At 43.9% G+C, this 70,946-nt stretch overlaps 2 protein-coding genes across 8 annotated transcripts; one reads left to right on the top strand and one right to left on the bottom strand.

The window, feature by feature from the left end:
- Window positions 1–27,185: 27,185 nt before the first annotated feature.
- On the bottom strand, window positions 27,186–31,800 carry CMTR2 (cap methyltransferase 2). Of its 3 annotated transcripts, none has more exons than XM_081197343.1 (2): window positions 31,613–31,800; window positions 27,186–29,858 (listed from the first exon to the last, which is right to left on the bottom strand). In XM_081197343.1, the coding sequence occupies exon 2, from the start codon at window positions 29,837–29,839 to the stop codon at window positions 27,557–27,559; it is 2,283 nt and encodes a 760-aa protein (XP_081053469.1). In that variant the 5' UTR covers window positions 29,840–29,858; window positions 31,613–31,800; the 3' UTR covers window positions 27,186–27,556. The 3 variants fall into 3 exon arrangements, with proteins under 3 accessions (XP_081053469.1, XP_081053467.1, XP_081053468.1); XM_081197341.1 differs by having other exon boundaries at window positions 30,373–31,762; XM_081197342.1 differs by having other exon boundaries at window positions 27,186–29,856; window positions 30,395–31,762.
- Window positions 31,801–31,906: 106 nt separating this feature from the next.
- Window positions 31,907–70,108, top strand: CEP295 (centrosomal protein 295). Of its 5 annotated transcripts, XM_081197268.1 has the most exons (30): window positions 31,955–32,035; window positions 32,350–32,475; window positions 37,403–37,535; window positions 38,232–38,432; window positions 39,446–39,570; window positions 40,889–40,982; window positions 43,150–43,284; window positions 44,993–45,133; window positions 46,620–46,803; window positions 48,595–48,744; window positions 49,837–50,061; window positions 51,212–51,318; window positions 52,390–52,599; window positions 52,876–52,991; window positions 53,104–54,115; window positions 55,065–55,242; window positions 55,717–55,869; window positions 56,215–56,430; window positions 57,528–57,634; window positions 58,554–58,701; window positions 58,896–59,132; window positions 60,715–60,848; window positions 61,267–61,411; window positions 62,021–62,679; window positions 63,030–63,203; window positions 65,225–65,345; window positions 66,874–67,074; window positions 68,096–68,195; window positions 68,704–68,803; window positions 69,792–70,108. In XM_081197268.1, the coding sequence occupies exons 3-30, from the start codon at window positions 37,428–37,430 to the stop codon at window positions 69,834–69,836; spliced, it is 5,526 nt and encodes a 1,841-aa protein (XP_081053394.1). In that variant the 5' UTR covers window positions 31,955–32,035; window positions 32,350–32,475; window positions 37,403–37,427; the 3' UTR covers window positions 69,837–70,108. The 5 variants fall into 5 exon arrangements, with proteins under 5 accessions (XP_081053393.1, XP_081053396.1, XP_081053395.1 ...); XM_081197267.1 differs by lacking the exon at window positions 32,350–32,475 and having other exon boundaries at window positions 31,907–32,035; XM_081197270.1 differs by having other exon boundaries at window positions 31,948–32,475; window positions 52,390–52,548.
- Window positions 70,109–70,946: the final 838 nt, after the last annotated feature.

Here is a 70,946-nt window from a genome sequence, read left to right as displayed (position 1 = left end):
TCTTTGCAGTACTAGACTACCTAAGATGTACGGGTCCCAGGTGGTTCTGTGTAAAGCAGTGGGAATGTGCAAATGCATTCCAGTTTGGCATCCCAAGGTGCTGCCTATACCTGTCTGAGCAAGATGCTAACTAAGACACCTAACCACACGTCCCCGATTCCTTTCAGAGACACACAGGATTTGATTTTGCAACTGGGAGTACTTCCATGCCCTAAATTTCATTTCCACGAGAGATAAAATATCAGAAATATGCAGCAAGGAAGTTCTGCTGAAGTCCAAGTGGATTTAATTTCCTAGCCCAAAGAATGCCTTGCAATCAGTTTTACATAATTGGTTTTCTCGGGGAACTTACATACTGATGGAATCTAATGTGAAAAGGATTTTCTATTACTTTACAAGTAATAAATCTGCAGCATGTCTGAACTACTTCCATCCTGAGATTTTCATGCAGGGCTGAGGAGTGAGGAACCTTGTCTTTAACTAAAACCTTGAAATGAATTACGGCTGCTGCCCTGCATTTAATTTCGGAAGTGTATATTAAAGGAAACGAAAGAAAGTTTGCAAGCTTTCGAGTCCCAAAGAAGTCTTCATCAGGCAAGATGTCGGAACAAAAGTGGGAAGGAAGGAGGAGGAGAAAGAAAAAGTGGAGAGTTGTGTAGACATTAAATTTTGTAGAGGACAAGGCTACCAATGTCTAAAACCCATGGTTACAGTAGGGGTGGAGAGCAGCAGGACAGGGCTGTCCCAGTGGTGTCCCATGTCACCATCTGAGGCCGAGAAATGCTCCCTCCCTTGCCAAATGACAGACAGGGCATCCCACAAGGTGTCACCACTTGCCTTCTCTGTCCCAGGGCAGGGAAGGCGAGCGGCAATGCCATATCCCGGAACGCCTCCCTCTCGCCAATGAGAGGGGAATGTTCCAGCCATGGCAGAAAGGGCACGGTGGGTGTGGCACCGCCTCTTCCACTTTTACCACCTGAGGCAGGTCCTTCACTCTGCCTCGTCAGTGGGCTGTGTTAAGTTGTGGGGGAACATATCAGACGACACAGCGATTCTTCAGACAGCTCTTGTTTATTCACAGGCCAGAACAGAACTGAACTGAAGGGTTCAGCCAACTTGCTTATATAGAGCTCAACTACAAAGCAACAGTAACAACTTTCTGTAACTATCCAATCACTGAACGTCACTTTCAATTCCTTATTTGCATATGCGGACCTGAGTGAAAACTATCTACAGTATCCCCCTGCTGGCCCAGGGTGAGAACCTCAGTACATAACAGGCTGACTCTGGAGAGTAGCACTAGTGAGAAATTTGATTCAGTTCCTATACAAAGGGGAAATAACACACGAAAATGCATTTGGGGAAATTGCTTTGCAAAAAAAAAAAAATGTGCATATTAGGCAAAACTGCATACCTTAAGGCACTGTCTCTTGCAGTTCACCTAAGCCAGTGGTTGCCAAACTTGGCCCTCCAGCTGTTTTTGGACTACAACTCCCACCATCCCAAGCTAACAGGAGCAGTGGTCAGGGATGATGGGCATTGTAGTCTGAAAACAGCTGGAGGGCCAAGTTCGGCCACCACTGATCTAAGCAGATTTCCGGAGGGAGGAGGAAGCCCATTAATGGACAGGTTAGAAGGCAAATACTGGATTGGCTAGGCTTGCCATATGTCAGGAAAGTTCCTGACATGTCCTGGTATTTTGGTGTAAAAACGGCATCAGAGGGGAATTTTGCTGAAGTAGCAAAATGTCAGGGAAAACCCAGAAACAGCTCCAAAAGCTTAAAATCGCTTTTTTGGGGTAGGTTTTGCCTGAAAGCTCAGTAATTTGGGTCTGTTCCCCGCCAAAACCCAAGAATTTTGGTGGGTTTCTAAAGAAAAGCAACCATGTTGGGGTCTACCTTAAAAAAAGGTCAACAACTTTGCGGGTGTCAGGAATTGTACTTTTTGAAATATGGCAACCCTAGGATTGGCTAGACATGGCAAGGTGTGTATATGTTGTTGAACATGATGCATTGTATTTGTAACAAACACAAAAAGGGGAAAGCAAATTTTCTCAAGCATATAAAAATTGAAGTGAATAAAAGTCATTAGTATGTAAGAGTTCACTTGAGACATGGGTGGCGCTGTGGCCTAAACCACAGAGCCTAGGGCTTGCCGATCAGAAGATCGGTGGTTCGAATCCCCGCAACGGGGTGAGCTCCCGTTGTTCGGTCCCAGCTCCTGCCCACCTAGCAGTTCGAAATCACATCAAAGTGCAAGTAGATAAATAGGTACCGCTCCGGCGGGAAAGTAAACGGCGTTTCCGTGTGCTGCTCTGGTTCGCCAGAAGCGGCTTAGTCATGCTGGCCACATGACCTGGAAGCTGTATGCCGGCTCCCTCGGCCAGTAAAGTGAGATGAGCGCCGCAACCCCAGAGTCGTGCGCGACTGGACCTAACGGTCAGGGATCCCTTTACCTTTATGTAAGAGTTCATCCAAAACACATGCACAAAAAAACCCACACATCTCTTTCCAGTATTAGGAACTAACAGGGTACTGACACCAGGCAAGTTATAATATATGACTGCTTTCTGTCCCTTCTCCAAACTCTGATGGGTGTCACATTCCAAAGGCAGGAGAGAGAGATATCCCATCATCAAGAAACACTAATGTTCTTTTGTGAACCCCTTGGCATCCATTAGTTTGTCAGGCATAACCCCAGTGATGGACTATCTTGATTATCATGTACAAATCTATCCAAAAACATTATTTACTTGCATTTTATGGACGTCTTATAATTACACTATACAGAAACACACAACACACCATGTTTACAGACAGCTGATCATTATCTTATTTAAAATATATGTTTTTCTAAAACCCCACTAAATTATAGTTCTCACCCAAGTTGCCTATCACTGTTCAGTTTCATGATAAAATTGGAGGCTTGGGAGAGAACCAATTACACAAAGAATCTGCAGTTCTGAGCATCATTACCAGGAAGCAAATCCCATTGAAATCAATTGGGCTTACATCCTACAGGAATGGTTTATATATATTTTTTTAAAAAAATAAAAATATTGCATGCCATGTAAAATCACAATGCCCTTTTTTCTTAAGTCATGGCAGCAAACTCAGCCCAATTAATTAGCTTGCATATATTATCCATGCTCTGAAACACGCCACTGGGATTATGGAATGGACACAAAATGAAAATACATTGTGTTTATTGATATTTAAATGGGCATTTTCCTGCCCCCAGTGATTTCAGTGTGTTTCAGCTTCCAATAAGCAGAGTGCAAGAAGGGGAACCAATACAAAACAGGGCCCATCCAGATGTATTTTTTATTGTGCATTCATGGTAATTTGTACATGCAATGGTATTGGGATGCTTACAGGCGATCCAGTTTTCAGTACTTTCCACCAAGGTTTGGGGGTGAACATACTGCCTCGTTTGGAGTCGGTTCATTCCCTGCAGCTTCCTGCTGAATGTCTGTAAATTTTCCTACCACTAATTTTCCGGTTTATTCTCCGCCACCCCAATTGTGCAAGATAATACAATAACACTGGGGAACCATCAACTAGCAAGCACCAAAGTGAAACGATTTGTGGATGGTCTGGTATAAATCCGCCATTAACACATCATTACTGTGTCAATAGAAGGGGAAGAAATGGAGGCAGTGAGAGATTTTACTTTCTTGGGTTCCATGATCACTGCAGATGGTGACAGCAGTCACAAAATTAAAAGACGGCTGCTTCTTGGGAGAAAAGCAATGAAAAACCTTGACAGCATCTTAAAAAGCAGAGACATCACCTTGCCAACAAAGGTCTGTGTAGTTAAAGCTATGGTTTTCCCAGTAGTGATGTATGGAAGTGAGAGCTGGACCATAAAGAAGGTTGATCGCCGAAGAATTGATGATTTTGAATTATGGTGCTGGAGGAGACTCTTGAGAGTCCCATGGACTGCAAGAAGAACAAACCTATCCATTCTTAAGGAAATCAGCCCTGAGTGCTCACTGGAAGGACAGATCGTGAAGCTGAGGCTCCAATACTCTGGCCACTTCATGAGAAGAGAAGACTCCCTGGAAAAGACCCTGATGTTAGGAAAGATTGAGGGCACAAGGAGAAGGGGACGACAGAGGACAAGATGGTTGGACAGTGTTCTCAAAGCTACTAACATGAGTTTGACCAAACTGCAGGAGGCAGTGGAAGACAGGAGGGCCTGGCGTGCTCTGGTCCATGGGGTCACGAAGAGTCGGACATGGCTAAACGACTAAACAACAACAACAACACTGTGTCAATGGCACCCACAACTCCACCAGTATACAGGGCCCCGCAACACATTTGCACATAAAAACATTTTAATGCTGTTTCTTTGCCAAATGGTAAACTCTATAAATACACAAACGCAGGGTGGGGGGAAACGACACGTTTCTGCTCAAGTGGAATTTTATACATAAAAAATGATGCATTTTCCCACCTTTGTTTTTTCAGACTGCTGACCTTATTAAGCGCAGAAAAAAATATTCCCTTCCGCCTTAGTTTCTCAGTGTGTAGAGGGGGAAGTGTTAGCAGCACAGAATACTGATTTGAAAGTAATCTAATTAGGCAGCAATCCCACACTAGCTTACTTTAGAGTAGAGATCTGACAATTTCTGATTTGCTCCATTTTTCATTTTTCCAGTCTTAAGTTCAGTTTCTCCACATTTCCTCATCAGTTTGCCTTTTTTTTTTTTTTTGGTAAGCCCTCATGAAAATTCATCAGCATTTTATTGCAGATTTCTCCTATCTACACATTTTTGTACTCAATTTTGCCCGATTTGCACTTTTTTTTTGCAAAGAAGTTTCCCGTCATATAATGCACTTTTACATATTCTAAAAATGTGCATATCTGTATTTGCCTAAATATATGCATTTTTGTACACACTGGTTTGCTGAAGAACTGCATTTCAAAATTTGAAGAAGTGTGAATTTCAAAGGAAGGCAGAGTATTGGTTTACACCTTGGTAATTAGGTAGGTTCACCTTTGATTTCTCCCCCGTGATTTTTCTTACCTCGGAGTAAATCCCATGGAATTCTGTGGGAGTCACATCCAAGCAGCCTTGCTTTGGATTTTGCTGCTTGTGTTACAAAACTTGGCTTTGAGGAAATATACTGATAAGAAGCCACTCCGCCATAGTACTGGATATACTTAACACACAGGGCAGTTGTGATCAAATTATTTTGCTGAAGAGGTTATGCTGAAATGTCCTGCTGTTCATGAATACCTCCACATGATGTGCTTTCATACAATGACACCCATTCCATTAGAAAGAACAGAATGGATACATGAATACATGATTAAGTTTCATGTATGCAATTAAAGCATCAAGAATGTTACTCGCCCAAAAATGGAAAGAAGAAGAAGTCATCCCAGCAAAGGAATAATGGATACAAAAACTTATGGGATATTCAGAAATGGCGAAACTTACTGGAAGAATCAGAAATCAAGATAACAAACTTTTTTATATAAAAGAATGAAAATGGTTTATTGAATATTTACAAATAAATTGTAAACAGATAAAAACCCTGGCAAGATTATTGTAATGACCTGCAGTTTCATAAGAGTATATATTCAAAGACGAATAAACAAGCAAATTAAGTTAATTCGGATATGCAGAAGATATTAAAAATCAATTTAAGGAACCGCAGAAAGAGGGGGAACGAAGTCAAGTTTTGGAATGTCGAAATGATCGTAAAATCAGTGAAATGTATAAACCTGAAAAGTATAAATTAAAGAAAATAAATACAAAAAAGGAAGAACAGAAAGGATACAGGAATGATGGTTTTGTATAGGGGGGTTACGTTCTGGACCCCCACAGATATTGGCAGAGCCCATGTAAGACCTCCCTGCCCCGTTCAGCCCCCGTCCTACCTGTTTTTGTAACTTTTTCAGGCCACTTCCAGGTTCGGCACAATGCGCATATGCACAGTATATGCCTATTGGTACACACCTAAAACAGTCGCTGCCTGTATTGTAGACATTTCCAGTCCAAGACATTTTGGCACCTGAGGCAAACCACAAAGAAGTGCCACCCCTGCTAGGGAAGAAGAGGTGAGTGAGGTTCTACATCAGGAACAAGCAGGGGATCAAATCAACTTTAGCTGATGGTTGAAGTGGGACTGAAAACCCAGGGGTCCCCAGAGGGCAGCCCCCACCATTTCATTTAAGGGGGGGGGGGTGAAATTAAAAAAAAAAAAAGGTATTGGGACTTCCGGGTTAGCGCCATCGGCGAATGGCGGAGTTCCTCCGACCAAAGGAACTGGCTCCGTGGAAACTGGGTCTTCCCGCCGCGGCGAAGGTGGGGACCCGCTAGAAATCCCAGGCGGAGGAAGCCTGGGAATGTGGGGTTTGGCAGGGCACCAGGAGCGCCTCCCCTACTCACGGGGAACCCCATTTCGGGGTTCCGGAGTGAAGTGGGGTGAGCGGCGCGGTGCTGCGAACTGATTGCTACTTTCAGGGAGTGAAGCCGCACAGCCATTGCTGGAGAGCGCTGACTTTTTCCTGTGGACAATTGGATTTAAAACAAGTACCCGTGAGTAGAAACGGAAAATTGGATCAAGAAATATCCTAATTTGACACCGAAGCGGGAAGGTTCAAAACAGGAAGTCCGCCTTCCGCTTTTTGTATATAGACTGAAGCAAAAACCTTGTAAGCTAAAGCCTGGAAAGTCATTAAAAAAGTCTAAATTTCCTTCATTTATAACCACTAAAACCCCCTTGGAAGCAGGAGAAAAGGGGGGGACTTTGTTTAAGCCTGCAGGAGAGGGAGTGAAGAAAGATAAGTTTCCACCGTCTCTAACCTGGGAACGGGGTGTCAGAGACAGAAATTGTTGGAGAGGTTCACTGACTGTGAATGGAATACTTTGACAGATAGCTAAAGAAGAGAAATTAACTGATTCCAATGTTGTCTTTTGCATTCTAAAGAAACAAAATATCTGAAAAATGAAAGTAATTTTCCTTTGTTGGACTTGCCTTAAAAAGATGGATAGAAATAGAAATTGTCTCCTCTAGAGGGAGCTTGCTAAATTGTTGCTGCAGTCTACTTGAGGACTCCACAGCTGTGAGATTAAGATCGTGGGACCAGTCCTTTTGACCTTGAATAAAAATGAGCTGGGAGGAAGTTTTGGTGCTTGCTTTATGCAAGACAAATGCTTTGTTGGAACAGATGCATGAGAAGATGGATTTGATGAATGAGAAAACGGATTTTATGACTGTTGTGGTCAATAACTGTGGACAAACAGGGAATATTGATACAGAAACCATTCAGGGACCAACTCAGGAATCTGTATTGATTGGGCAAGTGCAGAAGATAATGGAGGAGGTTGCGGTTGCACCTCAAATAATACAAATGGAGAGACCCGAGGCCCTGCAGGAGCATAAGCCGCTGTTTTTGAAGATTGAAGTTGGAGTGGGCCAGGGGGAGTCTGGAGCTGAGGAGGTTCTTAACTTCGGAGGGACTTTGAAATATGCTCTTAAATATTTTTTGGATTACATTGATGACTGTGGGGAGTGGGACTGTGGGGAATGGGCTGGTTTGATGAAGGGAGATGGAGATAACTTTGGGCTGGAATCTCCCAGAGACCTACTCCTCAATGAGAAAGGAAAGGAATTAAGAAAGAGACCAACAAAAGACAAGGAAAAGTGCAGGTATAAACAAGAAGAAGAAGATAGAAATAGAAAGAAAGGAATGCTAGAAAGGAATGCTGTGATCACCAATAGTCAGCATGGATTTTTGAAAAATAAGTCATGTCAGACTAACCTGATCTCGTTTTTTGACAGAATTACAAGCCTGGTAGATGAAGGGAACTCAGTGGATATAGCCTACCTTGATTTCAGTAAGGCATTTGACAAGGTGCCCCATGATATTCTTGTAAAGAAGCTGGTAAAATGCGGTCTTGACTATGCTACCACTCAGTGGATTTGTAACTGGCTGACTGACCGAACCCAAAGGGTGCTCATCAATGGTTCCTCTTCATCCTGGAGAAGAGTGACTAGTGGGGTGCCACAGGGTTCTGTCTTGGGCCCGGTCTTATTCAACATCTTTATCAACGACTTGGATGATGGACTCAAGGGCATCCTGATCAAATTTGCAGATGACACCAAACTGGGAGGGGTGGCTAACACCCCAGAGGACAGGATCACACTTCAAAACGACCTTGACAGATTAGAAAACTGGGCCAAAACAAACAAGATGAATTTTAACAGGGAGAAATGTAAAGTATTGCACTTGGGCAAAAAAAATGAGAGGCACAAATACAAGATGGGTGACACCTGGCTTGAGAGCAGTACATGTGAAAAGGATCTAGGAGTCTTGGTTGACCACAAACTTGACATGAGCCAACAGTGTGACGCGGCAGCTAAAAAAGCCAATGCAATTCTGGGCCTCATCAATAGGAGTATAGCATCTAGATCAAGGGAAGTAATAGTGCCACTGTATTCTGCTCTGGTCAGACCTCACCTGGAGTACTGTGTCCAGTTCTGGGCACCACAATTCAAGAAGGACACTGACAAACTGGAACGTGTCCAGAGGAGGGCAACCAAAATGGTCAAAGGCCTGGAAACGATGCCTTATGAGGAACGGCTAAGGGAGCTGGGCATGTTTAGCCTGGAGAAGAGGAGGTTAAGGGGTGATATGATAGCCATGTTCAAATATATAAAAGGATGTCACATAGAGGAGGGAGAAAGGTTGTTTTCTGCTGCTCCAGAGAAGCGGACACGGAGCAATGGATCCAAACTACAAGAAAGAAGATTCCACCTAAACATGAGGAAGAACTTCCTGACAGTAAGAGCTGTTCGACAGTGGAATTTGCTGCCAAGGAGTGTGGTGGAGTCTCCTACTTTGGAGGTCTTTAAGCAGAGGCTTGACAACCATATGTCAGGAGTGCTCTGATGGTGTTTCCTGCTTGGCAGGGGGTTGGACTCGATGGCCCTTGTGGTCTCTTCCAACTCTATGATTCTATGATTCTATGATTCTATGAAGATCTGCAGAAGGGACATGGAAGAGACTTAAGAGCCTCGGACATAAGATTACCAGGTTGATGGACTAGATGGAATGGAGAGTAAGGACTGACATGACCCGAGACCAGGAAGAAGAGACGTTGGATGAAGATTGGAAGAAAATTTATAAAGAAAAATTTTTATTTAGGGAATTAGCCTAAAATTAATGAATATTAGGGAAAATGTTGGAATGAAACTATATGGTTTTAGTAGAAATGATATAAGGAGTCATGTATAATTGAGTATTAAGTTTCAAGCTCTAAGGTATTTTACGGTAAGATAAGGTTAAATAAATCAAGGCAATTTGAATAACAGAATATGGGGAAAGATGGAAAGGATTTGTTGAGTAAATTAATAGGCTAAATTGTTAAGATAAATTATTCAATAAAAATTGAGAAAGATGGAAAGAATTTGCTGAAATAACTAATTAAACTAGAATACAAAAAGGGGGGTGTTAGGAGGTCAATGAAACAAGCAAATGGAAGTTAAAGAAGAAGAAGAAGAGTTTGGATTTGATATCCTGCCTTTCACTCCCCTTCAGGAGTCTCAAAGCGGCTAACAATCTCCTTTCCCTTCCTCCCCCACAACAAACACTCAGTGAGGTGAGTGGGGCTGAGAGACTTCAAAGGAGTGTGACTGGCCCAAGGTCACCCAGCAGCTGCATGTGGAGGAGTGGAGACGCGAAGCCGGTTCCCCAGATTACGTGACTACCGCTCTTAACCAATACACCACACTGGCTCTCGGTTACGTAAAGATACGTAATATGGGATTTGTGGTTTCCCCCCCTCTCTTTTTGCTGTATTCTGAAACTTTTAATAAATATTATTTAAAAAAACAAATAAAAAAACTAAGGTCTTATATATATATAATAAACGTACCAAGCAAACACGTACATAAATATATAAACCACATGTCTGAAGCAGCACAGGAAAAGAGCCCTGGAACCATTTCGACTCCCAAACTGATCAGATGTTCTCTGCAAAGTCAAAGGAAAATGGAAAAGCCTCCCCATTGTCTTTTCGTTCACAAATCCTGTCTTATGGGTATGTCTGTGTATGAGTCTGTGATCTGGCTCAGGAACTACAGTAGGTATGATGTATCTGGGGGTGGTCTTCGATTCCAAGGCAGGCAATTTAAAATGTCTATATAAGGGCAGGCACACCTTGGTTCTGGGTTCCACCTCCTTTTCTGCGTGTGAGGGGAGCACCCTGTTGCCACAGATCAATAAAGATCAGGCTTACTAGCTGCTTTGCTTCTCAATATTCTCTGGTTGGCCTCTGTTATTTTCTCCAACCGGTGGAGAACCTGCAAAGGACTCTAAAACGGCTCTTGTGTCCCCCATAAGGGAATACGGGCAGATTTTCGTTTATTACAGGGGAGACCAGCAGCACCTCCTATTTGTGGAGACGCTGCTATAGAGGCGGCATTGGGAGGGGGGCTGCTGAGGAGGGGGCAGAATCAGCCCCCCAAGGAGCAAATGGCAGTGGCGGCAGCAGGCAAGGCATTCCTTGGAGGCTGGATCTGCTGCTGCCCCAGTGGATCCTGCCGCCTGAGGCACCCGCCTCACCTTTCCTCATGGGTGGGCCGGCCCTGACTTCAGGAAACTTTGGAGCTGGCATGAAAAACGCCACGCGAATCCCCTCAGCGACTTAAGGGAGCTCCTTTACATTCAGGCTTAGAGAGAGAGATGGAAAACAAACTGAGAAAATAAGCAGCCTGGTCTCCCCAGACATTATTACAGCTCAAAAGCACCGGGCTGCTTTCGACAGATTCCCTTTAACACACATTTGCTTCCCTCGTTTTGCGGATAGCTGAGAAAGAACGTCATATTAGGGAGCCCCGAGGCTAAGAATTGATGTTGAAGCAGAAGAAGCACGTCGTAGGAGCCTGTTAAGGTGCAATGGTGCCTTGCCTGACTGCTGGCGCCCTCTAGGAAGTTTGAAGCATGTAATTCTTAGCATCCTCAGCACACCTAGCTAAACACCCCAGACTTAAATTCTTAATAGTAATTTTATTTTCCGCGGGGTATTGTTGGAACAGCCAGCGAGCAGAGGGCTGGGGATTTCTAACAGGCAGGCTGCAACATCCTCACCCAACGGCAATTCTTTGAGGGCTGCTGTGTCATTTAAATTGGCAGAAAATTGAATTACGCCGAACTCGGATATGCAATTTCTGTGTAAGGAAATGCCACGTTTTGTTTGGAAGTAGTACTGTAACACTATCATTGGCCTGGTGCGGGCCACATACGTAGCCACGATTTGTTGCCTTAACCTGGTTAAGACATTCAGTGAAAACAAGGTTTGGATTGCGTTTGCAGGAAATCGGGTTTTCTCCCCCCGCCCCCCCATCCCCACCAGTGTGGCAGTGCTTTTTCTCTGTAACTTCCTGTCTACTGATATTAGGCAGCCGTCTTCATTGCATGGTTGTAAACCCCTGCTAGAACATTTTTGGTTAGGCAAACTTACCCTGACGTCATGCACACAGTGAGAAGAAAAATGCTTTTGAGGTTTTCTTGCAATCAGGCGGGACAGAAAGTTTGCTAAACAAACAAACAAACAAACAAACAAACAAACAAACAAACAACCAACCAACATGTCTTTAAAGTAATATTTCAATAATTTTACTCTGTTTGCTCTTTTAACAAGTTCCTCAGGAAGGCAGATAAATTTGTTAAACCAAACTGAGAAGTGTCATTCTGTGAGGGAGACAGCGGTCTCCTAAAAACTCTCCGCATCCGTAACAAACAATAGTTCCCAAGAATCCTTGGGGGGAAAGCCATGACGGTTAAAGTGCTTTATAGGTATCCTGCCACATCTCTGCTCACCTTTCTCCCCTCACGAATGCTTCCGATTTTCCCACCACACCAACTTCCCTTGGTTTGGGACCTCCCTCTTTCCCTGCTCGCTAAGACTGCGTCCAAGCACGACATTTATTACGTTAGTTTTACTGATTGTAATGGCAGGCAGTGCTTCTGTTCCAATTTCTAATGCTCCTTTCTCACTAAGGTCGCCAGATTTTTTTCAAAGAACCCGGGGACACTTTTTTTTGAAAAGAGAAAAAAAAAGTTATTTTAAAAGGTTGTGTTTTTTTTTTTAAAAAGAAGTAATATATTTTCTTCTGTGGTCTCCTCTGTCGCACAGCCTTCCTCTGGGCCCTGGCCTGCTCTCTTGGAGCACTAGCCGCCATGGAGTAGGATCAGACCTGGGCTCAGCCATGTGTCCTTGCCCTTCCGGTGCTCTCCTACCTCTCCTCAGTGGCGGCAGCGTGGCAAGATCGGGGCTCCCCTCTTTTTTCTCCTTCCTCTTTCTTTCTTCCTTCTCCTTTCCTCCTTCTCCCTGCGTTGGCTCTGGGGTTTTCCTGGCCCCAGAGCGCCGCTGGGCAGTCGGCCGGGTGGCCAGGCGCTCTCGCTCCCGGCTCAATTTGGGTCACGGGGTGTGTGTGTCAGCAGTTCCCCCGGTTGACGCGCCGGGCATCCATGGTTCCCCCTTGGCAGTGGCAGCAGCAGTGGTAGTCTCAGCAGCCCAGAGCCAGCCTTGTAGCGCAGTTGGCTCTGGCTGGCTTCAGGAGCTGCCCGCCATTTTGCCTTGCTGGAAGTCCCCATATGATGTGTCTTGTGCCATTGAACCAATCACGGAACATTCATTCCCTACTAATAAATCTACAACACTTAAAAAATAAATCCGGGGACATTAAATGAAATCCAGGGACATTCCGGGGTACAGATTTGTAAATCCGGGGACTGTCCCTGGGAAATGGGGACGTCTGGTAACCATAACCTATATGCCACTCTGTCACCCTAAATTCACTCACACCTGTGCGAAAGGGAGGTTAGAAATTGGGGTCGACTGCTCTGCTCAACAGCTGATGAGGGGAGGGGGTGATCCTTGGGGAGGGTTTTTTAAGAAAACCAGTTATGGAATCTCACTTGGGATCACAGCTGTTGAGAGTGGACAGCCCCGGAAGGGCTTGTAGGGTACCACAATGGGCTTTACTAGGTTATACTGGTTATTACTGGTTGCAATGATAGCATTTCTGGCCCAATTGCTAACATTCCTTTTACAATAAATTAAAACACTCCTTTAAAAAGATAGTTAAAAAGACTTCTTAAAAACTCTCTTAAAAGAATCAAGTCTTCAAAAAAGTTATATGATCTAAGAAAGTCTTTAAAAGAACCCTTCCAAAAGAATTTAGAAATTATAATCTAGCACCTTAGAGACCAACTGAGTAGTTTTAGGTATAAGCTTTCGTGTGCATGCACATTTCTTCAGATTTATGTAGACCAACACGGCTACCTACTTGAATTCCTTTTACACTTATAGTACCTGTTGAGTTATGGGATCAATGTTCCACCGTGTTTTGCTAACTTTTAAATGGTGGCCAGGAGACCACCCCAAATCTCGTTATGTGAAATTACAACACAAAACACTTATACTTTTCTGAGTTTCAGGGTTTGGTTGCAAATGGCTCTCTTCCTGACCCCAGCCGGAAACAGCATTGAAATGAACATGTGACCTTACAGTAAGGTTAAACTTTGTAGTAAGGTTAAGGCTTACTGGGAAATGATATATAATGAATTTAAAAAGATGTTTAAAATAACTTTTGTTTAAAAAAATGCAAAACAGAAGCTTTCCTTTTGGGAATTATAGGGACAGAACTCCCCAAACTGTATAGAAATTTATTCATGTATGTGACTACAGCGGCAAGAAAGTTACTTGACCCAAAATGGAAAGAAGTCCCAGCAAAGGAAGAATGGATGTGCAGAAATGGCGAAACTTACTGGAAAAATAAGAAATCAAGATAATCAACTTTTTATAAAAGAATGGAAATTGTTTATGGAATATTTACAAACAAACTGTAAACATATAAGAACATTGGCAGGATTATTGTAATAACCTGCAGTTTTATAAGAGTATATATTTAAAGTAGACGAATAAACAAGCAAATTAAGTTAATTTGGATATGCAGAAAATATTAAAAATAAATTTAAGGAACTGCAGAAAGAGGGGGAAGGAAATCAAGTTTTGAAGAGTTAAGATGATAGTATAATTATTGAAATGTATAAAACTGAAAATCATTGTGTGTGAAATGAGCATGTAAACTTTCACTAGATACTACTAGATTACCAGAAGCAGCTTTTATGACATGTGAAAAAGCACATAAAATGTGGAAATTTTCAGGCATTGGAATAAAATGCTGACTGAACGCAGCCAAAATCCTCTTCCTGGCTCACTTTCTCCCTCTAAATTCCCTGCTTCCTTTCCCGGTTAAAAGCTCAACATCAACTGAGGTGAGAACTGTATTTATACAACTTCAGGGAAGTCTTTGGAAATTAAGGATAATGCCAATCTCACTACTTTGTCCTCTGCAAGCCTCGCAGGGATAGGATGATGTCCAAACGTAATCTGGTCACGTCAGAAGGTTTTGCCAGTTGTTCTGTTGCCAAAACGGCACCTACTTTGAGTGCCCACATCGGTTAGACTAATACACTTCACGATGAAATCAGCACTGACAGCGGGGAGCCCATCTATTACGGGAAATAATTTGAAGGATCAGAGAGCGGCTTGTTAAAATCAGTCAAATGTTGGCAGAACTATCAATGGTTATTGGCATTTTTATTGTCTCAGAGGTAAAACGGGCAAATTAATGAATGCAGCAAGGAATATTATTTCTGTTACCAGTGCATTTAGTTAAGCCATAATAAACAGGAAGGAATTGAGGCTGTGGGCAAGGGGGGAGGAATTTCTTCCTTCAGAAATGACCGCTCCCCACATTAAATGGGGGGGGGATTGCCTGGTCGCACGCAGCCCCCTGGACCCTATGCAGAACCATTAGCACAGGCTTGGCTTCGCCTTCCCCAGGTGGGATACCTGGAGGTCTCCGCCTACCTCAGCCAATTGCCCAATCCCGCCTGGGGAGGCGTTGCCAAGGTGATCAGGCCAGGTAGGGGGAGGGACCACCCTGCCCACACAATATTCTTACCTGGGAATCTTCAATTGCCTCCAGAGCTTCTCCCACGCTACCCACCCTCAGTTAAGACTTCTTTTGCAGGTTAACCCTTTCTCCACAGGTACACGGGCGCTGCTACGTCAAGGTCGCTGTTGAAAGGCTGGAAAGGAATTCTTCTGCATTGGCAGGTTTGCCTTTCCCGTAGCAAAACGTCACAACTTTGGCGCTATCAGGCCTTGGGCGGAATCCTTTAGTCTATCTTCCCTAAATTGGAGGTGGGCGCGTAGCAGTGACTCACCACCCCCTTCTCTTTGCGGCAGTGATCCCAGGGTTCCCCGTTAAAGGGGTTGTTTGAGGAGAGGCTTTGGCCGTACGCCTAGAGGTTGTCATTGCTCTCCCCTGCGACGGCGGCATAACGGGGACGGGCTCTCTCTGCTTGAACATATGTTCTCCAGAGCCAGCCCACCCACCCCACACACTCTGGATAACACTGATGTTCCCCAGATCCCTGGCGGGGGAATGGGAGGGATAAATGCCCAATGCCTGAGCCAAGGTCTACCCACATCTGAAACATAATAAAGTTGTGGCCAATTTTAATCCCATAGCACATTGTCTTGAGTCGTTATTCCACATGGGGACCGCCCAGGGTTTTGGGGGACTCCACCTGTCCACACAATTAAAAGGCAGGCACATTACAGCTGTTGAATGGAGCAGTCACAGAGAAGCAAGCTATTGCCCTTCTGAGTATCAGCCAGGTGAGGTATCAGCCAGGTGTGGCTGCCCCACAGGGCACCATCACTTATTTTGTTGTCCTAATGGTGGCCCTCAAGTGGCAGCTGCGGCCATTCTCTCACAAAGAAGCTCACCTGACTAATTCTGCAATGGAATCCTCTGTCAGATTTTTTAACCCTTGCTGGATCCAGGAGTCCAGGAATTAGAAGGGACTCATCATACAGACTGATTCCCCCCCCAAAAAAAAACCTGACAACAGTTATTATTGGGGTTGGAGGATATTATTTTCTTGGCTTGTAAGCCTCCATGCAGGTCAGCTGAGGTTTATCACCCCCTCTCTGCTCATCTGATGCTCAGGGAAGACATGATTTGCATCCCTACTACCAGGGCTTTTTTTCAGCTGGAACCCATTGGAACTCAGTTCTGGCACCTCTCAGGTGGGTGCCATTGCCATTATATAAGAGAACAAGGGAGGCGTTCATGGCGAATTCCAGCACCCCTTTGTCTAGAAAAATAGTACCGTCTATTAGGGCTCTGCATGAACTCCAGGGATGTGTTGTTTACTTTAACCTTGTTTTCTTTTTGCTGTTGCTTCCAAAATAAGTGAGATCTTGTGGGGAGGACCAGCTCCCCAACTGGGGGATGAACACCCCGATCTAAATTTTGCAACACTTGCCATGGTGAGTGTCGAGTCCTATATGTGGGGGACAGATTACTGATTCAGGGCATCTCCTTAAAACCCAGAACACCAAGCTGGAGAGATACCGTATTTTTCGCTCTATAAGACGCACCCGACCATAAGAAGCACCTAGTTTTAGAGAATAAGAAAAAAAATATTCTCTCCCTCTCTGCGCAGTGCCCCTTCAGTGAAGCGGCAGGAGCCCGTTTCTCCTCTCGCTTCGCTGAAGGGGCTCTGCGCAGAGAGGGAAAGCTGCGCAGCGCCTCCCCAGCGAAGTGAAGCCAGGACAGCAAGAGGGGTCAGTGGGCACCGATCCCGCTTGCTCTCCTGGCTTCAGGGATACCCTCCCAAAGCCTCCGGAGTGCAGCGGGAGCAGTCCCAGTGTGCTCCGGAGGCTTCACGTTGCTTTCGCTGAAGCCATGGAGCCTCCATTCACTCCATAAGATGCACACACATTTCCCCTTACTTTTTAGGCAGGGAAAAGTGTGTCTTATAGAGCGAAAAATACGGTAATTTTGCATTAGTCTTAGGCAGGGAACATCTGTTCTCGACATAGGTTTCGAAACGGCGTCTACCAGGTCCTCTAAATTTGGAAGCCTGTCAGTCCTGCCAGGACGCATTGCCAGGAACAATAGTTCAAGCGAGGTTCCTGAGCAGCTGCAGGCACAGTGGATTGAGAGCTAATTGGCCTATTTATTGCAGATAATTATGCATATCGTTATAATTGAAGGAGCATCACTTTTATGGCTGCTGTGCGGCATCCCGGGCCTTTCAGGTCGATTGTAGTAGGGTTCTTTTTGAAAACGCACGTGGCAGAGGCACAGTGTGGTCTGTGTGAAATAATTGTGCATATGCTTGCGGCATCTGAAGTTTTCCAGCTCATCTCCAGAGACGGAGAACATAATTATTTATACCCAGCCTCTTACCTTTCTCCAAAATACCGTACTTGACTGCTGGGCAGATCCACCTGCTCTGGAGAGAGGGGACAGGAAGCAACTTAAATGAGAGACTCAAATGGGACTTCTGCTTATATAGACACAGAGAACCTGACTCTCCAGGGGTCAATCTTTTGGTTGAGGAAATGGCACTGACAACAGACAAAAGGGAGGTGGCAGCAGGTTTGGGGGACTCTGGAAGTTTACAGAACTAGATAAAAAATAACGAGGAACCCACACTGCTCAATGGAGGCAGCAGAAACTTGGCAGGAAGGTGGTTGCTAGCTCCCTGTTAGAGTGAAGGGGAACAGAAATTCAGGGGAATGGGGCAGATGAAGATGTTGGACTTCCTGGAGCTGGCTGACCTTACTGGAAGAATCCACTATCAGAAAGGAGGAACATCAAGAAGAATGGAAGAATTTAAGGAATATCTAGCAAAATACTATAGTATAATATAAGTGGCAATACTTGCAAGTATTAAATTTGGCTTAGAATTAAAATATGTTGAATTGTATAGTAATATGGATTGATAATATTATGAGTAAAGGGAGATGGGACAGGTTTCTCTCAATATTTTCTGTGCTTTGTATTCTATACCTAAGAAGGTTAATCATTAATATTATCTACACATAGTAAATTCCTGCACTCTGCTAGGATGGTTACACAGCTCAAAAATTGCAGTAGCTTGCAAAAGTCTAAAACAGACAGGTCATGAGGCCGCTTCCTGCCTAATCAGCTATTTGGAACTGCTGATGCTAGCTACAGGTCAGAAGGTCGCTTCCTGCCCAGCCAGAAACTGCTGTTAACCGAAAAACCACTAGCAAGATGTTTCCTGCTTTACTTCTGCTTTTAAGTAATGCAAGAATAATAAGAGATACGAAGGGAAAGCTTAGCTAGCAAAAGAAGACACGTGTACAAGGAGGTGGGAGGGAGTGCTTGGCTTAGCAGAAAGACAGGAATGTTTAGCAAGCAATAAAATTGTGTTTAGCAAGCAATATTTGGTAGCCGATTGGGGAAGTCTGCGGGTATAAGAAAGTCTGCTGAAATGTCTTGCTTTACAGCCAGTGTATTTTTAGGAACTATCCAGCAGGCTGTCTCTGAGTACAGACCTCGTCTCTGTACACAGATCTCAATAAACTCTTTTTCTCCAAAGAAGATTTTGCTTTCCTGGTACTTTTGTTCCCTCCGAGGTCCGGGGGATGGCGTGGCTAATGGATCCCTAGGTAAATAAGGCTTCATCTCTCTGGGGGCTCGTCCGGGATAAGCCCCCTCCCCAAATACGGACCGGAGGGCCAGGCTCAACCAAGGTGAACAGCTCCGATCGGCGTTCGCATTTCCAGTGCACACCCTGCCAGTTTGTAGGGGGAAATTGCCACACCGTCCTGGAGTGGAGACATCTGGTTGAGGGAGAATAAGAGGACAGAACGGCGCCGAGGGGACAGGTCCGCAGCGGAAAAGGTAAGCCCGAAGGAAAGGGCTAGGGGCCCGAAGGAAAGGGCTAGGGGCCCGAGGGAAAGGGCCAGAGGCCTGATCAGCCTCACCTGGTAGTTGGCAGTAGGGTGCCCGGCAGTAAGAATGCCACCAGGAAAGGAATTGGTAAAGGTTTGGGAAAGGGAATGGGGCAGAGGGAATTGAGTGTTTTGTTGACATGTTGTGTGTCAGATACTCCAGTGGATGAATTGTTGAATGAGGGCCAAGGCTTAGTGTCCCCTTGGCCGAGCGATTGTAGGGTTGTGCATTTTCTGACAAACTGTAGCATGTGGAGTGTGAGAGAATTTTGAAAACCCAGTTAGGAGGGGAGTATCTGAAAAAAAATAGGGTCTGGAGCAAGCCAATGTATTCCTCTGAATGCTTTTTAAATAACTGGAAAACAGCCACGAAGAGTGATGATTCAAATTGAAAAACAGAGACTCAAAACTTTATGTGAGGTGGACTTGCCAACCCAGGGAACTGCGTGGCTTTGATTTGCAATTAATCAACCCCCTGTGGCAAATCAACCCCCTGTGGCAAAATATATTAAATGCCCACCCAGACCAGATCCCCTATATCTCTACATGGAAGACCAATGTAAAAAAGAATCTACCATGGCTAAAGTCTTGCTGTGACAGCAACACACAGAACAGGATTTGTACAGTGAAGCCTCTGGTGTTAGAAGACCCAGAAGATGAGGAGAGGGGAGTGATTAAGCCACCACCTTACACTCCACCAACAGCCCCTCCAACCCCCCCCCAGGCCAAGATCAAGAAGCACAGGGAGGTGCTGGTGTAGGGGGAGGAGGACCTGAGAAGGAGGATAGTGAGACGGAAGAAGAGGAAGAGTTTAGGAAGACACTAGATGATATGAATCAAGGAAAGAAAATGTGGACAGAAAGACAGAAAAAGAGACTAAAGGAGTTTGCAAAGCCATTTGAGGGAAAAGTTGGATGTAAGCCCCTTGTTAGTTGAGGCAGCAGAATGCTGCACCCCTGAAAAGAGGAAGAGATGGCAACGTAAGTGGGGACAGGCGGCGAAGAGAGTTATGTCTCACAGACAGTATGAGAAAACCAGGAAGGATCAGGCAGCTGGAGAAATGCCCCTTCAGAGGGTTTATGATCCACCAGCCCCTGTCCCAGCTGGACAAGCGAAGGCACCACAGACAGCATATACCCTTTTCAAGTGCAGATGTTTGTAATTGAAGAAATCAGAACCCCTCTTTTGAGGAGAATCCAGCAAAGATTGTAAAATTGTTTGAAGGGATTTTTTTTTAAACCTATAATCCCACTTATGATGATGAACAATATCCCCTGGACTCACTATTAACTACAGAAGCATTGCTTGGCCCCTGCATGAGTCAACTAGGGAAATAGAGAAGGATCCTTTTTATATGGGGCAGGAAACAGCAGCAGGCTTTTCAGGATCTCAAAGTGACATTACAACAAGCCCCAGTGCTTGGCATCCAAACCCCAAGAAGCCTTTTACCCTGTTCACAGATGAAGACCAGGGGGGTAGCCAAGGGAGTCTCATGCCAGAAGCTGGAAAATTGGCAGCAACCTGTTGAATACTTATCAGAGAAGCTAACCCCAACAGAACAGAGGTTGCCCCCCCCCCCGTATGAGAGCGATTGTGGCAGTGGCCACCCTACTCACAAAGGCAGATAAATTCACGTTTGGACAGGACACTAGCTGTGTAACTCCAAGAGGAAGTGCCAGATGCTGTTATTACATTCACGCCTGAAGTTTCAGGTTGCCACAGCCCTTAACCTAGCTACCTTATTACAGGTAGGAGAAGGTGAACAAGGGAGCTGCCCACTCAGTCTTACCTGTGCCTGTGACAAAACCCACAAACCAAGTGGTTAATATAATTGGAGCCACAGGTAAATCACAAAAGGCCCCGTTTTTGCAGTCTGTTACCTGCTGCCTAGACAAATTTTTGTATATACCAGAATGTCCCATTCCTTATTGGGCCGAGACTTGTTAACAAAATTACAAGCCCAGATTTCCTTCCAACCAATGGGGAAAGTAATGATGACAACTGGACCAGCAGGAGAGTTTTCTTTAGAAATACCCCTGAGAGACCATTGGTGCTTGATGATGGTAAAAGAAGAGGAGGGAATCCTCCCTGTTAGCCTGCTTCATGATGTTGACCCTGGACTATGGGCGGAAGATAAAAACCAATACCCCATCCCACGACAGGCAGCTGAAGGAGTGTGGGTGCATTTGAAGCGATTGCTTCAACATGGAATTTTGAAACAATGCCAATCACAGTGAAACACCCCACTGTTGCCAGTGAAGAAGGAAGATGGTGGGTACTGCATATAGGCCCCAAAAGTTCTGGAAAATAGGAAAGGAAGAACAGGACTTTGAAAAACCATTGACCCAAGAAACAGGGTCTAATTGGGTGTTCATGTTGCCCTTGGCTTTGCTTAGAGTTTGTAGCCTCCCATTGAAACGTATTCACTTGTCACCCTTTTGAAGTGATGTTTGGGAGACCGATTCCTTATGTATGCATGCTTTCACCTATCCCTGCTCAAGATGTGGAATTGAACAATTATGTACAGTGTCTCTCTCGAGATTTTCTCTCTCAACCCAGGCCCGAACTCCTTGCGTGACCAGTTTGAGCCAGGTGACGAGGTGTGGATAAGACTGGTCCCAGGCACCACTGCCACCGTGCTGGAAGGGCCCATCTGCTCTCCACACCCACAGCTGGCACCACCCCTTGGGTCCACCACATTCAAGTGGGGAAAGCTGCTTCAGATTGGACTGTGTCTCAGCATCCTGAAGATCCCCTCCAGTGACGACCGCCTTGCTGATATCTCTACGCACGGCTGAATAATTGGATGGGAGGGGCGCCCACAGGCAGCGCCCCCAACGTAGACATTTGTTCTCCAGCCAATTTAGAGGCACCACCAGGACTTTTGATATTGGTACCAGAACTCACTCCAGACGATGTGGAACCACGCTACACCCTTGATGAACAGCAGTGGACCAGCCAAGAAGGAGCAACGCTCCAGGATGGACCAGACAGCCGTGTTTTTGTGCCCCAACATCTGGCCAGCACAATTGTAAAGAATTACCACGAGTCCACCCATTTGGGAGGCCCAGCTGCTAAAGCACATCTTGGGAGAATATTCTACCTCAACTAACTGCTGCTATATCCCAAAATGTGCCCTGTGCGCCAACCAAGAGACTGAGAACTACCACCCTTTGAACTTCTATATGGCAGGCCAACCCCTTTCGTCCGAGGCATCCCCGCCAGTTTGGGGCAGATGGGAGATCACATCACCCAAGAACAAGTGCAATCCCTGTGTTTGTTGTGTGTGTTTGCTTCCTTTCCAGGTATTCCCTCGAGCGTACACCTGCAGTCCCGCGGCAGTCTCGCTGAGCCGGTTCACCAGTTCCTCTGAGTGACAGCGTCTGGCGACCCCCTCATCCCCAACTGCAGTGAAAGTAGTCGAGGTGATCCCCTGGGTACATCACACGCATCTGAAGAAGGGTGTCTGGACTTGCAAGAGAAATCCTGCTGACCCTCTGAAGTTGATCATCACCTTGTGTCTGACGCTACCAGGAAAAAGCGTTAGGCCACGGGCAACGCGATCCTGCGACTAATCATCACAAGGACAGTTACAAAGACTTTCTCTTTTCTCTCTTATTTTCTTTATTGACTTGCTCTATGTCTTATTGCCCTGACCCTACTGAACCATACCAACCCTATTGGCCTGCTGGCCTCTGCTACGACTGGTTCGTCTTGCCGGTGGTAAGAGATGGCGTGCTCCTTGGCTATTGGAAACTGGGGTTTGATGAGATTACCGTATTGAGACACCCCACTACCCCGTTGTGGCTCCTCTCCCACACCACTGACCAGCACGCGTGGACAGTGCTCTTACGGGAAGCTGCAGAGACGATCGAAATCTATCTAGTTCTGGACCGCTCTTGCTGTTGTGGGAGGGTAGTCAACTGTTATCTGGAAGGTAGAGCACTGTACCAACCTCATTTGATAGACCAGGTCCTACTCTTAACCCAGGTGATAGATGGGACGGAACCTATCTTAATGCAAGTATTGCAGGGGTGGGAGCCTTAGCCAGGTGTGCATTGAAATTACTAAACAAGTGCCAGTAAGAATTGCCACCCCAGGATTTCAGCTTCCATATGCTTTGGTCACTAGGGAGGCAGCACGAGAGTTCAATCCACCCAACAGGGTTAATAGAAAAATTGACCCACATAGTGGGAGCATCAGCTCACCGGTGGGCTCTCATCCTTGAGGCTCAACAGGTAGTCGGGCACAAATATCAGTGGGCTCTTCAACAATGAGCACACCCCCTGAATATTGGTGGGAGGAACCATGGAGATATTGGGTTTGGTGGGTAGGAGTGATATGTACCGCTCTTGTCATATGGATGCTCTCGTATTTCTGTTGGCATGAACGGTATCGTATTTGTGGGAAGAATAGGCCCAATAATGCTTCTATTGCTTTTCTGCTTCTGTATACCCTGCTTAATGCAATGCTTGCAACATATGATGGGAAAGATGATGTCTCGCATGATGAGACCTCGCGTGATTGCTGTAATGAGGGAGTATAGACCCCTACCCCAGAACGAATCTAAGTAATAGATTGTTCAAAAGAAGAGGACGGAGTAAAGGGAGATGGGACAGGTTTCTCTCAATATTTTCTGTGCTTTGTATTCTATACCTAAGAAGGTTAATCATTAATATTATCTACACATAGTAAATTCCTGCACTCTGCTAGGATGGTTACACAGCTCAAAAATTGCAGTAGCTTGCAAAAGTCTAAAACAGACAGGTCATGAGGCCGCTTCCTGCCTAATCAGCTATTTGGAACTGCTGATGCTAGCTACAGGTCAGAAGGTCGCTTCCTGCCCAGCCAGAAACTGCTGTTAACCGAAAAACCACTAGCAAGATGTTTCCTGCTTTACTTCTGCTTTTAAGTAATGCAAGAATAAGAAGAGATACGAAGGGAAAGCTTAGCTAGCAAAAGAAGACACGTGTACAAGGAGGTGGGAGGGAGTGCTTGGCTTAGCAGAAAGACAGGAATGTTTAGCAAGCAATAAAATTGTGTTTAGCAAGCAATATTTGGTAGCCGATTGGGGAAGTCTGCGGGTATAAGAAAGTCTGCTGAAATGTCTTGCTTTACAGCCAGTGTATTTTTAGGAACTATCCAGCAGGCTGTCTCTGAGTACAGACCTCGTCTCTGTACACAGATCTCAATAAACTCTTTTTCTCCAAAGAAGATTTTGCTTTCCTGGTACTTTTGTTCCCTCCGAGGTCCGGGGGATGGCGTGGCTAATGGATCCCTAGGTAAATAAGGCTTCATGAAAAGAAAAAAAGTAATTTGAACAAGTTAATTTTAAAGTGGATACTGGAAAATTGCTAAAATGAGATTTAATGAAAATCAATTAGGAAGGATTTGAGGAAGTCATTTAACAATGGAATTCAATTTGGATCTTTGATTGGAAGATGTTTGCTTTTTGTTTGTTGTTTTTTATTTATATATATATGTTTTGTTTTTTGTGTTGTGTTGTATTTGTAATAAATTTGGAAAATTAATATAAAAGTTGTATTTGTAATAAATTTGGAAAATTAATATAAAAAATTTGAATAAGAAAATCAGGGGAATGGAATGGAGTCTCCTGGCAGAAGACCTTGCCGGCTGGTTGGCTAAAACCCGGTCTCACTTGTTCTCTCTATTTCTGATGTTCAGGACGGGAGTGCCATTCCTTACATAGCCAAAATGGAACTACAAGCATTCTGCTTTGAGTTCCACAATGGGCAAAAGGAAGGATCCAAATGACAAGCAAATCTCCACGCAGGCCTCAAGCACATTCCTTTAACGTGGGACAACTTCTTTTCAGCCTAGCTTCCTCGACAGCTTGTTGTGAGAATAAAGGAAGAAGGAAAAAAGAGGGACCCTCTCCTAATGTGGACATTAGTTAAAATTGGAGAAATTCGCACCAAATGCCTACAAATTCTAATGACGATTTTAAAAATATGTATCTCAGATTGCAATGGAAAATGCGAATAACTGAATTTAAGAAGTCCATCAGTATTGCCTGATGTGGACACCAGTTTGAGTGCAGCAAAAATATTAACTGGGTCAGCAGAAAGCATTATTCTCAGATAGAGTTAACATTACAGGCTAAAACTAACTGGAAGCAAAATGTTTATAACGAGTAAAACCCCACAAAAACCTTAAGTTATTTTGAAATTTCTATTTCAATTTTTCCCCCAATAACCCAATCAGTTCTACTTTTCTTCAGCAATTTCCAAACGTGTGTGGTGTTTCTTCACAGACACAACCAGGTTTTTTTTAAAGTATACGCTTCAAGAAGAATCACACACAACACAGAAAATAAAAGAAAAATTGTATTTTCAAAACCATTTTTTCTTAGTTTCCTCTAGATCAAACTTTCTTGCTGTTCATAATTTACAAAGCTCAAAACAGAAATAAGAGTAGCCAAATCAAAGTAGCAACATGAGGCGCCAACCATTTGTTTCAAAACAATGTCAACCATCCTTTTGAATCTTAAAAGAAATAAACAATTTTTTAAAATAAAAAAATCAAGGGAAAAACAACATCTGGAGATTTTTTTACCAAATCCAGTTTACCAAGCACATCTGGAAACACCCAGTTTCCTCAAAATACACTACATTGAACGTACAGGTGAAAAGGAATGCAAATTCTCTCTGGAAAATGGGGGAAGAGTCAGAAGGGCACTGAGAGAGGCTGAGCTACAAGATTGTGGACACTTGTGGACCAATAATCACCAAGCAGAGGGCTGAAAACCTTAGTTATTGCAAAAAAGTAAAAGAAGTGTAACCTGGCAGAAAGAGGATGCATTTTACAGTGGTGAAACTGCACATCTTTGCTTTCCCTCTGCAACCATGATGCACTCAACACTGCTCATGCAGAGTGGTTTTCCTCTTCACCCTGCAGCCAGCACTCCCAAAATCTGCTCTGGATGGTCCCCCCAACCCTCTAGAGCAGATTTTTGGGGCACGTGGGAGGCTGCAAGGAGGAGAAAAGGAAGGGGAACTCCTGTTGCGCAACCAGGAGGCCTATCCTCACTGTACAATGGCAGGGTTGGATATGGACATTAGCTCACGGGCACAGGCATATTAGGAGCACAGTTTACTAGGAAGTGACAGCCTAGCCTCGTAGTGAAGGAGAGCCACACAGCTCCTGTCTGCTCTGGTAGGGCTTGCACAGGAGAACCTCCCAGGGGACCCTAATTTAAGGTATTTGTTTGGCAGTTGTGCAGAAGATACAACTTCTCAGGTGGAAAGGCTGCATGCAGCTTCCATAACAGCACTGGGAGTTTCAGCCAGCTGAACGCTCTTGCTGGTTGACAGATACTCAATAGCTGCTTGTTATTCACATGCTAACACTGCCTGAACAGCCCCTTGCTGGCCAATGTTCTTCCAGACCAGCAGCTCACAGCGTGGTTAGGATCCAATCCTGCAGCTCTGAGCCATCACAACACACTCATTGCGCCCGAATGAGGAAAGGGTGAACTGAAACCATGAAAAATGGAAAAATGTGTCCAAGATTCACACTATCCCACATTAAACAGGCAGTTCCCAAACCAAAACAATGCCAGAATTCCATTTATCTAGTATTGCAAAGGGGAGGTGGAAGAAGAACAAAGGCCCGCCTTTGTCTGACAGACAGTAAGAGTCTACAGGGACTTTCCTGATGACTCAATCTTGTGGCTTTTATGTTCATAACAGAAACTCTTCCTGCACATTCACCTGAGTTCTGTCCCCGCTATGACCCTGGGGTCTGTTCTTAGAGAAACGCAGAAGGGTAATCCAGGACAGGAGTGGAAAGGCCTTGGAGAACTGGAAAAGTGGGTTAAATGTTTTACCGTAAAATCACATATGCTGAAACACTCAACAGCACGGAAAAGGCACAATTAGGTTCACAGTTAAAAGGGGTGTTTGAAGCAGATATACAAAACCCAGGCGAGTCTAGCGGAAGGGATGTCTTTAATTTCTAATACCACCATAGAAGCACCTGTCTATATGCAGCCACAGAGTCAGATGCATGAACCAGCCAAGCAGGTACAGGTCTTTATCAAGTGATATCAGATGGGGCAACTCTGTCAAATGGGTCATTATTATTATTGCTGCTCTCCACAAAGGGCAACGATCAGTTGGGAAAGACTCAGGTGATTTGCTCTGCGCATGCAGCCACACAATGAGCATACACTCAGTGGCGTAGCGTGGGGGGTGCAGGGGGGGCCGGCCGCACCGGGCGCAACATCTGGGGGTTAGGGTTAGGGGGCGCAAATCCACGGGTTAGGGGGCATAAATCCATGGGTTAGGGGGCGCAAATTACTTGCCTTGCCCCGGGTGCTGACAACCCACGCTACGCCACTGCATACACTTCCCAGCTATGCACTGCTCCTATTCAGCTGAAGGCACCTTTAAGGGAAGCCAGTGCCACTTCTGAAGAGGCACTAAGCTATGCAGATTTGGTCCCAACTTATAAGTCAGAGTTAGGCATAGAAAAGGACTCTTTTTTCCATTACAGCTGTGGCTCCTGTATAAGAAAATTTCCCCAGGGCCTCACAAGTTGTATATAAACAGAGAATAAAGCAGTAGGATAGTAAAGTACAAAGGACAGCAGAGGAGGACTTATTGTCTCAAAATACCATATATTAAAAAAGGGTTCCCTATGGTTTAAAAAGAAGCATTTTCCCCCCAGCAGATAGGTGAAAAAGGGGGGTGGCAACTTGCTGCTTTGAACTAAAAGTCATGTCATTTGCTGTTGCTCGATTTGGACAATCAAATGCAGCTGTCTCTTTGCAATGGCAGTATTTAGGTCCCACAGAAACTCCAGCAACTGCCCCTTTAGAAGGTTTTCCATAGGCACAAACTGCAAGACTTGCTGCGGGGAGTCCGAGTCAAGCAGTACACCCATGAGCTTCTTTAGCTGCTGCAGGTATTGGAAAACCGGATCTGGAAGACCTTGGTAGCCAGCACAAAGCAGTACAGCGCTGGCCTCTAAGAGATGAGATGAGGTTGGGCAAGCAAATGAGATGTGCTGGAAACAACTGTGCAGGATGAAAACTAAGCCAGCAGTGAAGCGCGTAAAACAAGAAAGAAGGGGCAGGAGCAAAGCGTCCCCTTCCCGAAGCTCTGGGAACGAACGCAAAAGGCACTCCAGGAGCTGCTGCTGGTATTTTGGTTCCCCGTCGTGAAGCAACGAACAGCTGAACGTTGAGAGTGAAGCAGACTCCAAGCGTTTAACTTCCAAGCCAGATGGGCTGTTGGCATCACAAAGCAATGGGAAGCCTACAGTCAAGCATGTTCTTTGGCCAACGCAACCTTCATTTGGAACCTCCATCAGTTCAGACAATTCAGACAGTATCAGTGACTCCGTAAGAACACTGCAAGATTGGCACTCTCGCTGTGTCAGGCTTCTGAGGGTGCCAACGCTTGCCCTGCCAACGAAAGATTTCTCAAGAGCTTCATTGAGGCTCTTCAGGACCTCACCATCACAGAAGGGAGAACACTTCACTCTTGGCAACCTCCGCCCCTCCAAGATGTACCATAACTGACACTCCAGGCTGCAAGAAGCCCCTTCCAAGATGCATTTTTTTCCGACGTTACCAAGGGAATGTTCTTCAGCCCATTGATTAAGACAGCCCTTGGCCACTTTCTCCTCCCATGCCAGAGACTCCAGAATCTTCCTCTCGTTGTACGTGCAAAAGTATTTGTTCCTCTGCCCGCACCATTTGGAGTTCATGCTACAGCCCGCACGGGGCTTCTTCACAAGCCAGTTATTTCTGGCAATAGGTTTCATCTGGAACCGCTTCAAGAAGAACTCGACGGCACAATCCCGTAAAGCGTTCAGCCTCGCCTGCTCCACCTCGCCCATGCGCTCAAAGAGTCGGAGGTTCTCAGCAATGGTCTCGATTTGGTGCCTGTGGAAGAACAAACAGCACTCTTCATGGACTTTAAGGAAAGATTCCGGAATGGAGTGTTGGGGGAAAAGGGCCTTCTCGATCATGTCCGTCCCAAAGTTCTGCATCATCTTGGACAAGAGCAAGTGAATGGCCTCCCTGCCCAAATAGTGAAGGCAGACCACATACACCTCAGAATTCCCAGCTTTACTAGTGGCTGGTTTAAACACGTGAACCTCTTCGAAAGAGCAGTTCAGCAGATACAGCAAGCTAACGGAACAATGTTCAAACAGAGTGAACATCTTCAGAACGAAGGAGCCCCCGAGGCCAAGGGTCATTAAAGCAGTGACCGTTTCGCAGTAATGCAAAGAGGAAACCAGGGCTTCTTGCTCGCCTGGATTTCCTTGGCAATCAAAGCTCCCGTCGGATGTGACCAGGTGAACGGTGGCCATGTTGCTGATGAACTGCTGAAGTCCCGTGAGATGTTTGAGCGTCATCACATCCCCCGTGTTCTCAGGGCCAAAATACCACCAGGGCAGAGTGTTTGCAATAAGCCTGTCATCCATAATCATCATCAGGGTATCGTTTGCTTCATGGTATGGGTTCAAGGTATTAGCTACCCAATTCCAGTCGCAAGGGATGCGGTGAGACTTGAGGTAATGATTGAGGCTGGCTATGAAGGCGCCAGGAGCCTCACAGAGATGGACAGAGTTGAGTTCCCCATTTTGAAGAGCATTGCTTGGGAGGAGAGGGAAGCTGCCCAGAATCTCATGGAATTTGCACCAAGCTTGGGTACACAACTCAGCATTTACGACTTGCTTGATGTGAGCAATGATCTTCCCTGCTTTGTTGGTGAAGGATGTGTGCTGATGCCACTCATCTAATTTCTTGTCACTCAGCTGGTTCTTGACTTCATTCAGGGAATCCTTCAAGGAGGCAAGAGAACTGAACTCTTTGTGATCGCAGCTAAAAACCTGGTTAGGATCCGGCAGCTGCCATTCATTGTTGGGTGGTTTGGTATACGAGAACTTCTTCCCAAAGAGCTTCTCGATTTCAGCAATGATATCAGAACCAAACTTGTCAAGGGTTGTGGTCTGCTCAGCGTATGCTGCCTTCTTCTGCTTGTTCATTCTCAGACTGAGACAAACTCTGGAGAAAAGAGGAGAAAACCAAATGAGGAGGGAAAGGACTCAGGGGGAGATCACCCGCTTTGCATGCAGATGATCCCAGCTTCAGAATCTCCAGGTAGGGCTGTGAATATCTCCTGTCTGAAATTTAGAGGAGTCGCTGTCAGTGTCAGTATGAACCTGGGGTTAGGAACCTTTTTCTTTCTTTTCCCCCCAATTTTTTTCAATTAATTTTCCATATTTATAACAAATATAACACATAAAAGACACAAAACACATTACAATACTAAAAATAAAAAAAATAAAAACACTTATTACTTCTAAAATCCAAATTAACTTTCATAGTTATCTGATTTCCTCAAATCCCCGCTAACTGAATTTCATTGTGACCTTTGTGACAGTTCTCCAATATCATCTTTCTAATACAATTAACTCCTTCCATTTACTATCTTCATCTCTTTTCTTATTAATTTAAATCCATATTACTAAACAGCATTCTTATTCTAGTCCTAGGCCTATTTGATACTTTCAAGTACCTTCTAATTATCTGCGAGGAACCTTTTTCAGCCCAAGGACCGCATTATTTTCTGGACAACTTTTGGAGGGCCCCATGGCTGTGGTGGGTAGGACCAGAGGCGGAAGTAGGCAGTGCATCAAAAGTAAACTTTTCCTTTGTAATGTAAGCTGGTGTCTACTCTATCCTCCACCCAATATCAGACAATATCAGACAAGGAGGCAATATCAGACTTCAAGACCACATTCCAGGTAAAGAAACCCAGGGTGTGAAGTGAGCAGTGGGGAAAGCTCTGAGGATCAAATAAAGGGGTGGAGGTGGGGGGTGCATTTGGCCCCCAGGCCTGAAGCCCCTCACTCCTGGTATAGACAGTGCTCAGTTAGATGGGCATTGTAAAGCAGCTATACAGGAGAGGGTTTTCGAGGAGGGGGACGTTTAGTAATGGTTGATAAGCTCTGCTGACAGGCTGTTCCTCTGGCGTGTGATGGGAGTTGTAGCCCAGCAACTAGAGAGCCAGAAAGTCAAGGCATAGCAATAACAGGCTCTACCAATAGCCCATGGACTGCAAGAAGATCAAACCTATCCATTCTTAAGGAAATCAGCCCTGAGTTATATCTGGAAGGACAGATCCTGAAGCTGAGGCTCCAGTACTTTGGCCACCTCATGAGAAGAGAAGACTCCCTGGGAAAGACCCTGATGCTGGGAAAGATGGAGGGCACAAGGAGAAGGGGACGACAGAGGACGAGATGGTTGGACAGTGTTCTCGAAGCTACCAGCATGAGTTTGACCAAACTGCGGGAGACAGTGGAAGACAGGAGTGCCTGGCGTGCTCTGGTCCAGGGGGTCACGAAGAGTCGGACACGAATAAACGACTAAACAACAACAACCAATAGTCCAAATCTGCACCCCAGTTTTGGCAAAACGCCCCCTGCATGATTTCTGTGACAAGCACTCAGGGCCTATGTAACTACACGACACAATTCCCAAAGGCAAATGAAGTCGTTTTTTTAAAGCCACTGAAGCAAGAAGTCAGGTATGCATCACATATCCAAGGAGCACACGCTTCTTGTAATTCGCACGTTAAGCTAGCGACAACAAAGTATACGTGTACGTTCATTAACGCGGACAAGATCTCGACCCCGCCTCTTCCGCTACAACCATGCATTCAAAGAGGATCTCCTTTTGATCTCCAATCAATACCCATGACGAATGAGGGGGGGGGGACACACCAAACCATTATCCGTGTAATTAAAAGTATTCACCCCCTACGCTGAAAACCCTCGCCAACAGCTGCGCATGCGTGCTTCCCTTTATGGGTGAGGCCGGGAGAACGCTCCTTCCATTTCCGCGCAGGCGCACTTCGAGGCTCTAGTCGTTTTCCCTTTCGGGTCCGCACTGTGAAACCGCCTCTCCTCTCGCCTTTTCCGGACCAGCCGCGCACGCGCAGAACGCTTCCCTCCTACCGCCCTGTCGCGAGAGCCCGCCCGGTTTCCCGCGCGGCTTGGGCGGTTTCCACCCGTCGGCCAATCGGAGAAGGCATGTGGGGGGCGGGGCGGAAAGGCGGTTTGGGCCGGCGGATGTGACGTCGGCAGCGGCGACCAGAGGCGGAAACTCTTGTGAGGGGGGCGAGGCTGTTCGAGGAGTCCGTTTTAATGAAGAACCTCGCGGGCGGCGTTAAGGCCAACGTAGGTATCGAGGCATAAGCCGCTTTGTGAGGCCCGCCCGAAAAACAATATATAAATATTGTAGAGAAATGGCAATAAATTGAATAAGTAAGCTTTCACGAGCCATGGGCCACTTTTTATCAGATGCATGAAGTGATGTATCCGAGTGTGTAGGTGCCTGTTTACGGCTAGCATAAGAAGAGCAGTTGGGAATCTGCTGAGGGGATCGGTTCAGCTCTTCCTCTACCCTCTTTGGCCCAATATGAACCCGCACATTGTGATCAACTGCACGTCCGCCACGTTAGGTGACTAACTTTAAGTACCTGGCAAAGTAGGTTGTGACCCATGGAAGCTTATTGGAGGAATCTGCAGAGGAGCGAAGAGGAGGAGATCTCAAAAGCACGTTCAGGAAATTACAGTGAAGCCCAATTTCATTTTTAAGTAGCAGGACTTACTCAGAGGTAAGAATTCGCCCCTCTCCTTGTACATTTGTTTTGGGGCAGAGATCCTGACTTTGTCTTAAACTGAAGTTCCCTATTACAAAAAGAAAAAAAGACCAACTAAGTTTTTTATTGGTATGAGCTTTCATGTTCATGCACACTTCTTCTGATACAGTGGTACCTCTAGATACGAACGGGATCCGTTCTGGAGCCCTGTTCATATCTAGAAGTAAATGTAACTAGCGACGGCATGTCTGTGCACGCGCGCGTCACTTTTCACTGCTTCTGCGCATGTGCGTGATGTCATTTTGAGTGTCTGTGCATGCGCAAGCAGCAAAACCCGGAAGTACCGCACGCCGTTACTTCCGGGTTGCCGAGGAGCTCAACTCGAAGCATCTTCAACCCGAGGTATGACTATACACTGAAACAGAAGTCAGAAGACCCGTATATATAGTGAGAGGGTGGGAGGGGTATTACTCAGAAGGGTGGTGGGAGTGGGTGATTATGTTCAAACCCTGTTTTGTGTCAATCTGCTTATTATCCTGGTTAGTTAACCAACATTATGCTGGTTTGTGTGCCGCCGGAAATTCTGCTTTAAAACAAGCCCTGTGAGGGAGAGGAGTGTTGTGGGGTGTGGGAAGGAATATACCAGCTCAGAACTGGTTTCCAGCTTCATAAACCGGTTTGTGGGATGTACTTCTGAACAAAGCCATTCAATCAACTGCCCCTCAAGAAGAACCATACTGTTCTAAATGCATTGGGCACCTTGGGAGTCTTTACTTCTCTTTATTTAAACAGTAGCATATATTGTATCTCGATAAATTTCCTAATTTTTAGGGTACCGTAAGACTTGTTAATACATGTATGAATTCATGTTAAATCTTAGTATACTCGGAGAAGAGTATACTAAGTAAACAGTTTCTTCAACAGTTTTCAATATGTGTAGCGTTATTGCGTAATATAGGGACGCGGGTGGCGCTGTGGGTTAAACCAGAGAGCCTAGGACTTGCCGATCAGAAGGTCGGCGGTCGAATCCCGGTGATGGGGTGAGCTCCCATTGCTCAGTCACTGCTCCTGCCAACCTAGCAGTTCGAAAGCATGTCAAAGTGCAAGTAGATAAATAGGTATCGCTCCGGTGGGAAGGTAAACGGTGTTTCCGTGCACTGCTCTGGTTCGCCAGAAGTGGCTTAGTCATGCTGGCCACATGACCCAGAAGCTGTACGCCGGCTCCCTCGGCCAATAAAGCGAGATGAGCACCGCAACCCCAGAGTCGGTCACGCCAGGGCCTAATGGTCAGGGGTCCCTTTACCTTTACTATTGCGTAGTATATGTGAATTAGCTTTTAGAATGCTTCAGATTTTATATAGATGCTAAATGTTAATTTTCTATTCTTTGCTTATTTTGCCCTCACAAAAACCTCAGTTTGAGAGGGAATAGCTTTTTCAAGGATGCTTGGCTAATAGCAATGAGAGAAAATACTTGGGGGATAACGTATCACTGAAAAACAGCATAGTTCCAATGAAGTATACAGTGGTGCCCCGCAAGACGAATGCCTCGCAAGACGGAAAACTCGCTAGACGAAAGAGTTTTCCGTTTTGGAGGTCTTCGCAAAACGAATTTCCTATGGGCTTGCTTCGCAAGACGACAATGTCTTGCGAGTTCCTGCTGGTTTTTTCCCCTCCCCCCTTTTTCTAAGCCGCTAAGCCGCTTATCAGCATGTCTGTAAGAGGAACTCCACATTTTCCCATATATAAGATTGAGTGAATATATGTGTGTCATTATTATTATACTAATGTTTGGGGTTCCCCCCCCCAAAAAAATTGGAAGTGCAGCGGTGCTAGAGATCTGCACAATAAATACTAGGAGTGTGCATAGCTCTGTAGGAAGGTCAAATAAGACGACAAATATAGGTGATTCAGGAGTTCTCCCCACCCCAAGTCAAAGCAACATGTCAATAACCCTGGGTCAAATATCGATCCCAGCAAAGCCTCTGTCACTGTATCACATCTGTTCCGTATACAGTGGTGCCCCACAAGGCGAATGCCTCGCAAGACGGAAAACTCGCTAGACGAAAGTGTTTTCCGTTTTGGAGGTGCTTCGCAAAACGAATTTCCTATGGGCTTGCTTCGCAAGACGACAATGTCTTGCGAGTTCCTGCTGGTTTTTCCCCCTCCCCCCTTTTTCTAAGCCGCTAAGCCGCTTATCAGCTGATCCGATCAGCAGATAAGCCGCTAATAGCGCTAATCCGCTAATCCTTCAATGGGCCGCTAGACGAAGAGAATCACAGAACGGATTCTTTTCGTCTTGCGAGGCACCACTGTATTCTTATACAGTATGCCCAGTGTAAATTGGGGGTTGAGAGGGCAGGTGTTATTGTTTTGCAAACTCCCAATTCTGCAATTCTGCATCCACTAGTCACATTTGACCTCTACCGCTCCATAACTCTGCCTCTGAACCAGACATGGTTCTTTATTATTTATTATGTTGAGTTTTCTCACTTCATTTTAAAGACTTACAAGGATTCATCACTAATAACTGATTTGCAGCTCATGAGGAATTCAGATTTGCTATATGTACACCAGTGTTAGTTGCCTGTAAATACTTTCATACATGTGCCATAAACTGTGATTGTGTTGTATAGTGTAGGGCGTGTATCATGCTTTCTTGCTTTATGGCATGAATAAGACAAGGCAAACTGTTCCCACATGTCAGAAACGAATGGGGCCTTTTGGGTTGTGGTGCCAAGCCTTTGAAATACCCTTTCTCTTTCCATCTGGGGGGGGGGCTATGCCTTATGACCTTTGGAAAGAGGTTGAAAACATTGTTCTCCAAAGCTGTTAATGAAACCGAGCACTGTTTCTTACTCTGACATCGTTCGTTGTTTCTTTCAATTGTTAATTGTTTTAACTGCTCTTACCTTGCTTTTTGTGATTTTATATTGTTAGTGATTTCACTAAGCATCATGATCAAGAGGCAAGATCAAAATACTTCAAATCAGGATTAGGGATAAGCTGGTCAGCCCCAATCACCATGGCCAATGGTTACGGATAAGGGAGTTCTAGACCAAGAACACTTCAGCAGACATAGGCTTTCCTCATTCCTGCTTTAGATCAATAACATACATTTGTTGCAACATTGTGAATTAGCCTTGAGCATGATTTTTAAACTGGGGTTTCTGAATCCAATCTTACTGGTGTCCCAACTATATCTTGATGTTGATTCCAGGGCTGATATAGAATTGGTTCCTGTTCAACAAGGAAATTAATTTTAGTTAAAAATAAGCATGCACACCACAAATATGTTGTGCAATCCTATGGTTTTTATTTAGAAGTATGTCACCCTGAACTAATCAGGGCTTACTTTCTAGCAAGTTTGTTGAGGATTGCATTATTAGTTCTCTTAAGCTAAGCTCCCTTCACTGTGAACATGTTTAAATATGCTCTCCCTCCTCCCCAACTGTGTTTTCTTTGAACTGTTTTCCATGTTCTAGAAGATGCTCTGTGAGTTTCTACAGCGTAAGTGACTTTTGACTGTTTACCCTTCATAGCATTGGGTGGGCTTTGGAAATGCTGGGCTCTGATGTGGCTGCTGTTCTCAGAATAGCAACATGCCCTAAGGCAGCAAACAGGTTTCTCTTCGTTTTGAAATGTTTCATAAGCAACAGCTAATTTTGCGTGAATATGATTAAGTGTTAGTAATGGCAGGTTAACTGTCAATGTGTGGGGTTTTTGTCATTTATTTTGGAGCCTTAGGGCAGTAAAGCAAAAAGCTATTTTGCCTCAAGCCACTGTAGTCAGAGAAGACTTAAGTTCTGGAGAATCCTCGTTGTATTGATATTTGTCACTTCAATGCAAATGTCTGCTTTTCATTTTTCTTTTTTTTCTTTTTTACATAGTTAAAATTCTTTTTTTTTACACAAGGTCAGAGAGCTCCCAAGACAGTCTTGTTTGAACATACCATGGGTAAAAGATGCATTAAGGAAGATCTTAAGATTTTGCTTGTTGGTCAAACTTTATGAAATTCTACCCACTGGAGGCCTTATGAACCCTCAGTGGTGCTTTTCTTTTGAAGCAGCTTGTGCGATACACTTTTGCTTTTGAAAAATGTAAGCTGAATCCTGTGCCCATTTATCCACCAGAGCAATTACATATCTGTGTGAGTTCTGAAGTATGGAGGGAATATGCCCCAAAGGCAGCGTGACCTTGAGGTGCATTCATATTGCTTGTTATATTTTCAGCTCTCCAGGAAAGCTTTAGCTCAGTTCTTCAGAACAGCATTTTGATTGCGGTGAGAAATTTGAAAACAAGATGACAGTGTGTCTGAAAAGCATGGTGACAAGTAATCAAACCCCATTCATTTTACTTTCTCTTCCTTTTATTTTTGTGCACACTTCATTACTTTTAAAAGCATTCCATTTGAAAGGGTGAAAGTAGTCTTTATACGCTATTCGTGAAGTGAATGGGGTGTTATGCTTGCAGAAGGATGTACGGCTAAAATGTTCATCATTTGCTTAGAAGATTGTATGCCATATTGAAGAGGGTTAAATATGTATTGGGTAAAAAAAAAGAACTAGAATTTAATTTCATTGATGGCTGTAGAGAAATGGCTCAAAACTAATGTTAGTCCATTCTTACGACTTGCACATTGTTCATGTTAATTATAGTCAGGTGGTGCCAATGCCAGATAGCGTTCTCCACTACCCACAATAAAGTTATTTGGATTGGTTTGGATTGGTAGATAGAGGAAGGCAGGTATGCCTACAGAAGGTTAGCTGATTAATCTCAGTCTCATTTCCTGCCCATGCTGTTGTCTTACCTGAACATAATTATTGCTGTGAGAATAAGCTTTTTGGTTCCTGTTGCAGACACCTGTTAATTTTGTGCTTTATCTTCACTAAGTTAGAGTGAAACAAAGTTTATTCCTGTTGTATTTTGTTTTGCTAATGCAGAATAGAACATCACACGTCTGCAAAGATGAAAAGAAAAGTGGCCAAAGCTGTGGGACTTAGACTTAGTCCCAATGAAGAAGCTCAGCTGCTGAAAGAAGAACATGAAAGGAGAAGGAAATTAAGGCTACAGCAGGTGTGTTTGCATTGTTGGGAATGGCCTTCCTTTAGGCCAGGGTTTCCCAAGCTTGGGTCTCCAGACTACAGGTCCCATCATGTTTGACCACTGGTCTTGCTAGCTGGGGATGATGAGAGTTGTAGTCCAACAACAGCTGGAGACCCAAGCTTGGGAAACCCTGCATTAGAAATTGAATCTGCAGGCTTCCATATTTTCATTCTGCATGGGAGCAGACTGATTCTGAGTCTGGGAGCTGCAGAGATGGAAGGGGATCCTATCTTCAGTTGTATGGCAATTCTTGCCCCCCTCTCTGGTTCCATGGTTGAGAGAAGAGCTGTCCATTTGGTCACCAAGACACCAGAGCACTTCAGCCACATATAATTTCCCGTTCAGGAGCGAAAAAGGGTAGAGGGAACTTGACTACAGTGTTGCTGAGGTGTCAGCTACACAAGGTCAAATTAGCTAGGGATGATAGGAGTTGTAGTCCCAAAACATCTGGAGGGCCAAGTTTGCCTATGCCTGTTCTATTTCTTTGTTGCTGGCCCTCATTTCACAGGTGCCCTATTTGTCAAGAAGCAGATAACGGTCCAGCATAGTAAAGCAAGTGGGTTTAAGTATGGTGAACAAAGAATTCAAGTAAAATAACAATTTAAAAAGAAGTCTACAGTCCTCTACAAAATATAAAATCATCAACAAATATATTTTCCCCTCCAGGTTAGAGAGCAGGAGAAGAATATTGCTTTGCAGATAAGGCAAGATGTTAAGCAGAGAAGAGATGAGCAGCTGCATCATTTGGCAGAAGAACTGAAAGCAGAGTGGCAGAGAGCACAAGATGAAAAGATTCGAGCCTTGGAAAAGCTTTATCTGTCAAGCTTAAGAGCTATAGGAGAAGGGCATAGACAAGCAAAGGAAAATGTAGGTAAATTATGGATGTGATACTATAGCAACCAAGACTTTCTGCAAATATCTACTCAACTGAAATTAGAAAAGCTGTATATTTTACTAATATATATGTAATCGTGTACTGATAAAACAAAGTTGGCAGGTGTTGCTTTTTTCTTACATCTGTATTTGTGAAGGAAGACATATGGAAATTCAGACTCTATGAATTTATGTGCCATACATTTAAACATGCAAATAGAGCAAAATAAGGCAAATAGTTAAATGTTGGGCAGGTGTAAAATGAAGGTAGTACACAGCTGTGCTGCAGACTTCAGTTTTGTTTGTCAAGGGGGTGGCACTACTTAATCTGTTGATAGTTGAAGTATGTTAAATCCTAGAATAAGTGGAGCTGTGAAATTGTTCAACTTGTATATTGAAGAGGCAGCTAATGACAAATTAGTGGATTTGAAATTTATAATGATCATTGGAACCTTTGAAAGCGAATGAATGGGGAAATGGTGTGGAACACTGATATTTACAAAGATGCTCCCATACTGAGAATAAACCTTGCCTTTTTATCAGTGCAAAATATTAATGCCATCAACATTTTGATCATTAAACGTCCACTTAAAGTGAAGCAAGTACTTAACATAGCACCATCTATAGAGATAAAGAAAAGGTATTAGAGTAAAATTCCAAAACTTTCAGTGGAATTAGAAAATTCCATTTTACTCATAAGTTGATACAGTAGCTTTACTCTAGTGGGTCCTGCCTCAATAGCAACGAGTATAGACCCAGTCCTGGTGGAAAGGCAGCCATTAGAGCTAACACTAGCTCCACAGCACGTTTTGATGGCAAAATTATTCCTTAGATTGAGCCCCTGCAAACATTTTCTATTAAAAGCTGGCACAAAGACAGGTCATGACATCTGCACAAAAGGGAAGTTTACCTGACGTCTTGGATACACTTTTAAGCTTTTTGAATTAAAATTCTGATATTAATTTGTTTCTATGACAATCGTTCAACATATACATTTAATTTCAAAGGAACCGGATTTGGAGGCTCTGGCCAAGCTGGCAAAGGAAAGGAAACAAAGAGCAGAAAAGAGGCATAAGGAAGCACTAAAGGAGCAGAAAAATAAAAAAGAGAAGTTGCTGAGGGAGCAAACAAGGTAAATTGTACATAAAATGAACCTTCACTGCTTTAATGTCTCAAAGTCTCTTGCATGTATGCATATGTAGGGTTGCACCTGGGTTCATGCGTTCATGCTTTCCAGCCCCCTGCACAGCCCAATAGTGTCTCTTGAGTTGGGGCTGCAGCAGAAGGCTGAATTGTTAAGGGGAGAGGGCATGGGGCTGCCTTGCTTTAGCACGTGCCTTTCTGCTTACTCGTACTTTTGGCAGAACCTCTCAGTAATTACAGTGGTACCTCAAGTTACAGACGCTTCAGGTACAGACTCCACTAACCCAGAAATAGTGCTTCAGGTTAAGAACTTAGCTTCAGGATGAGAACAGAAATTGTGCTCCGGCAGCGCAGCGGCAGCAGGAGGCCCCATTAGCTAAAGTGGTGCTTCAGGTTAAGAACAGTTTCCGGTTAAGAACGGACCTCTGGAACGAATTAAGTACAGTGGTGCCTCGCAAGACGAAAAGAATCCGTTCTGTGATTCTCTTCGTCTAGCGGTTTTTTCGTCTTGCGAAGCAAGCCCATTGACGGATTAGCGCTATTAGCGGCTTTTAGCGGCTTATCTGCTGATCAGATCAGCTGATAAGCGGCTTAGCGGCTTAGAAAAAGGGGGGGGGGGAAACCAGCAGGAACTCGCAAGACATTGTTGTCTTGCGAAGCAAGCCCATAGGAGATTCGTTTTGCGAAGCACCTCCAAAATGGAAAACTCTTTCGTCTAGCGAGTTTTCCGTCTTGCGAGGCATTCGTCTTGCGGGGCACCACTGTACTTAACCCGAGGTACCACTGTATTAGGAATTGCATTGAGTGACTGGCCCAAGGTCACACAGTGAGCTTCATGGCTGACTGAGGACTTGAAACCTGGTCTCCTAGGTTCTAGTCTGACACTAACCATTACTGGCTCTTGTCTACAGACTAGTCTTCCCCAGCCTGGTGCCCTTCAGATGTTTGTGACTACAAATTTCTAATTTCTATTGGCCATGTTGGTGGAGTTGTAGCCCAAAACATGTGGTATAGACCAGCCTATTCCTTTTTCTGGGAATTGGAAGGGCAACGTAACAAAGGGAACCGAGTCAAAATAACCTGCAGGGCATTGTGGGAAGTTCCATTCTGCTCTCTGGTTCTCGCCCTTTTTAAAAACACTTGTCACTGAGTTGGATAACAGCCTGCTGCCTCTTAGTTTTATTCTTGAAATTCAGTATATAGCCAACTAATAAAAATATTGATTATGTTTTACTATTTGCTTGATACAGCCATGCACAAAATCTGATTGGAATGTCTTATTTCTTGCTTTCCCCCTTCTAAACAAGGAGAGCAAATGCACGGAAGAATGCGTTGGATGTCGAAAAAGAGAGAGCTGCTAAAATTGCAAGCCTGCCGCCTCCTCCTCCTCCCCCCTTTGAAGTGAGTATTCTTTTCAGAAACTTTAAAAGATGTTGGAGCCTATGTGATTAAAAGTCTCATCATAGGGACTAATGCATTCCTTTTTTAAGTTTAAGAGGCCTAGAAGTTGGTTTATACAAGTACAACAGATAGCACATGTTGAATGGCAAGACCCTCTACACTTCCCCCAAGTCTGTTATGGAGGGTCAGGATTGCCCCCAGAACAGCATGCAGTGAAAGGACAAGAGGGGTGAGGAGTTGCTCCATCTGGCAATCAGAAATGCTTGTGCTGCCATCAGAAGAGTGCAGTGTTGAATTCCTCCCATCGTTCTTCCTGCCTCTGAAAATTACATGCTGGAGTTAATCTCGTGATAGATTTCTCTTTCTGGTTAATATGTTACCTTTTGAAATACATTGATGTAGCATGTTGGCTAAGAGTGTGAACTATAATGGAGAGCCCACAATTAAATATTGCCTAAACTGTACATGCACTGAGCAATTTTTGGCAGCCATTATTTCTTGGCCTCTACCTATGATCTGCACTATAGGGATGGCAGCAGTCGTTGGCGGGGCAATAGCCTCCTATTACCCATACCCTTGTGAGGGGGATGCATTGATGGAGCTGATCAGTAGATTTGTACAGCACCTTACCCATCTCCCTCCAGGTGAAGGGAGATCAGAAAACCCCCAGTGCCCTGTTAATCTCCTGGGTGGTCGTACCGTCTCCTCTTACTGAGTGGGTTTTGTAAGGGTCATTGGTATATTGTATGCACAGTGCTTTTAGTTCGTTGAAGAGGTATTTGTTAGGGATGTGTATGTCACCCATGATTTGCCTTGTACTTGAAAAATAATAATTTTAATCTGTTTCCGAATTGCTCTGTGCTCTCTCCGCTTTGATCTGCATTTTGGGTTCACTATACAGTAATTGGAAATCTAAAAATGCCCATAACATTTTGCCCCTTTAGACCAAAGTGGATGAAATTTTCAGGTACAGGGGATAGGGAATTTGTCTCTTTTTCTTATTGTAAAATAATTAAGAGGTGACCAGGTGGTGTTTCTTTTTACTTGTACACTTAAAAAAACTCTGCAGCTTCACACTGGCTTTTCATTTCTGGTGCTTTCTGCTCTGGTATGCCTGGCATGTATTAAATTGGCCTGACAGTATGAGGCAAGCTCTGTTTATCGCCCCCCCCCCCCCGTAAAACAATGTAGGGTTTTGTTGTTTTTTAAGAAGGTACATGAAGCTTTTAACTAAAAAAAAATTCCTTCACTGCTGTGTTTTTTATATTGTATTTCTCTATTGTGAACTGCCCTGAGATCGATGGATGAAGGGCGGTATACATATTTAATTTATAATACAGTCATACCTCATGTTACGGCTGCTTCAGGTTATGTGTTCTCGGGTTGTGGACTGCGGGAAACCCGGAAGTACCAGAACGGGTTACTTCCGGGTTTCGCTGCATGCGCAGAAGCGCTAAATCACGCTTCGCACATGTGCAGAAGCACCAAATCACGCTGGCGCAGATGCGGCACTTCAGGATGTGAATGCTGTGGGTTGCGGACGTGCCTCCTTCACGGATTACGTCCGCAACATGAGGTTCCACTGTAGTAACAGAAACAATCCAGAGCTCTTCAGTGCTCCACAGACAACGTTTTGGCTAGCCTTATTTCTGCAAAGCTCATGGGTATAGAGAAGGATGAAGACCCTAGGAAAATAGAGAGGTATACGGAACAGATGTGATACAGTGACAGAGGCTTTGCTGGGATCCATATTTGACTCAGGGTTATTGACATGTTGCTTTGACTTGGGGTGCGGAGAACTCCTGAATCACCTATATTTGTCGTCTTATTTGACCTTCCTACAGAGCTATGCACACTCCTAGTATTTATTGTGCAGATCTCTAGCACCGCTGCACTGCCAATTTTTTTTTGGGGGGGAACCCCCAAACATTAGTATAATAATAATGACACACATATATTCACTCAATCTTATATATGGGAAAATGTGGAGTTCCTCTTACAGACATGCCTAAATCTCTCACTTTGGTCAGTTTTGGTGGGAGTTTGGAGACATCTGTCTTTAGATAGGTTTTACATTGTTTGTAATGGGTGGCCTTGTACTGTTCATGTTCTTGGTTGTTTAGCACAGCCATCCTATTAAAACAAATTTATTCTTCAAACTTTTCAGAATATTGAGTTGAAGAGTGTTTCTACAGTGAAAGTCTGTGATACTGACACTTTTTCGATTACTCGCCATCATCTCTGTGATCTTCACCATCATCTCTGTGATCCATATGTAGATAGAGAAATGAACATAGACCAGGTGACTGTTTTTTACTTTGCATGTCGCATACTTTGTGTAACGGCAGTAGCAGTATTCCAGAAGCACTTGCTGAATTTTTGCTGTCCGTTGTGGAAAATTGACAATCAGCATTAAGCATTGGGAAGCACAAATATTTGCCTTTGTGTTGTTCAACAGTTGGAATCCCAGTGTCCTCTTGGATTATAGCCACTTTTTTTCTTGTGGGTATGGAATTCCTAAGTGGAATACTTGAAATTAATGTATATCATTCCTGCAAAAACAAATATTAAAACTGGAGCTTTTCTTACTGAAAACCTGTAAAAGATTGAGACTGTTGATTCAGGATAGCCTTATTTGCAAAACAAAATGAGGACAATTTTTGTGTACGCTGTTTATGTTCGGCTGTATCAGGCATAGGCAAACTCTGGCCCTCCAGATGTTTGGGACTACACTTCCCATCATCCCAAGCTAACAGGACCAGTGGTCAGGGATGATGGGAATTGTAGTCCCAAACATCTGGAGGGCTAGAGTTTGCCTATGCCTGGGCTATATCATAGAACCTAAATAGCAAGTCCTTAAATAAGTTTGTTTCACCCAATTTTCCTTGTTACTATGCATGTCTGTGGGAAATGGAACTTACCTTCTGCATGAAAGCAGATGTTCTACTGCTGAACTGCAACCCCTTCCCTCATTAAATGAAGTGGAATATTTGAAAATTCAGGACACACAAAAGGAAGCACCACTTCAACATGGTATGCAACGGGGGGGGGGGAGTGCTGCTTCCATTTGGTTGGCCATTGCACAAACAGGGTCCTGGACCAGATGGGTCTTTGGCCTGATTCAGCGGGCTCTTCTTAAGTTCACGTGTTCTCTGCCTCTCATAGTTTCCTTCTTCCCACTATTTTGTGTTTAACTCTAGCAGCAAATTCAAATGAGCAGATTCTTATTTGATTAAACCAGAAGCAGGGACGTCATGCTCTTACAGCAGGCTCTTATGGGGTTCTTCGGACGTCCCCAATATATTCTGCTGCAGTCCTTCCACACTTCACACAATTTACTGAATTATTTTCCATTCTGCAAAGCTGTTGCCCTTAGTAGGGCACACAGTTGCTGCTCTGCTAGGCCGTGCCACTGAATCAGTTGCCAGACTGTACAGTACATTATTTCCTTATAGTTTACTGTCTAATTGAGGTTGAAATCACAGAGACTTGACATATTGTTTGAGGGCCACCCTTGGGTAGTTGGGTGGGGAAGTTAATCCCAAATGTATTTGGGTTCAGTACCTTTTACCTGGGGACGCGGGTGGCGCTGTGAGTTAAACCACAGAGCCTAGGACTTGCTGATCAGAAGGTCGGCGGTTCGAATCCCCATGACAGGGTGAGCTCCCGTTGCTCGGTCCCTGCTCCTGCCAACCTAGCAGTTCGAAAGCACGTCAAAGTGCAAGTAGATAAATAGGTACTGCTCCGGCGGGAAGGTAAACGGCGTTTCCGTGCACTGCTCTGGTTCGCCAGAAGCGGCTTAGTCATGCTGGCCACATGACCCGGAAGCTGTACGCTGGCTCCCTTGACCAATAATGCGAGATGAGCACCGCAACCCCAGAGTCGGCCACTACTGGACCTAATGGTCAGGGGTCCCTTTACCTTTTACTTACAAAACTTTACCTCTGGGTATAGTCTTTTGAGGCACCATAGAACTTGGTATTCCTAACTTGTTGCTGGTTGACTCCCAGCCAGATGCTCGGTCACTTGCCAAGGTGGAAGCCAAGCGGAAGGAAGGACTGCAAAGCAATGAAGAGAGAGAGAGGAGAGAACAGCAAGAAAAAGCTCGCCTAAGAGGGAAGCATGCCTTGAAGATGGTTCGTCTTGCACGGGTGAGCAAAGTAGAAACATTCTCCCGACATCAGATGAGTAATATTAGCAAATTGGGCACTGTATATTTAATGAATTCAAAGTACAATCACCTAACCTTTCTGCAGAAAGATTCTGAAATAATGGATTGTTTAAAGTTCAAGCCCTTAAAGCGTTCGTAGTGCTTATCCTCAGTTTCTAGGTTCACGGTGTGCAATGTTCTTTCCACTGTCAAAGATGAAATATAGTTGAACATTTAGAAAGCCACGCTGAAGTAATTCAAGGCCTCAGGGTAGGTAAGGTTTGGCATTTGTGGGCGTAAGATTGATGAAACGCAAAGCATTCTAATATATGGGAGAAGAGGGCTGTTGTTTTTTAACTGTGTTGTGCAGGTACTTCAGAGTTGAACTTCAATACAGCTAGAATTCTTTTCAGCATGACCTACTTTCACAGAATGTAGCTACCTATTCAGGTGTAGTTACACAAAGATATAAAGGAGCGGATCCTGAGTTCAGTGAGTAGAAGGAAGCTTGCAGAAGGAGTTCATTCTTGCTTCTTCCATAAAAGCCTTCCTGAAAGGGGCCTCTACTTAGTTTTCAGCAGTTCCCCTCTCTGCCAACTCAGGACCCAAGCCAATGTGGAATAATAAAATAATTAAAAAGTGTACCGTGCTGAAAATCACAATAGAATTAAGTCTATTAAAAAAATGAAGGCTTTAAAGCTAATGTAAAAAGCAGGTAAAATCAATGCACTTGTTTCCAGTGTTTCACTTACTTGGGGGTTGTCCTGTAGGCCTGACTTCTAGTGAGTACTAAGAGGTGACATATTAAAAAGCCCAACCCTTGTTCTCTTCTCTGTAACTTCAGCTTCCTGCATTTGAGATTTATTTCTTGTGGCTGTATTAATTCAGTAGATGCACTAGAAAGCTAGGATACTAAGGGGGAATAATGTGGGCTTGTCTTCACAGAATATTTAATGGAATTTTAATGCACCTGATGTTGAGGAGAAAGGAAACAATATTTCATTTTAAGTGGTAATTAACAAAATATGCCTTCTGAAATTATACACTTAATATCTTCAAATGAAGCTGACGTTTGATAATGAAGTATGACTAATAAATGTCTGCATTTGATCTATACATCATGTGCAGTAGATTACAGTCCCCCTTTTTAAAGGAATTGCAGGTTGCTTTTAAAGCGGTATATTTAGCAGAAAACTCAACTACATCATTTGTACTTATTGAATTGGATAGCTTCCATTTCCCTGCCTACTGTTTGTGTGCACGCGCGTGCATATATTCAAACTTGTCTGTCCAGCAGAGTGTAATTTACATGAATAAATGCCGCTCCTCTAAAGTTAATTTTATGACCTGCTAACTAAGAGTCTTCGGAAAGTACCCAACATAAAGCAATCATCATCATAGCTTTAAAAGCATCTTCACTCTGTCAAATAAACTGGCTTGGCTTGTGTGACAGCTTATTAATAGGACATTTTTTCCTGCTGTTAAAGGACAGGGAAAAGCTAATGAAAGAGCTTGAACATATGCAGAACATGGACCTTGCACGCAGAAGACAGATTGTTGCCCAGATGCCACCTCAGTTGTTTCAGCCGCCCTACAAGCGTGTGGAAATCAGGGAAGAATGGCAGAGAGAGCTGGAGTGTGCCTTCGAAGACATGTATACTGGAGACAGGAGTAAGTATTTATAAGTGACTTTTGGACTGTTATGGGGAACCCAGAGATTCCTTTGCAGCTTAATGGAGATTGGAGTAATGTCAGGCAGTCTTCCCTGAAAGACACAAGCTTGCCCACTGTTATGTTTTACGTTGGTTGAGCATATTCTGTATTGCACAGTCATTTTCCAAAGGGCAGTGGTGAAGCCCAGCAGGCCTGGTCAGTGCATCCCATAATCTGAATGCATTTCTGTGGCAGATTTCAGGGGGGACTTCACTAGACAAATTGATTAGGAGAAACAGGAAATTAGAAAGCCACTGCTTTAGAAAGATCAATGATATAATCATCTGTGTAGTCCCTAGTCCATTGGTCTTGCACAGAAGCTTATCTTCCATTGAAAGCTCCACACCAGCACAGATTGGGGGAATACTACTTTAGGCCTACAGCAGGGATAGGGAACCTGTGACCCTCCAGTTTAGGTTGGATTCCAAAGTTCCATCAGTCCCAACCAGTACAGTGGTACCTCAAGTTACAAACTTAATTTGTTCTGGAGGTCAGTTTGTAACCAGAAACCATTCTTATCCTGAGGCGCACTTTCGTGAATGGGGCCTCCCACTGCGTGCACGCCTCTGGTGCACAATTTCTGCTTGCATCCAGGGGCAAAGTTCGCTACCAAGAGCAGCTACTTCCAGGTTAGCAGAGCTCGTAACCTGAAGCATTCGCAAGGAGGACGGTTCGCAACCAGAGGTATTACTGTATAACTAATGGTCAGGGCTGACAGTCCATCAACACCTGCAGGGTCACAGATTCTTCATCTTTGGCCTACAGTTGAATATTCTCAGTTACAGTGGTACCTCGCAAGTCAAATGCCTCGCAAGACAAAAAACTCGCTAGACGAAAGGTTTTTCCGTTTTCGATTTGCCTCGCAAGACGAATTTCCCTATGGGCTTGTTTCGCAAGACGAAAACGTCTCACGACTTTGTTTCCTTTGTCTAAAAACAAAGACATGTTTTGTTTATAAAGTTAATTTATTTTCCCTTCAATTTTTGAACTGCTCTTTACAGTATGTGTGACTTTAAAGAGCAGTTAATAAACTGTTGTTGTACCAAATTTGGCTTTGTTTGGACTTTTTTTGACCATAGGAACGCATTAATTGATTTTCAATGCATTCCTATGGGATTTCGTGATTCGCAAGACGAAAAATTCGCTAGACGACAAAACTTGCGGAACGAATTAATTTCATCTTGCGGGGCACCACTGTACTGGGATTATTTTAGGGCTGCTCTGGAATCGCCATATTGCAGCTTGTGCCCCCAGTGAACTAATTTTCACATATATAATACAGGACTTTTTTGGAGAGCATCCCAGGTAACTTATTTATTTTCCCCTACCATTTTGTAATGTACTGGTTTAAACTGGTTTAAACTCAAAAATCATTTCAATTTGGGGATCTCTAAGGATTCTTAGATGGGTGACACTTTTGCGTTTATGTTGCAAATGTGATATTTACAATGAATTCTGGCATCCATATTGCCCATGTTGCAACTTGTTATTGACTGAAGTTTCATTACATGTTGCTTCATTACAATATAAATTTATGTTAAGTGATAGTCATTAGTGGTAAGAGAAATAGTTGTTGTTCTGAATTGGTCTTTAGTGTAATTGAATACCTTGCTTCATGGCTTCACTTTCCTTGGCATTGTGTGATTAAAAAAACATTCTTAAATGTCTACTGCTCACCTCCTCTGTAGTTGGAATTTTCAGTAGAGAATGTTGTGTGTTGGTTTCATATGGTCTAATTTCTTTACACAGAAATGAAAGGAGACCTTATTTTGCACCTTGACCCACAGCCCTTGCCAAGTAGATCTCAAGAGGATGAGATGGAACTTTCCCAGGAGCCAGTTTCTGTGTTTGAGGTGCCACCAAGTTTGTCGGATGAGGTGAAGGACAGTGAGCCAAGTAGTAAGAGAAAACCTGAAAACTTGATTCTTATTAATTAATATTCACTTAGAAAACAAGTATGGCCTATCAGTTATATTCACTACTGGATATAAGATGGTATAAAGCAGTTGTCAAATGATAAGGATAGAAATAAACATTGATGCATATCTTGCCAAACACTGGCATATGACTCTTGGGTGATACAAAATGCTAGTCATACTTGGAGTAGCCCTATTGGAATCAGTAAACCTAAGAAATTTCTGTGGGTTGAGTTGGATCCTGCTCAGTGGTTTCAGAATTGTCTTGTTAACCATGTGACCTTGGGGAGGAATGTGCAGTTTGGTGGCACTGCAAAGTCTCAGGTTATACGTGCCAGAGATTAAGAGTGCATGTGGCAGGGTAGAGTACTGAAACATTTCATATTTGTAACAAGAAATAACGATTGACCTGGGTTGGCAAACTTCAGCCCGTTTCATGAGTTTGTAATCTGTTCAAAATTCAGAACCTCGGAACTGTAGAACTGGAACTTCGGAACTGTAAGGGACCCCAAAGGGTCATCTAGTCCAACCCCATGCGGTGCAGGGATCACAGCTAAATAATCCCTAACAGATGGCCATCCAGTCTCTGCTTAAAAGCCTTCCATCATGCAGAGTACACCACCTTGCAAAGCAGTCTGTTTCCACTGCCAAACAGCTGTTACTGTCAGAAAGTTCTTCCTTATGTCTCGTCAGAACATCTTTTCTTACCATTTGAATCCATTGGATTGGGTCCTACCCTCTGGAGCAGCAGAAAACAAGCTTGCTCCGTCTTCCATATAACAGCCCAGAGGTATTTGAAGATGGCTGTCATATCACCCTCTCAGTCTCCTCTTTTCCCTCAACCGTCCTTCCACAGGCTTAGCTTCCACACCTTTATTATCTTGGTTGCCCTCCTCTGTATATTCGTCACTTGAAAGTGACTCTGGCCTATGCAGGTCCTGTCCAGTGATGCCAGGCCTTAACACATTGACCGCATATGAATGTCACACCAAACCATGAGTTGCATGGGTTACTCTCTTATAAGAACAGCTTCCTTGGTTTTCTTGCTCATGCGTGTACTGTTTGTTTAATTTAGGTAGTGAAGCTGAAAAGCCACGTGAGCCTCAGTCAAAATTGGCTCTTAAAAAATTGCTAAACAAGATCAGGAACCAAAAAGACCATTGGACAACAGGCAGTGAACCAGAAATTACAAGTGAAATTGAATCAATTGAATCTGGAACAATTTCTAGTAGAGAAAGAAGATTATACGACTCCGAATCTGAGCCCGAACCAAAGAGTGATCCTGTCTCTGAAGCCAGGGGTATGTTCGTGTGGGGGCTTTTTTGCACTTAGGAATTAAAACTGACCATGATGATGAGCAGGATTCAAAGAACTGTGAAACTAATTTGTGAGCCAAAGGGGCAAACAACAAGAACAACAACAACAACAACCACCACCACCCATCTGGCTGAGTTTCCCCAGCCACACTGACTGGGCGGCTCCCAATCGAGTGTTAAAAACAATACAGCATTAAATTAAATATTAAAAAACTTCCCTAAACAGGGCTGCCTTCAGATGTCTTTTAAAAATAGGATAGCTGCTTATTTCCTTGACATCTGATGGGAGGATGTTCCACAAGGCAGGCGCCACTACCGAGAAGGCCCTCTGCCTGGTTCCTTGTAACCTCACTTCTCGCAGTGAGGGAACCGCCAGAAGACCCTCGGTGCTGGACCTCAGTGTCCGGGCAGAACGATGGGGGTGGAGATGCTCCTTCAGGTATACAGGACCGAGGCCATTTAGGGCTTTAAAGGTCAGCACCAACACTTTGAATTGTGCTCGGAAATGTACTGGGAGCCCGTGCAGATCTCTCAGGACCGGTGTTATATGGCCTCGGCGGCCACTCCCAGTCACCAGTCTAGCTGCCACATTCTGGATTAATTGCAGTTTCGGGGTCACCTTCAAAGGTAGCCCCACATAGAGCGCATTGCAGTAGTCCAAGCGGGAGATAACCAGAGCATGCACCACTCTGGCGAGACAGTCCACAGGCAGGTAGGATCTCAGCCTGCGTACCAGATGGAGCTAGTAGACAGCTGCCCTGGACACAGAATTACTCCTACACCCCTTCAAATAACTGTTTTTCCTGCCAGCAGGAAAAAAAAAGCTAGATTAGGGGACAGGGTGAGGGCACAAACCCCTTCTGTGAGCTGAAACACCTCTTTGGAAGCTGACCAGCAGTGGTGGCATCAGTATGACTGTCATAAATTATAAGATGACTTTATATTTAATTTGTTATCACAAGAACTAAGTCTATGCTGTATTTTTTGTGTTTTTATATTGTAAACTGCCCTGTGATCTCAGATGAAGGGTGGCATAGAAATTAAAAGAATAAATTATATAAAATGATGCAGGGTCTAACATGAGTAACTTTCCTTAATCTACTATGTATTCATGTTATATGTGTGTCTACTTAGAACTGCCGCAGACACTGGACCAAAGTATTGTTGCTGGAAATGTAGTTCTAGATCACCCACAAGAACAAGCAACTAAACTCAGAAAGGAAGCAGAAAGACAAAACCAGGTATAACTGTTTTTCAGTCTACAGCAGTGTGGCAGTTCCGTTCTGATATGCCAGTGTGTTGTCCCTCCCTCTGGGGTTGTGTGAATAATGAAGAGCAGAATATGAATTCACACCGATAAGATGGGGCACTTAAGTCACTAGTGTTTCGATTTCAAATTACAGGAAACTGAATGTCAGAAAACTCATTTCAAGAACAATTAAGGCTAAACGTCAAGATAATGAAAAAGCCAGAAACACAAAAACAGCCGGCTGCTTCCCACAGTGACCTACACAATAGCTTTAACTGTTCTCTACACCTGGGATGGGAAACCTTTTTTGCCTGAGTTTCCACATTCCCTTCTGGGCAGCCTTCCAGGGTCAGAGGCAAAAGTGGGTGGAGCAATGAATGCAAATACACCTTTGTAAAGTACCCTAGTTTCTACACAGACACCTCTATCCTCCAGGCAAGCAGTTATCAGAGTTCAAGGGCACATTGCAGCAAGGCAACAACACACAAGTGGATGGTTTGGGAGGGGTGTGTGGCGTGCCTCCCCCCCTGCCCTTCCTGAGATTCCTATCCCTGCTCTACTCTGTGGGGTGAGAGGAATGGAAACCTACACAATTGATAGAGTTCTCTCGTTTTTTTCCTTCTGACAGCCAAGAATAATTGCTAATGTAAGCTTGTACTTGCATGGTTTCAAACTTGTGACAGTCACAATGCCAGGAATGCATAGAAGTCAGTCTTAAATATCCAGTTAACTTCAATTTAATTTCTAGGTTTCACTCTTCCTTTTCTTAGACATCTGTGATCACTACGATATGATTGCAATATCATACAATTCAAAGCTGTCTTGTAAAGTTATGGGTGTTATTATTTATTCTCAGTGTTGTTTCCATAGAAGGTTTAATTACAAGGATGCAGTATAGTTTTTACAAGAATCTTTTGATGACTATTTTATGATTCTATATTTTATCCAAATTAATACTTGTGATAAATGTTGTTCTGTCAAATAATTTATTTAATGGGAGGTTCATTGTGTACCATGGATTCCTTCTGTGACTGACATACAGAATTGCTATTCATTTGACTAGATAGAGCACCAAAAGCAACAGCAGTTGGCATTGCTTCAGCAAATTGAACAGCAGAAAAAACGTCTGGAGGCTGATTTTCTGAAGGCTCAGTTGCAGCGCCAGGAGCAGGAATTTAAAAAAGAGCAAGAAATGAAAGATCAAGAATCCCAAACAGAACAAGTGGCTATTAGGGCCCCCTTTGTACACCAGCAGCAGGAAGTACAACATAAGGTGAAGGAGAAAAGTTGTTTTGTCTGACATAATGCTGGATTTGCTAATTCTGTGGCTGTTCACATCATACTAAGCCATAGATGATGCTTCCGTGTGAAAATGAAGATCACTCCTGCTACCTAATGAGCAGAAGCAACAAACTGCAGTTCTTCCCTTGAAATGGTTGATTCTGCTCAAAGAGACCATGATTTGTAACTAACTGTTCCCCACAGAACTGATTCAAGTGATTGCCTTTTGCACAGTGCTTGATATTTTCTTCATTTAATTTCTCTTTAGCTTGAAAGAGCCATAGAGCTACAGGCAGCCGGCAGTTCTGTAGAGGGCGATCATACAGAGGACGATCATATACAGATGATTCGCGACTATCAGCAACGCCTTCTAATCCAAAACAGGTATTTTTCTGTCAACACAAGAGATTCCTGGCTACCAGTTTGATGCTATCTTGGCAGTTCTGCTCCTGAAAAGTGTTATCTGCTCAAATATATAAATATATGTCTCTTTTAGGATGCACAGAGTGTCGGTCGAAGAAGCCAGGAAGCGTCTGCATGAGTATCAGAACAAGCTGAAACAGAGATACCGCTCAGTTTCTGCGTCATTGTTAGGTCCTGCTAACAGACTTGCACAACAAGATTCTGTCCCTGACGCGCCATCACAGTTACAAGGATATCGTGGTTTGCAGAGAGTTAATCTAGCAGCAGACCAGCCATTTGGGACTGCTCCTGTACAAGAGTCAGCTGAGCATTCAAAACCGCCTTGGATGTTGGCAGTGCCATCATCAGAGCAGGGGGGAGCAGAACAACGGTTTGATGTGGGCAGTGGGCATGTATGTACTCTGGAGGGTCAAAGGCTTTTTCAGCTGACACAAGCTTACGGTTCACGCCAACAGACAGAAGAACTGGGCGTAGTGGAGACACCTTCAGCACAGTCATTGGAATTTCACAGCATTCCAGAATCATTAACGCTTAAGTCACAGGACACTTCTGTTACAACTCAGCCGGTGGCTCAAACACAGCATGCCCCATTCACTTTCCCTGTGGGCAGCTCTTCTGTGTCTGCAGAAACACTCTGGTCTGATAAACGGACGTCTCATGCACCTTCAGCGGAGAAGATTCTCCTGCCAGCAACCTTAAAGCACCAGCACAAACCTCCTGAAAGTTGGACAAGAACAACCTTGGAGCAAGCTGACCTCCCTCCTTTGCGGCCCCTCTCGTCTGTGCTTTCCTTTGTTTCTAGCGAGAGTCAAAAGACCCAGGAATCCTACGCCTTAAAAAATGGAAGTGGATCCACGCCTGGTTATTCTGCTATAGTGGAATTAAGGGACAGAATGATGTCTTCCTCTGAGAGCATTCAAGCTCAGCAAGAACACTTGAAAGAACTACAAGAGCAGCTAGATAAGCAAAGGGAAGCTCTTCTTTCTCGGCAGAAGGTACAAGAGGACTTGCTCCTGAAAAAACATACTCAGCTGAAACAACAAATGGAACAGCAGCAGGAAGCTTTAAAGGAGTTTATTAAAAAGGTATGCTTTTTACATGGCATGAAAACATTTTGAATGTTCTTCAGTTTAATTCAGAATGAGAATGTCTCTGATTTGTTTTCCTAAACTTTGAGTAGCTGCACTTTCGTTGCCATCGTTTCAGTCAACTCTTGTCTAGAGATGTACAATTTCTGGAAATTATGAAGTCTGTTTTTTAGTGGGGTGATATTTTGGGGAGCACTGAAATGTATCCTAAATATTTCTGTTTTTAAGTATCTGAAGAGTATAATTTACCATATAATTTTGGTATATTAAATTTTAAATGCCTTTGTTCAAACAACTACTGTGGCAGCAATGTGGGTTGGCTGTAACAATATTTTCAAAGCACAGCTTTTGAAAGTATTTCACTCATAACTTTGGGAGAAAATACCAATTTCCCCTCAAAGTTATGAATGCTTCTATTTCAGGCCTCAGAAAACATTTCTGCTTCTCTTTCTCACCCACACACTTCCCATTAGCTCTATTCTTGCCACAGTTTTAAAGGAAAATGTTCCTCCCTTCTTCAGTGTATTAATGGAAGAGCATTTTTGCAATCATTTTTTAATCTTAGCTTTTTTATTCTGAATCAGCTCTGTGAACATAACTGAAAGTCCCTGGAAAAGAGGCAATGTGTGCAGTTCAGTGGTGTAGTGCATCCTTTGCAATTTGGAGATCCCAGATTCAAAACTTTTAATATTTAGTTAAAGGATCTAGCCTCTTTCTGGCAGACACTCCTGGGTAGATGGATTAGTAATAAGGCTGCTCCAGTTCTATGTATAGGTTGCAATTTGGTGCACATTTACTTGGGAGTAAACCCCATTAAACACAGTAGAACTTATAAGTAAGCAACCATAGAATTGGTTTAAATATCTAATCATCTCTTGGATGTGTGTGATGCCTTATAGTGGGGAAAAAATGCTTGTGTTTAGGTACTCTTCATTTCTACTTATAGGCAGGACAGTCCAGCACATGCAGAGATATGACAGAGCAGCGAGAGACTGATGACTTCCATCTGCTGCCAACACTAGGAGCAAAAGACAGCAACCAAGAAATGGTTCACGTCGCTGATATGAGCAGTCATGCTGAAAAGGACATTTTGTTTCATAGTGTTCGTCCAAATGAACAGATCGGTAAGCACCTTTTGTTATGTCAAGTTAACCTGCTTTTGTGTCTGTTTTGAGTTCCTTTCTTCCTTCAAATTGATCTGTTTTCAGACTTGGAACAAAATATACTGCACAAGCTTTCGAGCTCCCCAGAACTCTTCATCAGGGATTCTAGGATGAACTGGCTGATCCCATTTTTTAAAAGAGGGAAGCCTGACTGCTACTTAGACCTATTTCATGCCTTAAGTGAAACACAGGTTTTCAAAAAGGGGGATCAGAATCCCAGGTGTAACCTGATGCCTGCAGGCACCTACCTAGTAGGGTAATAGTGTTTCCCAGCCATGGAACAAAGGTAAGTATTGTTTTCCTTGGATTGCGAGAGAATGACATGCCTCAGGCTGAGTAGAAGTGAAATGTTAACTGGGGAGCTCTTAGTTTGTAGCTCAGTGTTCCAGCTGCTATATCAGTTGCAGGTCACCTGAACTTACCTTTACTTTACAGAGCGATTTCAAGACACCTGGGGAAGAGAACAGACATGGAGACTTTCAAAGCCGCCTTTGTCAAAAATAAAGCTAGGGCTCGATTTGGAACAGCATGAACTTAGCGTTATACCAGAACTTGACACACCACGGAGTGGCAGACTTTCCTCTACAGGTAAATTGTAAAAGTGTGGTGTTGATCAGAAGTTCTTACATGCTATGGCTCATCCTCTCTTGCTGTAAAATCCCTTTCCTAGACTTGTCAGAAATTGCGGAGCATAATTCCAAGGTAAGGATTGGCGAACAAATCCAATATCCTCTCATTAAGTAGTGCTTAGAGCAGAAGGAACCTACAAAAATAAGGTATTGCCGCTACAAAATCTGTTAGGGCTGCACAGCAGCAGAATCAAGCTGCTTTCAAAAGGGATCCTTTTTTAATCTTCTAATTGAAATAAGGTATTTTAAAAGTTCGGCCAAGTATTGGTCTTTACTTCTGACAATTGGCAACTGACACTTGCAGGCTACAGAGAACCTCTTACTGGAGATACTTGCCTGGCTTCAAGGGCCCATAAGTGGCATTCCAGCATCAGTCTAGATGAAGATCTCCATGAAGAAACAGATTTATTAAGAATTACGGCGGATGGCCAAGAACCAAGTTCTGATGAAAGTGAGATCCAGTTCAGTGAATTATGGTGTGAAAAGTCAGCGATGGAAGCCGGTGGCTTGTGTGACTCGGGTGAGAAGTGTTGCTTTTGGGATGTGTTGGGGGCCCTTTTGGTTTGCAATCTGCCTCGTCAAACCTAATGATGCTAATGTTAGCTTGAGCCAAATATTGTGTCTGCTTTATATTAGATCCATGGAAAGCTAATGTGCCATGGCACTGCTTCTGAAGAAGCCCTAAGCTCCAAGGGGAAGCCATTACATCATTGCACAATAGCTCCCATAACAAGTTGATTCAATTTGGTGCATGGGTAATATAGCTGAGAGCTTCCTTTGGTCCCCATTATAGCACCTGATGGCAACACAGTGCCCTTCACTCACCCCTCTTGGTGCCTGTTAGGTCTGCTTGCCCCATCAAAAAAATAATAATAAAGTTTTGTTTTGTTTTCTTTAAAAAGCGCCTTTTAGATTTTTGGAGGGGGGGCATTGTTTTGGGGAAATGGTGTTGCCTGTTTTGTTACCTGTGTTTTATTTGTTTTGATATGTGTAAGTGTTTAGTCCAGTTTTAGGAGAGGGGTTCGTCTGTGAAATGGGTTTGTTTTTGTTTCTGTTGATTTATTTAACCAATTTGTATCATGTCCTTCCTCATAAAACAGACCATGTTGCAACAGTGGCAGCAGTTTCTTAGTTTTCCAGATGTGCCCCCAGGCCCCCAAAGTTTGGGGACTTCTGATCAACAACATGGCAGTTTGTTGAGCCGAAGCCGTTTATTGGCCTGTTATCAAAAGCATCACTTTGATTTTCACCCCTAAAATCAAACTGATAACGCCATAATGTATTAAATGGTTCTTAGAACATTTTCAGCCCTGAATAAGTTAGGTTTTCTTTCTGTCCTGGTATGAATCATTCTAAGTCCCTGAGAGCACTCCTGTTCTGCAGAGCAGTAGCTGGCATTTCCAAACAAAGTCTATGAAGGACATGCTCTCTGTGTGCAGGTGAGATTGCAACATATGAAATGGGAGCAGAGCATGTACTCTCTGATAGATGGAAGCAAACCTGGGCAGAAATGAAGAAGTGGGAATGGCTTATGGAATAAAACCTGTTCAGATTCATAAATGCTTGCTGTTTTCCTATTCTTTGTCATTCTGATTTATTTTATTTTTGTGTGTTCAGCCCACTCCTGCGAACTCCGTCTTAGAGATCGAGGCTTACCAAGCCCCGATGATACTGGAAAGATAATAGCTACGTATCCCGATCCTTCATTTAGACCTGATTGTATGGTTAGTCACCACTGGGTTTTAACGTGTAATACACAGCATTTATTTTAAACAAGCTTGCTTCCTTTTCTCTAATCTTTGTGGTTGTTTTTTTTAAAAAAATAATTATTAATTGGAACTGTTAATTACAAACTTGCATTCAGATGTGAGAGCTGTTCATTCTTGGTTTTGCTTTAGGGAGCTCTGAAAAGCTCCGCTCTTCTTCTTTAAATTTCATATCTAGTTTTGTTTTGCAAAAGTTTTCTGGTGACAAAATACTAAATGGAACACAGCACTGCTGAATATAGCACCAGTTGCGCAGTCTGCCTCCCTTATTTGTGGAGTTAAAATTGTCATTTAATTCTCCTTGACGATTAAAAAAAATAATCTGGAAAACAAGGCATTATATTTTGAATAGTATTACTTAGTTTAAAAACCTGACGTTTACATCTCTTATACTGCATAACATTAGAAAAAGACACAAACCACTTTCCATTAGTAAATAAGCATGACTGTGTCTTGCATTGCTTCACTTTTCCTCTGAGAGCCTCTTACTCAGTGACTCTGTGATGAGAATTAGCCAAATCTGAGCACCAAAAAGATCAGCTGGTCTGCGCGGTGCATGATTTGTAAACTGTTCTGGGAAGCAATACAAGTCTGAATTGAGAGCATGGTGATTTGTGATGTATGGTTCCTGTTGAATGAATGAGTGAATGGAACGAGTGAATGAGTGAGTGGAATTTGAGTGAACGAATGAATGAATGAATGAATGAGAGAGACAGAGAGACTTTACTGAGCAATGATGAGCCTGATGTGTACTGACAATTGAATACGTGGAGGTTTATACACTTGACCTGAGCTCAGAACAAAATGTGTTGCAATTCCGAGCACTTGGGGTTCTGGAATTCATAATTGTTACATTTCATATGTATTATTGCCTTAGGTAACACTTTCTACAGAATGGTGCCCTTCTTCACTAAGTCCACAGACATCTACACAACAGGTAGCATGTGGCTATTTTGCTTCATCTTCCCTTTCTGCTACCAGCTTCATGGCCAATTCCAATCCTGACGGAAGTCTTGCCAATACAGGTATATTTTCTTACAAACTGTAATACAATAGACTGGGTTTTTTCTGTTTACATGGCTGTGTCCGACATGAAAATGTGCTGTGGAGTAGTCTGAATAAGTTGCACATCTCTTTTAATTATGGATCGAACCATTTATTTTCTTGATTTGCATGGAATTTTTTATGAAGTTGAGCATGGTTGTGCTATGTCTTGCAGAGTCTCATTCAGGCAGGAAACAACCGTGTCATTTCAGTTCTCCTTTGAAAGAGAAAGCAAATACTGCTTTGGGTCCTTCAGTTTCTCTGCTGTGTAAACAGGATGATCCTTCAGAAGCGCCTGGCTCCCATCTGTTTGGAGAAATGTTGCACTCGGATCGACGTAAAATTCAACAGATCATAGACAAATATACAAGAGATTTCAGCTGGTCATCTTTAAGCAACGTCTCTTCCCATGGTAATGTTAGTAGAAAGTGAAAAATAGCAAATTCAGAAGTATTCAGAGGGAATGAATTTGTATTTTTTTAAAAACTTAATTTTGTTTCTTGTCCTGTGTGTTGTTGAAGCAACATAATTCTTCTTTATAAGGCTGCACAAAAGTGCGCGGCTAAGATCATAATACTATACCATAGCTTGATAGCATGAGAAATAGGAGGTACATCTGAATTTCACGGAACAAAGACCAGTAGAGTCTGCAACAAGTTGATTCAATGAACCTCTTTTTTGATATAACCCCGCCACTCCCCTTCTGCTTCTAGTTCCTTTTTGGATTTCCCATTCTTGTTGCAGTTTGTATTGTCGGTCAACAGTTTTGTAGCTATACTAAAAATACATCTTTCTATACCCATTTCAGCCTGGCTACAGTTCTGGGTTTGGCGCAGAAAACCACCTTGGTCACCCTGATTGGGAGAAATGGGTGGGATGAGGTGCTGACCTGGTTTATTCTCCTTAGTCTTTACACCTTATGACTTGGAGCCTTGAGAGTTGTGGGGAAAGCCCATAGTCTTGCCAATCAATGACTATAACCCCCATATGGGATATAGGGGCTTACTGGATGGTTATAGCACTCTGTCTCCTGGAAGTATGGCTGTCTTACTTGTTGGCAATTTTCTGGCATCAACTTAAGACACATTTTTTAAATTCAAGCCTTTGAGAGATTTTATAGGGTTGAGTATTACGGCTGTTGCTGCTGTGTTCTGATGGAAATGTTTTTGCTGTATAACAGAATGTGGAACCTGTGGTCCTGCAGATAAAGTTGGACTACAACTCCCAGCAGCCCCACCCAGCATGATTGACAGCCAGTGGTGTGATGAGTGTTTGTACTCCCAACAGCATCTGAAGGGCTACAGGTTCTCCATTCCTGCTGTATAGTTTGGGGTGTTAAGAGTTTTAATAACCATGCCTTGGGATCCTACAGGATTAAGGGTGTTAAGTATGATAAATTAATACATATTTTTAAATGATTGTGACCATTTGGTGCAACCTTTTAATTGTTGAAAGGGACACGGGTAGCGCTGTGGGTTAAACCACAGAGCCTAGGACTTGCCAATCAGAAGGTCGGCGGTTCGAATCCCCGCGATGGGGTGAGCTCCCGTTGCTCGGTCCCTGCTCCTGCCAACCTAGCAGTTCGAAAGCACATCAAAATGCAGGTAGATAAATAGGTACCTCTCCAGCGGGAAGGTAAACGGCATTTCCATGTGCTGCTCTGGTTCGCCAGAAGCGGCTTAGTCATGCTGGCCACATGACCCGGAAGCGGTACGCCGGCTCCCTTGGCCAATAAAGTGAGATGAGCACCGCAACCCCTGAGTCCGTCACGACTGGATCTAACGGTCAGGGGTCCCTTTACCTTTTTAATTGTTGAGACTGCTGGATTGAGTGGAGATTATCCCAGAAGACCATCTTTGAAGGTGTGAAAGCATTAAAGAGTGTTTAGCTGTTGATTTTTAAATGCACGCGCTGCCTCATCGCCAGTGTGTTTGATGTGTGATGTAAAGCATTCTTTTTTGGCAACAGTCGATTTTCCTTTTAACCTTTTTAAGATCTGGCAGTCGATACTACTGACCTTGAGAGAAGTTTTCCAAATTTCCACCGTGAGCTTTTTAAGCCTTTGGAACCAAGACCTGACTTTGATACACTCTCAACCTTTTCTCAGAACAGCAAGAACCTAAGCAAGGTATTTTAAAAAGTGTTTGTTTCTATACATCACGGGTTATTACAGTTAAGAACTGATTACTATTATTCTCACATAAAACCGTTTCTGGTATTTATAGTGTTGAAGCAGTTTGTAATCTTACAAAATTCAGGGGAAGTAGGGGCAAGTCCAGGAGATTTCTTTCCTCCTTACCTGGTGGATGACAAGCTTTAGCGCACCTTACCCCTAGAGGTTAGATCTTCACATGGCCTTCTTCTGTGGGAATGTGAATTATCTTCAGATTATTGCATAGCCATGTAAGATTCCACAGTGGATGTTATCAGTTGGCTTGTCATTTAACAGATATATTACTTGAAAATATAATTTGAATGTCTCAGTTCTTAAATTTCTCATCACGTACTTGGTCTCTCTCTGCCTGCACACATTTTTCTGTCAGCAGAATTCCACTTTATTGAAGAGCCACGAATTAACAGCTTCCAGCTTGGAAGAAGGAAGCAACAACCTTTCTCTTCTCAGTACAGGAAAACTAAGTGATATTCCACCAACGCAACAGAGTGGCAAAGAGGCAAAGGAGCAGAGTCAAGGTAATTGTTACGTTTGGTCTTCACAGGACAGAAACTGTTCTGGTTGCCGGTTAATAGAATCCGACAAAGCAGCAGCACCAAAAACTGGCTTAGTAATATAAATATTCATAATAGTCGCCTTTGACTGAACTTAACCGTCCAGGGGTCCTTTACCTTTTACCTTTTTACCTTATAATTCAGCAATTAGTCAGAAAGTCAGTCTCTGGCATCTCTAGTCAAAGGTTAAGATAGTAGGTGATGTGAAAGACCCCTCTCTGCCTGAGAACCTAGAAAGCCGCTACCTGCCAGAGTAGACAGTATTTGGCTATATAGTCAAGTAGTCTGACCTTATGCAAAGTCAGACCATATGCCCATCTAGCTCAGTACTGTTGACACTAACAGGCAGCTGCTCTTCAGGGGTTCCGGGAATCTTTCCCAGCCCTACTTGGAAAGACCAGGATTTAACCTGCAATCTGTTGCATGCAAATCATGTACAGTATTGTACTAAGCTACAATTAGTATCCTGTGTTTCTAACGAAGAAAGGGGGAAAAAAATCACCCCACCTCATCTTGAAATTCAGTTCTGCTTTGATCCAGGTTAGAATTTTTGTTTTTGTTTCTCCATTCCAGGTGCCGAAGAATCGTTTGAACACCTACCTCTGCAATCTTCCTTAAGAGAGTTTCCACAGAGCGGTGATAAGTATGGATCCTTCAGCGCGGAGTCCGAACGAAACCTTGAAATGAGTAAAACTAATGGGAGCAGTATCTATATCGCACCTGAGAGCACACAGTGTGAGGAGCAGGGAAATGATGAGATCACCACCCTTTATTCTTCCATTGAAAATTTCCGTAGTCCAAGCCTAGCAGAAGATGGAGGCTCATTTTATCAGCTAGTTCCAGATAATGGAACAAGGAATAGTGCTCTTGGGGCCACAGAGTCGGAGAAAGAAGACATGTCAACAAAAGAAGAGAGCCTGTATTTTGCCGAATTACCCACTGCATCAACTGACAGCAAGTGTAATACAGTTACAGAAAAGGCAGCTATAAATGAGGATTTAGAAATTGATCTCTCTCAGTGTACTTTGCAAACTGTGGGAGATCAGAGTCCTCTAATAACAGAAACGATGCCGAGTTTGACTCCAGAAATGAACTCTAAGATCTCAGTGAGCCCTGTGCAAAATTCTGTACAGCAAACTGGCAGAGTGCCAGATGCACTTCAGCAACCAAATTTGACTGCCATGCAGGCTGAAAGTTCACGTTCCTCTTTGTCAAGAAACGTACCAGTCTGGGTGAGTGAACTAAAACTATAAGTAGCATGTGATATCAAGTTGGGGCTTAGTCTGAAACTGTCCAAATCATGCCTTTCTTAGCATATTGATGAAAGTAGAGCATTGACCTAAATCACAGAGAGCCAGCACAAGGTCTGTGGTTTACCTGTGAGCCTTCTGAAATGTCATCTGCAGCACCTAAGCTTCCGTTGGGGTTTTTGAATTTTCAACAGGTGTAAAGGAATTGAGCTAAATGTCAAGGTAGCTTGGCATCTCAAGTGCTGCAACAATACTGGTATGTGTGATGTCTCTGCAAATTATATTAAATCATGCACATCCAAAACATAGCATTCTGTCATTTTAATTTCTAGGAAACACATACAGGGCAAGGGATTATGGAAGAACCTGAGTTGACTCTAATAAGCTCCAATGACATCAGCATTGCAGAATCAGATTTGGAATTCTTTGGACAAGCAGAGAGCAGAAAGGAGAAAACCGAAAACTTGTCTTACGTTGATCATTCTGAAGCAATAAGCTGTCCCATGGTAAACATTTTGGTTCTTCCCCCTCCCCAATAGACCCATTTTATGTGGGTGAAGTTATTGTTGTCTTTACTAGTTTGCAAAAAGGGATAATCTGTGAAATTTAAATTACAGCATGGTTTGAATTTGCAGCATTTATTTTCTTATTAATAAACAAACCAATTGCTTGCCCTTCCTCAACAGGTCCTAGGGTGGGTTACAACATTTTAAAATTCAGGATTAAAAACAGTTAAAACATATTACATTCAGAGATGTGTCCTGAACCACCTGTCTCAGATGCTGAAAGCCGGGGTCAAGAGGTGTGTCTTCTTGCATTTGCCAAAAGCTGTATAATAAAGAAGCCAGAAGCACCTCGGTGGGGGTGGAGTTTCACAGCTGCCTGTCCTCAGAGACTGTCCTCTCCTCTTCTGGGCCACCAAATCCAAACTTGGTGGAACTACCAAGAGGGCCCCCTCTGCTGACCTTAAAAACCAGGAGGGTCTGTAGGGAAGGAGACAGTCTATCAGATATTTAGGTTTAACAAGATCCTAGCTAAGAAACTGAACTTTGAAAAGGGCGTGGAATTATGTGCAATCTGAGCACACATCTAGCATAGCTTTGGAAGCAATGTGGTTTATAATAAAGATGTATGATGGAAGAGAGAGGGAGTGTGCTAGAGAAGTCTTTAGCCTATTGGGTTTTAAGTGTGTGCATGATTGCATAGGTGTGTTCTTGTCCTGTTTAGCAATTTCTTTGAGCTTAGCCTCTCCTTCTTTGGACGTTTCTCACCAGCCCAGCAACAACCCGTGGACAAGTGCACAGAGATGCTTTTATAGTAATAATAATATCATAATTTATTATTTATACCCTGCCCATCTGGCTGGGTTTCCCCAACCACTCTGGGTGGCTCCCAACTAAATATTAAAAACACAATACAGCTGCCTTCAGATGTCTTCTAAAAGTCAGATAGTTGTTTATTTCCTTGACGTCTGGTGGGAGGGTGTTCCACAGGGTGGGCGCCACTACCATGAAGGCCCTCTGCCTGGTTCCCTGTAACCTCACATCTTGCAGTGAGGGAACCGCCAGAAGGCGTTTGGAGCTGGACCTCAGTGTCTGGGCTGAACGATGGGGGTGGAGATGCTCCTTCAGGTATATAGGATCGAGGCCGTTTCGGGCTTTAAAGGTCAGCACCAACACTTTGAATTGTGCTTGGTAACGTACTGGGAGCCAATGCAGATCCCTCAGGACCGGTGTTATATGGTCCCGGAGGCCACTCCCAGTCACCAGTCTAGCTGCCGTATTCTGGATTAGTTTTACTTTCTGGGTCACCTTCAAAGGTGACCCACATAGAGTGCATTACAGTAGTCCAAGCGGGAGATAAGTAGAGCATGTACTATTTTTGCACAGTTGTGTGTATGTAGCCAGCTGCAGGAGTGTGAAAAGTTGGGCCACAGATTCCGGCACTGCTATTCCTTAGGGGGACTTCATTAAAATTAAACAACAGATTGGAATGACAGAGCGAGGGGAGGAGTAGTCATTCCCACCAATTCAGTATGGATCTATGAGAATCCTTTGGAGGGGCATTCAAGCCCTCCGTACTTTTGCTGTTTGTGGGAGTTACGCTGCTAAGACAAATTCCATCTCGTTGCCCCTTCCTGTGCTTGTGTCTATTCCACCCTTTAAGCCTTTGCTATACAGTGTCCGGTACACACACAATACTTGTGGTGTTTATAGGTTCCCCCAGTAAGTTTTTTCCTCCAGCCAAGCCACTGGAAAGCTACGTCAACTGTGGCTTCTTGTGCCCCTTCTATTCTCTAGCTGTTCTGTACATGCTTGGAGTCCTGTGTGTTAAGAATCATCGCACTGCTTGAGATCAAATTCGTATCTCAAATCCAGTGAATTCCAATTTAAAGCACAATTTCTACTTCCATTTGGTTTTTAATTTTTTGCAGTTCCTTTTGTAGCAGTACTTTATTCCTCGTAATGAAGTGACATTAAAGTTTACAATCATCACGTTACTTATTACAGCCAATTTTACTCTCTAACAGAGCAGAGAATTTTTACCTTTAAATTCAGAAGTGGACAACTCCATTTGCTCTCAGCCTGACTATCCATTAGCAGCTTGCAGCACCCAAGAGGATTCTTGTCAAAGCTCCAAACAAGAAGGTAGGTGTGCAGTAGCTTCAGCAAAAGGACAAGAGCGGAGGCAGCATACAGTGGTGCCCCGCAAGACGAACACCTCGCAAGACGGAAAACCCGCTAGACGAAAGGGTTTTCCGTTTTGGAGGTGCTTCGCAAAACGAATTTCCCTATGGGCTTCCTTCGCAAGACAAAAGCCCATAGGGAAATCTCCGGGACAGCGGGGAAGCGCAGCGCTTCTTCCCCACTGTCCTCGGACCTCCTCCGAAGGCTGGCGGTGGGGCGGAAAGCCCTTCTCCCCGCGCCAGCCTTCGGAAGGCTCCTCCGAAGGCTGGCGGTGGGGCGGAAAGCCCTTCTCCCCGCGCCAGCCTTCGGAAGGCTCCTCCGAAGGCTGGCGGTGGGGCGGAAAGCCCTTCTCCCCGCGCCAGCCTTCGGAAGGCTCCTCCGAAGGCTGGCGGTGGGGCGGAAAGCCCTTCTCCCCGCGCCAGCCTTCGGAAGGCTCCTCCGAAGGCTGGCGGTGGGGAGAAAAGCCCTTCTCCCCGCGCCAGCCTTCGGAAGGCTCCTCCGAAGGCTGGCGGTGGGGCGGAAAGCCCTTCTCCCCGCGCCAGCCTTCGGAAGGCTCCTCCGAAGGCTGGCGGTGGGGCGGAAAGCCCTTCTCCCCACGCCAGCCTTCGGATGGCTGTCCTGAAGACTTGCGGTGGGAGGAGGGTTTTCCTTCCCACCGCCAACATTCAGAATGCTGTTCTGAATGTTGGCGGTGGGGAGGAAAAACCCTCCTCCCACCGCAAGCCCCGGGAACAGAGGAGAAGCGCTGCGCCCCTTCCCCTCTGTTCCCGTACCTGTCCTGAAGGCTTGCGGTGGGGAGAAAAGCCCTTCTCCGCACCGCCAGCCTGGCAAGCGGTTTCCATAGGAACGCATTAATTGATTTTCAATGCATTCCTATGGGAAACCGTGCTTCGCAAGATGAAAAACTTGCAAGAAGAAAAAACTGGCGGAACGAATTAATTTCGTCTTGCGAGGCACCACTGTATCAGCTTACGTCAGGAAAAGAATGATGAATGCTTAGCTAATGATTTATCAATCTTTTCAGGAGAGCATCGTTCTAGGCCGTGCAAAGACCAGAAAGGCACAGAGCTCTCCTCTGCAAAGCCTTTATTAGACATGTTCTCGCATTCTTGTGGGCAATAAAATGTTATTTTTAGTGCATTCTGAATTAACTGATTATATCCCAATCTCGAAATCTACATGCTTTTGGCTCCTTTGGTTACATTTTCTTCCCTTCTGTAGAAACTGGTTGGTGAGAAAACATGTGTTTTCCCCTTCATTGTTGTGAGTGTCTGAAAGGCATGGCTTATGCTCACCAATGGGCCTCTTAATGTTTTAGTTTAATTATTTTCTTCTTCAATAAGCCGAGATAGAAGAATTACATCTGTGAAAGTTTAAAAACTGTCGTGGATATGTACTAAAAACCGTACTCCCACATGATATATGGTAAATGAAATAAGGTCTCTCAAATAACTTCATGAGTAGAGGTTTCACCTTCCCTCCCCTACAGCACTGTTGCCAGAGTTCACGTCTGCCACCGAGAGCTTGCAGGAAGCGTTTTTCAGGCGGAAGAAAGATTTCATTGAGAGATCCTGTAAAAGAGTAGAGAAGATCAAAAGTAGAAAGCGAAGTTCTGAAAAGCCTCCGGCTCAGGCATCTCAAGAGAAAGAAGCCCATCTTCATAAACCAAGAGAGAACTTGTCACCTCCTGGTAATTTTATTAGCAAGCCATTCAAAGCTTTAGACCAGAGATACCAAGCAAGGAATGGAATAAGCCGATATGTTTTCTTCTCATAGTTATTGTTATTAAGGGGCCTTTCCCCCTTGAAATACTCAACCACTTAAGAGATGCTTTACAAAGTATTCTGCTCACCCCGGGTCCTTATAGGACAATCAGTTGCTGGGAAGAGTGTTGTTTGCTTCCCATGGGCATTTGGTCAGCTGCTATGAGAACATGATGTTGGATTTATTTTTTATTTTTTTTATAAAATATTTATTGCAATTTTTTAAAGGACAAATAAACCACCAAACATACAAAATACCATCACCATACACACAGAAAGTTTAAACAAAGTTAAAAAATAAACAAAGAGTAAAAGAAAGATACATATAGAATACAGTTGTTCATATATCATATTTTCATAATCTTTGGACTTCCTCACATCACCCTTCCCTGTGTTCTCAGTTACCTAATTATAGACAGCAATTTATTAGCTTATTTCAATTCTTATTATATAAATTTTGAATATTATGTCCCCAATTTCAGATACCTTTATCATAGATTAAACTGCCTAATTTAACCATAATATTACTTCAAATTTCATCACTTCCTTATAGTCTGACTTATTCTCGTATGTCTTACAACCAGATTTACTGCTGCCATGTTACTTTCAATCGTGCATTCTCCTAACATTCATACAGTTTATAGTGTTTTTGTAGATAGTCTTTACATTTTTTTCAGTCCTCTTCCACCGTCTCTTCTCCCAGGTCCCGAATTCTGCCAGTCATTTGATGATGTTGGATTTAGATAGGCCATTGGTCAGATCCAGCATGCTGTTGTTATGCCTTCCACACTTTGTTCAGAGTGGGTTAAAAATTCAAACATTGCTGCAGTCCATTTCCTATTCCATTGTGAATGAAAAATATATAGTTGCTCTGGGGAAAACCACTGCCTATTGAATGTGGTCTCATGAACTTTATGTTAAACTTAGTGTGTTCTGGTTAACTCCAAGGTGCAGCACCTGTTCATTTGAAGAAAGCAGAAGACTTTAAAGTGTGTTCCGCAGAGGACAGGAAGGCAGCAGAAGCACAGATGTACCAACGCACTTCAAGGTATTGTGGGAGCCACATTGGGCAGAAACCAAACTAGTTTAGCTGATCAAGCTACTTGATTTTTGCTTGAAGAAGGCCTCCCTTTTACTTTGAGAAATTGACTGATTTCCCCCTCCCCTCCCCTCCTTAAAACAAAAACATGGGGTGCATTCAAAAAGCATCCAAGTTGGTTGGAAGACTCTTGCACTTCCCAACGTAGCAACAATCCTCAGCTGTCAGTCACAGGTGGGTGAGGCTGCCCATCTGTCAAATACATGGCTTTGCAAGTCTCCAACCACCTCCCCTTTTAAGCTGTGCCTTGGAAATTTAAAATGGGTCTGGAGACTTGAAAAGCCTCATGCTCCCATTTCAGATTGAAACAATAGCTGCCTTAAAACCCCTCATTATTCATAAAAGTGCCTCATTATTCATAAACACTGAATCTTACTATTTTATTGTCTAATCCCCCTTCTGGAGAGTGTTTTGGGCAGTCCACTGCTAATGTGCACTTTTTAAAACCTTTGGGCAGATTGTATAATAACCTAGCTGAAGTGAAAACCAGAAAGCAGGAGAGAGAGCGACGAGAAAACTATGCCAAAAACCGGGAAAGAGCAAAGGCATTTCAAAAGGTAAAATGCTTGCAAACTCCATGTGGTTTTGAAGCAGGGTTTTTTCAACCCGAGGCTTGCATTCTGTCATGGCAACCTTAGGGGAGGAGGGAGGGAAATTTCAGTGGTAAGCAGGGCAAGAAGTGGGTGGAGCAATAGGTTGCCTTTGTACACTAGCCTACATTATTGCCAAACAAGGATTATACCCTGCACTCCCCTCCATCATGGCAAAAGGACATTGGGGTGTGGCCTGGAGAGTCCGGAAGGCTGAACAGAGAAACCTTTCAGCCTCCAGGTATTTCTTACCTGCTTATTGCAGGAGTGATCCCAGAGTGCATGACAGCAGAAAATGCAAACAGCGTTTAAAATAATCATAATCACTGTTCGACAGTGGAATTTGCTGCCAAGGAGTGTGGTGGAGTCTCCTTCTTTGGAGGTCTTTAAGCAGAGGCTTGACAACCATATGTCAGGAGTGCTCTGATGGTGTTTCCTGCTTGGCAGGGGGTTGGACTCGATGGCCCTTGTGGTCTCTTCCAACTCTATGATTCTATGATAGCAAAATCAGCAGAGCTCACAATGGCCTGAACAATTGGGAGGGTATTCAGTTGATGCCGAAAACTCAGCTGTATTCAAAGAGAAAGGGAGTTCCACAGTCAGGGCACCTGCCTCAAGAATGCTCATTCCCATGTTGACATGTACAAAATGTGGCAATCAAGAGGGCCCCATGGAACTTAACAGATGGGCAGGTCTATAGGGGAGAAGATATTTAGGGCCTAAGCTGTATGCACTGAAATGAAAAAGCAGCTGCTGCTACATTATTATTCTGTGAAATCTTAAAAGTCATACATATGCTTGCAAAAATCTCGTTAAAATTGAGAAATATTCTAGAGCTATTTATTAGGGGAAAGAGCCCATTGATTAGCCTTGAAACCCATTGAGTGGGTTATGTGCATCTTATTTGCTGACTCTCCCTAGCTGACAGTTGACTTTTCCTCTCATCTCAATACAGAAAATATTGGAAAACCTAAGAGCCAGAAAAACAGCAAAAAAATAATGTGCTTCAGAAGGGACTTCCAGGTGGACTAATTCTTCGCTGTAAAGTAAAAAAACGACTCAAGGTCACCTTTGTAAATATATGATGTGCCAGCCTTATATATATTACATTCAATTCGGATAATTTGCCAATATGGCCAAAACTGTATAGGGTGAATTGCCATATTTTCTACAATTATGACTTTTTAAATCAAGGAATGTTTTTTTTAAAACTTCACATGCCCCCCCAGCTTTTGTATCACTTTTTTATTTATAATAAAATTTTAACATTTAGGTATCGAGCTTGTTTTATCAAGGGAAAACTTATAATAATAATAATAATAAATTTTATTTATATCCCGCCCTCCCCAGCCAAGCCGGGCTCAGGGCGGCTAACAACAATCAAATAAACAATCAAATAATAACACATTCTAAAAATTTTCATTATAAAAATTAGTTAAAATCAAATTGATGGCAACCGATTAAACAAAATTCTGTGCAGGTTGCCAGAGGAGGGAGTCAGGCTGCGCCCTGACCAAAGGCCTGGCGGAACAGCTCTGTCTTGCAGGCCCTGCGGAAAGATGTCAGGTCCCGCAGGGCCCTGGTCTCTTGTGACAGAGCGTTCCACCAGGTTGGAGCCGCAGCCGAGAAGGCCCTGGCTCTAGTTGAGGCCAACCTAACCTCTCTGAGGCCTGGGACCTTGAGGGTGTTATTATTTGCAGACCGTAGGTTTCTCTGTGGGGCATACCAGGAGAGGCGGTCCCGTAGGTACGAGGGTCCTAGGCCGTATAGGGCTTTAAAGGTTAAAACCAGCACCTTAAACCTGATCCTGTACTCCACCGGGAGCCAGTGCAGCTGGTATAGTACCGGATGAATGTGATCTCGCAGCGAAGACCCCATAAGGAGTCTCGCCGCGGCATTCTGCACCCGCTGGAGTTTCTGGGTCAGTCTCAAGGGCAGCCCCACGTAGAGCGAGTTACAATAATCCAGTCTGGAGGTGACCGTCGCATGGATCACAGTGGCTAGGTGAGGGCGAGAGAGATAAGGGGCCAACTGCTTAGCTTGGCGGAGATGGAAAAATGCCGCCTTTGTTATAGCTGTAATCTGCGCCTCCATAGAGAGGGAGGTATCG

This window comes from Podarcis bocagei, assembly GCF_964188305.1.
Source record: "Podarcis bocagei genome assembly, chromosome: 6".
Classification (NCBI taxonomy): domain Eukaryota; kingdom Metazoa; phylum Chordata; class Lepidosauria; order Squamata; family Lacertidae; genus Podarcis; species Podarcis bocagei.
This window is presented reverse-complemented; position numbering and strand designations above follow the sequence as displayed.

Coding starts and splice junctions, on each gene's coding strand:
- CMTR2 (XM_081197343.1), bottom strand. CDS start 29,839: ATGAACAAGCAGAAGAAGGCAGCATACGCTGAGCAGACCACAACCCTT.
- CEP295 (XM_081197267.1), top strand. CDS start 37,428: ATGAAAAGAAAAGTGGCCAAAGCTGTGGGACTTAGACTTAGTCCCAAT. Junction 65,346..66,873: donor TCAAAGCTCCAAACAAGAAG/GTAGGTGTGCAG, acceptor CCTCCCCTACAG/CACTGTTGCCAGAGTTCACG. Junction 68,804..69,791: donor GAGCAAAGGCATTTCAAAAG/GTAAAATGCTTG, acceptor ATCTCAATACAG/AAAATATTGGAAAACCTAAG.